At 46.0% G+C, this 70020-nt stretch overlaps 1 pseudogene; it reads right to left on the bottom strand.

The window, feature by feature from the left end:
- Positions 1-30565: 30565 nt before the first annotated feature.
- LOC119279972 lies at positions 30566-31076 on the bottom strand (annotated as a pseudogene).
- Positions 31077-70020: the final 38944 nt, after the last annotated feature.

The raw sequence follows: 70020 nt of genomic DNA, 5'->3' as shown, positions 1-70020 counted from the left end.
GGAGCTCCGCCACCACAGTGCTCGCCGGGTCCTCCCGCCTCCGGTTCCCTCCGCCGCGTCTCCCATCGCCTCCGGCGACCTCGTCGGCCGCCGCCGTCAACAACTCCGGCAAGGTCCGTGGATCGGGATCAGATCCACCACCTCGCCCATCCAAACGCGCGTCTCCGCCCCGGATCTCTCCATCCCACACCGCTCCGTCCACTTCTCTGCGAGGTTGATTTTTTCGTCTAAGTCCCTAAACTCATACATTATCATGCCATGTTCAACGCATCATATCCGTGCATCCGTAGCTCCGTTTCGTGCGTGTAATATGTCAAATTGTTCGTCTCGACGAGTACTTCATTTCATTCCATTGCATAATATTGATTTGAGCTCATCTTGATGCCTGAGTCATCGTTGCAACAGTGCTTCATGATGTTGTCTGCTGTCTTTTAACAGAACTTGCTCATTTGTCATTTTTGCCATGATTGATGTGTGCATCCTATGAGGTTGATGTCTACACATGTTTTGATCTATGCCATGTCTTCTTAACAGAGGTGCTTATCATGTATTTTTGTGATCAATGTGGTGACTAGCACAAGCATGCAAACTAGGCTTCGTGATGTTGCTGATTTTAGTCCCTGTTCTGCTGTTATTTTGATGCCATGTAAACTTGATGCTACAGAGAGATCCATGCATATTTTGAGATACTTCAGTAAGGATGTTTTGAACATATGGCTGTTATCTATCCATTCATGCCCTTGGTTGCAGTTATGGAGTAGTCTAGCATGTCATTTTCGTGCTCTACTTTTGCTACAAAATGTTTCCTGGCAGATTGTTTACATGTTATTCAATTTTGCCAAGGTTGTTGTAGTTGATTCTTGCATGCTATGAACTTGTTCTTGCCTTGGTTTGTTTCATAAACATGTCTTCTTGATGATGCTATGCTTGTCTTTTCATGCAATGATTTGTGGTGAGTGAATCGAACTTGTTAAGTAGTGTACTTGCTGTTACTGTTTTGCTAGGCTGAATCTGTTATTTCGTGAAGCTATGTAAATCTGCTGCTACAAATCATTCTATGCATAATCTGGAGATGTTCACTAAATATGTTTTGTTCTACATGTCATGCTCTATCCATTCATGCCCCTGGTTGCAATTATAGCTTGATGTAGCCTGCTCATATCTTGCTTCAAAGTTGCTTGATAATGTTGCTGTCAGCCTGTTAACATTAAGTTCAGTTGTTGCCATGCTTGTTGTTAGTGATACATGCACCCTATGAACTTGCTATTGCCATGCTTAGCTTCAGTAACATGCCTTCTTACTGTTGGTTGCCTTTCCATGCCATGTATTGCTCTGTGGTGAGTGTAACAAGCTCACCAACATGCCTTCATAATTATGTTTCTGCCATGTATGAATCTGTCATCTAACTTGCCATGTTTACATGGGTGCCATCATATCTTCTGGTCCTTTTTGGCTTATGGTCAGTAAGGCACTTTTGTTCTATGCAATTAGTAGATTCATGCCATGCCTTTGTTTGCCATGATAAGTTCCTGTAACATGTTGTTTGATAGCTCTGAACATTGCAACCTGATGTTATTTTTGCAAAGTCTGAATTGTTATTACTTGCAATCTTGCCATGTGTGTTTGGGCATGTTCTAGTGATTTCTGGACATAGCTCAGTGTTCATGTTTTGTTACGCTTTAACTGTACATCATGCCCATGTCTTTTGTTTTCATGTTGAGATGCTATAGCATATTGTTTTGATGCTGGCAAGATGCCTAGTTGCTGTTTTGGGCAGATTGTTGCTATAACTTGTATAGTGTGTGTGTGTTCAACCGTTGCTCCGTTTTGAGTGTGCTCTATATGGAACTTGCTTAGAATTGCATGTAGTTTCATATTTATCATGTTGCATCCTTGTTTTGAGGTGTTTACTTGATGTTTGTATGCATTTTGCATCAATGCCATGTTTATCTTGTTTTGCTCATATCTTCTAGGCCGTAGCTCCGAACTAAATGAACTTTAAATGTAACTTGACTAGAATCTCGTGTAGATCATCTTGGTGCATCTTAACTTGCTGTTTAACAACTTGAACATAAGGTTTATTCAGATCTGGACCATCTTCGAAATTTGCATATGAGGACTTACCGGATTAGTTCTATGTTGTTCCCGGCCTCATTTAAACTTGCCCTGATGTGTTGCTCTTGTTTGCATCATCTCTTGCCATGAGTAACCTCATCTAGATTTGTCATGCATCATGCTTGTTGTGCATCATGTCATGTTCACGTGTGGTTTGTTTACCATGTTGTGTGCTTCTTCTTGTTAGTTCCTGTTTCATTGCGATCGTGAGGATTCGTTCGTCTACGCTTGGTTCGGCTTCATCCGTTCGTCTTCTTCATGGACTCATTCTTCTTCCTTGCGGGATTTCAGGCAAGATGACTGCTACCCTGGATCTCACTACTATCATTGCTATGCTAGTTGCTTCGTTCTATCGCTTTGCTGCGTTACCTATCTTTTGCTCATAAAGCCTCCCAAATTGCCATGAACCTCTAACCTTTGACACCTTTCCTATGCAAACCATTGCTTGGCTATGTTACCGCTTTGCTCAGCCCTCTTATAGCGTTGCTAGTTGCAGGTGAAGTTGAAGATTGCTCCATGGTGGACAGGAATTTGGTTGGGATATCACAATATCTCTTACATTATTAATGCATCTATATACTTGGTAAAGGGTGGAAGACTCGGCCTTATGCCTGGTGTTTCGTTCCACTCTTGCCGCCCTAGTTTCCATCATACCGGTGTTATGTTCCCGGATTTTGCGTTCCTTACGCGGTTGGGTGATTTATGGGACCCCCTTGACAGTTCGCTTTGAATAAAACTCCTCCAGCAAGGCCCAACCTCTGTTTTACCATTTGCCTCACCACCACCTACTTTTCCCTTGGGAGTCGCACTCTCGAGGGTCATCTTTATTTTAGCCCCCCCGGGCCAGTGCTTGTCTAAGTGTTGGTCCAAACCGAGTAGACTGCGTTGCCCCCTCGGGGAAACTCGAGGTCTGGTTTTACTCGTAGGATGTCTCATCCGGTGTTTCCCTGAGAACGAGATATGTGCAGCTCCTATCGGTATTGTCGGCGCATCGGGCGACTTTGCTGGTCTTGTTTTACCATTGTCGAAATGTCTTGTAAACCGGGATTCCGAGTCTGATCGGGTGTTCCTGGGAGAAGGTATATCCTTCATTGATCGCGAGAGCTTATCATGGGCTAAGTTGGGACACCCCTGCAGGGTATAATCTTTTGAAAGCTGTGCCTGCGGTTATAGGCAGATGGGAAATTGTTAATGTCCAGTTGTAGATAACTTGACACCAGATCCGAATTAAAACGCATCAACCGCGTGTGTAGCCGTGATGGTCTCTTTTCGGCGGAGTCCGGGAAGTGAACACGGTTTCTGTGTTATGTTTGACGTAAGTAGGAGTTCAGGATCACTTCTTGATCATTGCTAGCTTCACGACCGTTCCTTTTGCTCTCTTCTCGTTCTTATTTGCGTATGTTAGCCACCATATCATGCTTAGTCGCTGCTGCAACCTCACCACTTTACCCCTTCCTTTCCCTTTAAGCCTTGCTAGTCTTGATACCCATGGTAATGGGATTGCTGAGTCCTCATGGCTCATAGATTACTACAACAACAGTTGCAGGTACATGTTATGTGATGATCATGACGCGAGAGCGATGCTTGCTTGCGTTGAGTTCTTCTTCTGCTTCTTCGATCAGGGGATAGGTTCCAGGTCGGAAGCCTGGGATAGCAGGGTGGATGTCGTTTGAGCTTCTATTTGTGTTTCATCCGTAGTCGGATGGTGCTCTTATGTATTGTGATGTTGTATTCATGTGGCATTGTATGCCTTTTGTATGTATCCCCATCTATTATGTAATGTTGATGTACTGATATCCACCTTGCAAAAGCGTTTCAATATGCGGGTCTATCCTTGGTGGGACCTTCGAGTTCCTTTTGGATAGGGTCGCATATTGGGCGTGACACTACTAGACTGGTGGTCACGGAGGTGGACGATGACAATTTTGATCCAAAGGCGACCGAGGAAGCGCGCGCGTGCTACGACAATCAAATAGGCTGCATCGTACGGACAACCGCCACCATCAACGATGAGAAACTACAGAAGATAGAAAATATGAGGAGCTCCCTCCTAAAGAAGTTTCACCAGATATTCTTGTTCCCGGGCCGGAATGAGAAGGATTATGAAGATCCAGACGAGGACCCGGCAATGAAGAAGATAAACAAACACGCCATGACTAAGTTTAGCGACGCGTTGGCTGCCTGAAAAAATCGAGTGAAAGCAAAGATCAACGACGGGGAACCCTACTCCGAGATTGTAAAGGATAATCCGAGAATCACGGAAGAGCAGTTTCAACTATTCAAGGAGGCTTGCGAGGTCGAAGGTACCAAAAAAAGTCTAAGTACATGAAGGGGCTTCAAAAGAGGAACATTGGGAGCCACCACCTTGGTAGCCGGGGTTACGGCGGAAAGAGGTCCAAATGGGCCAAGGAGGACGCGGAAGTCGCGAGTCTGGGCATCCCAGACCCCTTGGCGGATTTCACCGTCCCGCAGGAGCATGACGTCCTGAGGGCCCGACACCGTTGGGACCCAGTGAAGAAGGTTTACGAGACAACACCGGTCATTACGGAGTTCATGAGACTGCTGGTAATTTTAGTTTCTGATCAATTCGACTGCACACGTTAGTCATATTTGTAAACGATCCTTGTGCCTTTTACAGAGAGAGCAGCACTGGATTGCGGCCGAAAGCGACTCGCCATCTGAGGCATTGGCGAGGCCCAAGTGGGACACTCCATTCAACCGGGCGTTGAACATATTGAAATGACAATCGGTGGATACTCGACCATCGTATGGACACGTGCACGGTGTCGGAGACGGCGCCACGTGGAAGAAGTACTACCGTGAGACCATGGAGGAGAGAAAGGAAAGACGGAAGTTAACTAAAGAAAACATCGACAAGAAGGTTGAGATTGCGGTTGAGAAGAAATCATGTCAGACAGTCGCAACAGTGGTAGCTACCGCAAAACAGGCGATTGCAGATATGTCTACTTCCTTGGTGACGGGCGTTTTCACCTGGACAAGGCAAAATCCAGAAAAAAATGCAGAGGACTTTCCCCTTGCTGACTTCTTGGGAGCACCTGCTCCCGCACCGGCTCCCGTACCTGGTCCCACACCGGCTCCCGCACCTGCTCCCGCACCGGCTCGCGCACCTACTCCTGCACCGGCTCCCGCACCTGCTCCCGCACCGGCACCCGCACCGAACGTGCTCGGGGGTGCCTCCTCTTTGGCTGAGCTCGACGCCCTCACGGTATCTGTCACACCGGCCCCCTTCAATATAAATGTATAATTTCCTGTTTTCATTGCCTTTCGGATGTCTCACGTCGCAGACTTTTCTTTGCAGGCCGATGAAACCCCATGCACCATATTGTAAACCATCGGCGAACAGAAGGTGGACGTAGCGAAGGCGACAATAATGGAGCCGAAGGAACCATTGTTCCACAGCCGGCCGATCCCCCCGAAAGTTTTCAAGGTTTCCGTGGCCAGTGTCAAACCGGGCCACGAGAATTTGCCTCCTCTAATACTAGTGGGGGATGACGATGAGACCCCGCGGCGGCTTGGTGATTGTTGCAATGGGTGGGTCCTGTTGTGGCCAAAGAATCTGCTTCGTCTGGAGGCGGCCGGGAGCACACCCACGAGCACGCAGCCTCAGCAATGTATGAACATCAACACCCCACCTACCCAATTAGCGTCGGGTGTCAGGTTGGGTGATAGCGGACGGGGTAAGGAGGAGGCTCCATTAGTCGCTGATGACGTCGCCATGGATGAGGATGAGGATGACGATGGCGCTGAACAGTATGTTTATACTGGCGCCTCCTCAGGGTTTGAGCGTCATGAGTCGGTGCCTGAATTACCGTCTCAACGTATTATTGACGACCTTCCGGTAGTAAAGAAGTCTAGGAAGAGAGCGAGGAAAGGCAAAAAAGCTAATTCTATGATCCAGCCACCTCAGCAGCCTTGGCTTCAGGACCGTATAGATATCCCCGATGCGGATAAATGGCATATCCCCGGTCAACCAATCCTACCTGCAACAGCGCTACGGGACAGATTCGGCGATCTAAGGAGACTTCATGACGATGTGCTGCGGGTAGAGAAAGGCCTCATTGCCTCGAAAGATCCAGGATACCCACTCTACGTGGTTAACGTTCCGCGGCAAATGTCGTAGGTCGACAGCTTCCCTGCGGATAAGTTCTTCCTCCGATACGATTACATATTCGACATGTTTCACGTGAAGAAGCTGGATTTTATGTTTGTCCGCCTTTATGCCTTGCACATGAACTACATCATTGGGGTTGAGCAGATACGTTATATCTGTGTCGCTGACCTGTACTAGATGCACGAGGGCTTCTTGGGAGCCTGTGCAGAGCAGCATGAATACGCGAGGGATTACATCGTCAGTTTCATGCTCGCCAATAAGGACAAGGAGGCGATTCTCGTGCCTTATCATCCCGCGTAAGTCATCCGCGCTGCTATCCTTCCTTTGATTTCAATAATTCATTTGCACGGTGCAGGCTAATTAATTTGAGGTGTACTTATTTTGCGCAGCGGCGGGCGTGCCATCCTCATCATCCTCTACCCCCGATTCTCCGACGCTCTTTACTTGGACTCGTCGAAGAACATTCACAAAAAGGATTACACCCACATCAAAGATGTTCTCGACAGTGCTATGTTTTACTACCAAGCAAGGGGTGGAGAGGTTAGGGACAAGAAGAGAAGGGGCGGCAGGGCCGCCTTCAGCCATAAGACCGACTTCTGCTGCATCCAGCAACCGAACGATTCTCTTAATGATGGATTATATGTCCTACACCACATGCTGGAGTACAGACAGGATCACCAGAACCTTCACATGTCACCTAGATCTGGCGATGCCCATATTCTGCAATGGGCAAAGGACATAGGAGATATCGAGGATCATCGACTTCGAGCCGAGTTCTATAACATCCAATGCGAACTTGCCCAAATCATCATGAAAGAGGTTGTCGGAAAAACAGGGATGTTCTATGGAGAAGGACAAATGTCGCGGGAAGACGTCCGAACATGGATAGCCTCTCAGCGTCTCGACATGAAGCCTTTCACTAAGCTCGGGGACTATCTCCCTGACCTCGATGGATGGCACGGCATGTTGGAGTGATTGTCGATATATGACAATGTGACTGTTTAGTCCATACTTTCTGTATGACAAAACTTTGAGTTATGCGCAGTGAAACTTTATTTGTGATGTAATTAAACCGTCCTCCTCCTCGACTAGCGAAGATCACTCTAGTTAGGAGATTTTGGGTACGATGAACGCGGTTGCTAGGAGTGATTATCTCTTTCTGTTGCGCAACTATATATGTTGCATATCATCGACTCATGTGATGGTGCAGGTGCATAGATCATCGATGGCGAAGAAGTGCTACGCCAGGAGTATATATGCGATGAGTGGCCGGAGTGTCAGGCCCAGGTGTTACCGGTTTCCGGTTTCCGAGCGACAGGCAGTAGTTAGTTTAGGTTCACGCTAATGCGAGAGAGGGATACGAACTCATGTACTCAAAGTGATAGCTCTTCTCGCGTATACCATTGTTTAGATGGATGACGATGTATTTACAAGTAATCAAGGACTTGTATCGCTATTTTCGAGATGATGACGAGAGACCACTTTGTGTTGGATGATGATTATGATGAGACTATTTGTATGTATATGCTATGATTACATTCGTGGTCTCGCATGCATTTGTATGTGTATCATGATGACATTTCTATGTGCTAAAGATTCTTCTATAAAGCCTGTCCAAATACAAAACAAATATGCCCAAAAAACAAAAAACCTGTTAAATTAGCAGTAGCGAGTGTATAAAAGTTAGCAGCAGCGCCACGGTAGCAGTAGCGCGTCGTTGCAAAGGGCGCTAGAGCTACTAGCAGTAGCGAGCTTCCAATAACCGCGCTGCTACTACACTTGTGTAGCAGTAGCGCGGGTGACCACGCGCTACTGCTATGTGTTAGCTGTAGCGCCTTATTAGTAGAGCCCCTCCCCGCGCTACTGATACACCTAAAACCCGCGCTGCTGCTAGCCTTTTCCCTAGTAGTGTAGTGCTAGTACTTAGGTTATAAAAAGGGGAACTACCTAACCGAGAATTACTCTACCTTTCCTCCTCATAAGTGCTTCTTCTTCGTCTATCCTTGCCATGGCCGGTGAGCAGAGCTCTACATCGAGAACTACTCGTAACAAGGGAGCGGCAACCAAGGCCGTGGAAAAAAAGAGGGCTCGCCGCCACGCAGAGACCTCGAAAGATCTCTCACGGGCAGGCGATGGCTCCCAGGAGTGCCCTAGCCGCGGAGGCGAACATGCCGAGCCGGCGGCGCTGGAGTCGTTATCCTTTAACGGCATGCCCGATCAGCTTCATAAGCACCTCAATAAGCAGAAAGAGTTCATCCAAGGCTTGGTGGAGCTGCTGAAGTAGAGCCTCGACGACATGCCCGCTGAGCTCAATAAACAGGGGGAGTTGACCGTCAGCTTGGTGATGCTGCTGAAGAAGAGCGTTGCCTCGGAGAAGAACGCGACGGGCGAAATCCTGCAACTTCAGGAGGAGTTGACCGCCAGCTTGGTGATGCTGCTGAAGAAGAGCATTGCCTCGGAGAAGAACACGACGAGCGAATTCCTGTAACTTCAGGAGGACAAGGTGAAGCTCTGCCACAAGCTCGACCTATTGAAGGATAAGAACGCCGGATGGAAGAAGCTGCATGAGAATAGTAGTTCCTCGATGAATATGCTGCAGGCCCTCGTCATGGAACAGAAGCAGGAGTTGGCGAAGCTCCGCATCGAGCACTCGGCTGCTATCAAGGTACATAATGTGGCCATGGAACTGATGATGAAGGCTCGCGTTGAGAAATCCGACGTCATGGACAGAATGAAGAAGATGGCGAAGGCGACGCGCAAGGAGATGGAGGCCGTGGAGGCGATGAAGAAGCAGTTACGACTTCGCGGCGAATTTGATCATTTGGGGTGATAATCTTCCTTCTTCTTTTGCTCCTGTGTTCCATCTTTTGCTTCGGGTGTTTCGCCGCATGTGTCACGTTCTCTGTGAGGCATGAATAGAATAATGCCTTTTTTAGGGAATGAGTAGAACAATGCTAACAATGAGATGACTAGCAAATTAGATCATTTTTTATCGCCATATGGCACTGGGCTGCCGTGTTTCGTGCTCCTCCGTCGTAGTACTACTCCAGTGGAAAACTTGAGTATACCGCACGGTTCTTTGCTCCTCCTCAGGTCATCGGCACATTTATAGGAGCAGTCAAATCACAAGGACCCGCCTTCCAGCAGTAAGGAGCCGTCAAATCACAAAGGCCCTCGCCTCTCGTGAAACCGACCAAGCTAGAGTGCCCTGCCCTCTAGCCTTTTAGAAAATGTATACTTTTGTACAGTAGTAGTATCGATGGATTGCGCCATGGAGCAAAACTTGAAATTAAAAAAAAGTGGTACATATAGAGAGCGCTCGTCGCCAAATTATGCATATAGTACTATTAAAAAGGCTAGTCACAATAATGGTGTCCAGCACAACCCACCCCTCAAATAAAACTAAGCACCCTGAAATTCTTTGACAACTAAACTACTGGTTATATGATGTTGGCCATATATATCATACGTATATAATGTGTAGAAACGAGTGGTAGTACTATACCAACTAAAAGATGAAATGTAAGAAATACTAGTATGTACGTACTGAAGAGTTAAAGTAACGAGAAGAAACATAACATAGTTCTACTGGGGGCTCAACACAACACACCTGAAATTAAACTATGCAACTAATCCGGTAGACACTGCATTAGATCCACCATGAGTGTCATGGAATTATCACATCATATGTCCTAGTGTGAGGACTTAGTCGTGGAGCCATCGCAACAAGATTAGCTTAAAGGGGTTAAACCGGACAAAGGACACGGGGAGTTTATACTCGTTCGGCCCCTTGCGGTGATGGTAAAAGCCTACGATCCAGTTGTGGTGGAATTGATGGGGTATCGATGATCAGGGAGCGAATCCGCTTTACCTGGTTCTCGAGTTGTTGTTTCTTGTCCCTGAACCGCCGCCATGTCGTCCCTTTATATACACAGGTTGACGCCCGGCGGTTTACAGAATCCCGATGCCGGCTCATACACGTGTCCGGCTTGGTTTCTACCTTTGCCTATCTTACAATACAAGTTACATATCACATGGCGGTTTATATCTACAGGCCCTAATCCGCCTTTGGGCCCTGGGCCTTTAAATCTCTGTAGTAAAGCGCCATGCTCCTTTTCTTCATGGGCTTCAATGCGGATGACTCCTTATGAGTATAACCCGGCCCCTCCTGGGCGGTTTATACACAATAGTTATATCCCCAACATTAGGCCCCAGATTTATTTGAAGCTGTTTATGTAAATCATCCACTTAAGAAAATTTCTTCTTGAATATCTTTATGTGAACCTTGTAAACCGCCATGACGTCATCTTACAAGATTGTAATAAACCGCCATGATGTCACCTGCTTATTAAAATCGTATATATTTCCCTTTTATTAATAAACTCCAAAAATCGAGGCGACAGCTCTATCACACATCCAGTTTTTTCGGGCTCCTTGATCCCTGTGCCTGTCGCTTATCCCTTCGTCTTATAAATAGGGCCGACGGTCCCTTTCCTTTTCTCCTCTTTCCTATTCGTCTTTCTTCCACCTCGCGTCGCCTCAGTGCTCGAGCACAGCCGCCGCCGTCGGCCTTCGCCTCTGCCCCAACAACGGCCACTACATCAAGCTGAACGCACCAGACAAATGCAGCGCCTCTCTGCTGCTCCCTCAACCTCAGTAAGTCTTATTTCTTTTCACCTCAGATCTACCACTAGGGTTTCGGTGTTCTTCGGTGTTCTTCGGTGTTCATCGGTGTTCATTGTTGCATTTCGCTGCCACATGAGCACTTGATAAAAACTTTACATTTTCCCTATGTGGTCGTAGTCATAATCCATTTGTCCTCATCACAACATCCCTTTTTCAATGAAAAGATCGCATCTGGTTCTTAGCTGTTCCGTTGTCAGCATTTAGGGTTTTGGAATTTTCTCCTTTTTTAGAACTGCGGTAGATCGAAAATTATAATACCAACCTGTAAAACCTGTTTGTGCAATACTTAGCAATTTTCAGATCTATAACTTCCATACCATTGTAGGCGATTTAATCTTTAAAGAACTTATAACCCGCCAAGTACCATTAGCCCTCTCTTAAACCGCCGAATCACCTTTAATGTCAGAATCCGGTTTAACATGTACATATGTTTCAATGTCTTCTCCCTTGATCCTTGTGTCGGTTTATACGCGTCAGTCATGAATCCTAAACCGGCATTGATCCTCTTTTCCATCTTTTCGTTGAAATGGCCAAACAATTCTATGCTTGCAATTGGGTCCCTTCCCGAGTTACTAAAGAGCAACTAAATGGTTTCGTTACCACTGGCGTTTTAGCAAATAAAGAAGTCATACACTGGAGAGTTCCCAGTCCAAAAAATTCTCTTGAGCCCAAAGATGGAGAGGTGATTGCATTTGCTGATCATTTGGGTCGAGGGTTTAGCCCTCCCAGATCAAAATTCTTCCGTGACATTCTTGCTTGCTTCCAGATCCGCCCCCAAGATATTGGACCGAACTCTGTGTCCAATATTTGCAATTTCCAAGTATTTTGCGAGGCTTATCTCCAAGAAGAACCCACTGTTGAGTTTTTTCTGGACTTCTTTTACTTAAACCGCCGTACTGAATTTACGGACGGGCCCAACACTGAACTTGTCGGTGTTTCAATTCATAAGAGAAAGGATGTCGACTTCCCTCACACCAAACATCATAGCCACCCAAAGACCGGAATCAGACTTGGTTATACTGCCGAAATACAGCTCCGGACAATGAAAATCCTCTGTCGGGTTATCGTGCTCACCGGCTTACCAAAACTCATCCAGTTCCTCAACGACTAACTGCCAAGGAACGATCAAAATACGCCCCTCAGCTATCAAAACTCAGAGCTTGTTGCAAACGGACTGACATGCGGTTATTTCGTTTGATGCTGGGTTTCTTGGAGCATTATGCCTTTAAGCCGGCGCCCCGGTTTAATGTGTGAATACACAGGGGATCTGAAAGACCCTCATCATCATATTGACATCCATCTTACTGATGATGAAGTCACCGAATCTGTCAAGAAAATTCTTGATGAACCGGTGGCTGTATGCAGCAAAGTAGGGCATAATCCCTTCTGTGCTTCCAACAAACCGCCAGATGTAAGAATTGCCTCATTTTTGTCTTAATCCATCCCTTCTTAAACATTCCTTTATAACTTGTTTTCCATATTTGCAGGGTGATGATCCGTTCTAGAAGAGGAAATCGCAGGATAAACCGGCCAAGGCGCAGGATAAACCGGCCAAGGCGCAGGATAAACTGGTGAGAGCGCCTCGCATCAAGACCAAAGCTACAAAGAAACCCGCGAAGAAGAAAACCGCCGAGTCCCATGTCCTACCAAATGAAGAGGAACTTGATGACCTGGAATCAGAGGTAGCCCTTGACTCTCTTGGTTCCTTTTTCATACACCTCATTGACAATGATCATTATCAGGATGACGCGGAAGCTAGCCGTGCTGGTGAATTAGAGGTAACTATTCTTTTTTCCGACTCAGATCCTATGGCAACACGAAAAATCCGTCGAGCAGTCCGGAAAGTACAATTTTCACGCCCACTTGCTTATTCGGATCAACACTTTCTTTTGAAGACACAACATCATGAATCTCGGCACACAACTCGGCATAGCGGCCAAGTAGTGACCTCCTCCGGTTTACCGAACTCTCCGGTTCGTAAACGCCGCCACGAGGTTCCTTATACTCCTGACACACTTTATCCTAAAGATGGTTACTTCCGATATCCTCTTAATCCGTCTGACTCAAATTATCAGGGAACCTCTCATTCATCATCCGGCGAGTCATCGGCCACACAACTCATGCCCCTCAAATCTGTTCCTACGTAAGCCTATTACACTTAACTCTTTATGCCTTGTATTTGTTTATTACACTAAATTTTGTGTCCTTCCTTGCCAGTGCCAAAGCCAGAATTAGCAAAAAGCCAAGTTGAATAAACCAACCGATGATAATCCAGCCACTGAACCGGAAAAGACTCCAGAGGCATTTGATCTGAATGCTGATACCATCCTAGATGATCCGGTACCTCAGGTTCAGGACACTTTTGTCGAACGGTAGAAATGAATCCGACGAGACAGACTACTGATCCGCCAAGCCCATTTGCTGATCCAGCTAGCCCAGCAAAAACATCTGATAAACCGCCATCCCCAGCCAAAACTGCTGATGACGATGTTGTTGTTACTGGCACTGGCTTCACCTCCCCTCGCAATCCTGTCGCTTTATCAAAGCATACTGCCAAAGAAGATTTTTCTGCTATAGACAAGGGCAAGTGGAAAACTGATTTATCAAGCTATGCCCACCTCAACGCCCAGGACATTCATTATGGATTTTTAAACTGCCTGTACACAAGCCACGACTATGAAGCCGGTTTAGTGGGCCTGATGAAGGAGCCGTATGTGGTAAATATCACTCACTCTTGCATAAGCTATCTTTCCTTGTGACTGGTTTAGGCTATTAATTCTAGTAGCCCCCAAGGGTCGGTCATAATGTTGTTGTGAACCAGGACTTGTAGTAGAATCAAATTTAATTTTGATTGCATAGCCCCCAAGGACCGGTTTATACCTTTAGGATGAACTGGTACATCTCTGTCGTACCGCTTCAAGACTCTTGATAATCATCGTTGTAATCCGTCTGAATAGGACAAAAATGCATAACTTAAACTTGAGCAAATACGCATTAGCCCCCAAGTGCCAAGTGTATAACTTGTTATGTGCTTGGGACTTTAAAATGATAGTTGACAAGAAGCAAATACACATTAGCCCCCAAGTGCCAAGTGTATAACTTGTTATGTGCTTGGGACTTCAAATATGTACTGCCAACTTATTGAATGTCTCTTGCAGGCTGATCTGAACAAAAAGGATGCTCAAATCGCCGACCTCCAAGAAAATATCAAGTCCCAGCAAGTAGAAACTTCCAAGGCAAAAGAAGAGCTGACTGTCGCTTTAACGGCCATGGAACAATTAAAGGATAGCTTTAAAAGCGAACGGGCAACCTGGGAGGCTGAAAAGACAACTTTGTTAAAGCGGGCGGAGGATGTTGAAGCAGCCCTTAATCCAGTAACAGAAGAATTGACTGGCTTGAAGTGGAAGATCAGCGCTATGACTTCTGCTGTCTTCGGTAAATAACCTCTTCATAAACTTTAAATAAGTAACATCCAAGAACCGGCCGGTTTAATAATATTCTGACAATTGTAGGTAGCCGTGTTACTCATCTGGGCTCGGATATGCGCAAAAAGCTGAAAGCTGCCTATACATTCATAGAGAAACTATATACCGGAGTTCAACGGGTCATCTGCACAACTTCCTATAATAAACCGCCCCCAACATTGATCAAGGATACATTGGAGAAGTTATCCATGATACCTGCCCAGCTTGAAGACTTGAAGAAATCAGCTGCAAGGGCTGGTGCTTTGACTGCATTGACTCGGGCCAAGGCCTAGATATCTGATCTTGATCCGGAAGATATTGGAAATGGCTATCCAGGACAAAAATAAGACGGGTCAGAGTTTGATAATGACGACCTCAGGGCCATAACTAGGGAAATGGGTCCATTGGCCAGCAAACTGGCTGGAGACACTGACTTGTCGTTTTACCAGATAATTTATGATGCCAACAACAAACGGGTTAATGCACCCACTCATGATGTGCAAAATCTTATCCCGCCAATTCGTAAGCATACTTATGCCCCCGAAGTTGAACCGTCGACCCTTATAAGCGATGAAGCTATCTTCCGCGCCTTAACTGGGATTGACTGGGTAACCATTGACTTCGAGCCACTGGGTAGAGAGGAGGAGGGTGAACCGGTGCAGGATGATCCACAACCTTCAAGCCAGCCTGGTGAAGAATCATGATCCGGCGGCCGGTTTATCCCCCGCCATCCGTGTGATAAACAATTATTCTTGTGGGCTGTCAAAGCGCCTTGTAATAAGCTAGTTTAAACACTTGGTCTGCAATGCCATCATGCATATTCTCTTTGTATAATACTGTTAATCCGTCATGATTATGCTATGTGTGCTTATAATCCTTAGCAGCTTTATGCAATCCTTTTTCTGCATATAATAAACGTAAATTGTCCTGGCGGTTTACCGCTGGACGGGTCATAATACCCAATATAAAGCCAGGGTTTGTAACCAAGGCTTGTAAGAATAATTAAATATGAAATATATCATACCTGTGACATTGAATCACATCGTTGATTTATCAACTTTATTGTAGTAAGGGTGATAACCCAAATCTTGAGTGCTGATAACTCCACCATGCTTTGCTGGTTTATGATAAAGCCATGCCGGGTTATAATAAACACCGGATGATCATTTTGGTGACTTATAGTCAAAGCAAGACCGGGTTAACAAACGCCAGTTTATAATTGATCATGTACTGACAACTTATAGTTGAAAGCCAAGCCGAGTCAATTGACACCGGTCATCTTGTAAATTTGTACTTGGCAACTCAAAAGCCATACCGGTTTAGCAAGCACCAGTTTTAATATAAACCTCATCGAAATAAACATCGAAAAGAAAAATTTGCAAAGAAAATATGCAAAAAAAGGTGAGGCTTTTCATGGGCTGCCAGGCCACTGAGTTAAACCATTTTACAAAGCTTTTTAAGATTGACCTCACATTAACCAATCATCGTTTTAACTTTGACAAGTTCCGGGTCTGTATAAGATTGACTTGCCAAACGTTCGGCGGGTCATACCAGGATTACCTCGGCGGAGTGACTTACTTGATGAAGGCAGGTTAACCCGGGGTTTTAGGTGAATACACCTGGCTTCGAAGCCTGGGTTTTATAGACTATTGCAAAGTGTAGATTCTTTATTCTTGTAGAAGCAAAGATCCCCAAAGCAATATTTTGAGCTGTGCTTAGTGGGCGCCTATGTTTGAGTTATGCTTTGCAATGAACTCTCTTTGGCTCCTTGTGATGTTGGGTATTAAGCCCCCAAGCTTAGGTTTTGAGCTGTGCTTTGTTTTTTAAGTAGCTTTATAAGCCGGATTAATGGACAAACAGAACTCCGCTTTAGAAGCAGAAGCCCCCATGTAACCAAGAAGATATGTAAAGACGAATGACAGAGGCCCCGCTTTAGCAAGGATGCTGGTTTATTATATTGATCATAATATATACATTGTCAAGAATATGTACATAATAGGAGCCTATGTCTCAGGTGTAGTAAGGCCAAAGATGAGCAATATTCCACGGCCGATGGGTTTCCTCCTCCGACTTGCGTGAGTCTTTATGCTCTCGAACATCGATAAGGTAGTACGACCCGTTGTTCAGATTCTTGCTGACCACAAATGGCCATTCCCAAGGTGGGGATAACTTGTGCATATCGGTCTGATCCTGGATAAGCCGGAGCACTAAGTCGCCTTCTTGAAAAGCTCTGGATTTAACCCAGTGCACTACAAAAAAAAGACACATCCGTGACATTATGGGTCGAACGATTTTTTTTTCTGTCATACATATGACACTTCTATGACGATAATTGTGACAAAACCCGGTATCATCATAGATGTGGTGGGCTCCTACTTCTATGACAAAAAATCATGACAGAAAATGGGCTTTTCGTCCTGGGCGGGCCAGAGACGCAGCTGCATGACATTCTTTGGGCCGTCCATGACGGAAAAAACAGTGATAGAAGCGAGGGGGAGGAAAATTTCGGGGAGTTGCCGGTTATGGTGGGAGGTCAGGGGCGGAGCGATGCGCGTTTCTCTCGTACGTACACGCGTGTGTGTGAGGCGTTGGCTCTAACTGAAGCCGAGCGAGGCGTTGGGCTCTAACTGAACCCGAGCAATTGCACTGCAGGCTACGCGTTACTGAACCAGAGCGATCGATCGATGGCTGTTAACTGAACCCGATGGAGCGATTCCTTTGCTGCTGCTGCTAACTGAAGCCGATCGATGCTGCCTCTGGGATGAACAGTGAGCGTTGTGGGGGGAGGGGGGGTGGGGCGTTGGATGAACAGTGAGCGGTGGCGTTACCTCTGGATGAACAGGAACCCGTGGTGTGGAGGGCTGGATGAATAGTAGAGGGTGGAGGGGTGGCCGTGGAGGGGTGGTTGAACAGGACCCCGTGGTGTGGAGGGCCGGATGAACAGTAGACGGTGGAGAGGTGCCCGTGGAGGGATGGTTGAACAGTAGCCGGTGGAGTAGCGCGCGGTGGAGGCTGGATGAACAGGAGTCTGTGGAGGCTGGAGGAGATCGACAGTAGCCCGTGGAGGCTGGAGGAGGTCGACGGTGGAGATGAATAGTATCCCGTGGAGTACCATTTTGCGGTACGCCACACCCCCTCCCCCCCGTTTCGACCGTAGTGCTCCAACACAAGTCCGTTTCGTCCGTTTTGCGGTACGCCACACCCCTCCCGATCAACATGACCCCCGTTTTGACCGTAGGAGGTCCGTTTCGTCCGTTTTGCGGTACGCCACACCCCTCCCCATCAACAGGACCCCCGTTTCGACCGTAGGAGGTCCGTTTTCTCCGTTTTGCGGTACGCCGGGCCCATCCCGATCAACAGGACCCCGTTTCGAACGTGGCCGGTCGAACACAAGGCCGTTTCCTCCATTGTCGGCCTTCTTATCCGCTAAGTACTTGGGGCAGTTCCTCTTCCAGTGACCATTTTCCCTTGCAATAAAAGCACTCAGTCTCAGGCTTGGGTCCATTCTTTGGTTTCTTCTTCCCGGCAACTGACTTACCAGGCGCGGTAACTCCCTTGCTGTCCTTCTTGAAGTTCTTCTTTCCCTTGCCTTTCTTTAAACTAGTGGTCTTATTCCATCAACACTTGATGTTCCTTTTTGATTTCCACCTCCGCTGATTTCAGCATTGAATATAACTCAGGAATGGACTTACACCATGATAGATTGTAAAGACAATCTATTAAGTTCATCTAATCAAATTATTTAATGAACTCCCACTCAGATAGACATCCCTCTAGTCATCTAAGTGATACATGATCCGAATCGACTAGGCCGTGTCTGATCATCACGTGAGACGGACTAGTCATCAACGGTGAACATCTCCATGTTGATCGCATCTACCAGACGACTCATGTTCGACCTTTCGGTCTCTCTTGTTCCGAGGTCATGTCTGTACATGCTAGGCTCGTCAAGTCAACCTAAGTCTTTCGCATATGTAAATCTAGCTTACACCCGCTGTATGCGAACGTTATAATCTATCACAACCGATCATCACGTGGTGCTTCAAAACAACGAACCTTCGCAATGGTGCATAGGTAGGGGGAAGACATTTCTTGAAATTTTAGTGAGGGGTCATCTTATTTATGCAACCTTCGTTCTAAGAAAATAAGATGTAAACATGACAAACATCACATGCAAATCATAAAGTGACATGACATGGACAATATTATCTTGTGCTTTTGATCTCCATCTTCAAGGCGCGGCATGATCAAAGAACAATACCTGGACAAAGAACCGTAAACAGAAACCAAAAAGGAAAAAGAAAAAAAGTGGAGCCTGCGAACCATGGTTTCCAGGTTACGCTAGATAGACATCTTTAGTTTAGACTGAACCTCTATTGTTCTTTTTGAGATGTAGACTGAACCTCTTGGTAGCGAGGTGGCACTAATTAGGCCCCTTGATTAAGGTATGAGGTGAAGGAGAGAGAACTCATAAGAAAAGATTTATCTTAGCTTATTTAAGAAGAGATGATCTCTTAGCACAAAATGTCTCACCACCTTTTTAGGAATAACTAGTTATTGAAGATAAAGCTAAGAGATGACTTGTAGATATTCTTTTTTGTCATCTCGAAATTACATGCAAGACTTAAGAAAAGACTATCTTATCAACCATTAGTGTGCGTAGCAGCAGCTTTTCGTAAGTTCTAGTGTGCGCAACAGTTTTTCGTGAGTTCTAGTGTTCGAACCATTTTTGCTAAATTTTAAGTAGGGGCACGAAAACCGGGCTGGCCCAATTCACATATATGCATGAAAGTGTCGATGGGAGAAAATCGTACTGCTGGACAACTTAAAAATGAGGCTACAAATAGATGATGGAGTCTAACTTAGATGTGACGTAGTTATGTGACATCTAGATAAGCCCTAGACACACCCCAAAGTGTTGATGGGAGAAAATCGTAGTGCTGGACAACTTAAAATGAGGCTACAAATAGATGATGGAGTCTAATTTAGATGTGACATAGTTATGTGACATCTAGATAAGCCTTAGACACACCCCAAAGAAACGACCAGCGCGCAAGTAGCCAACAGCCAACAATCAACCACAAGTTTGAGATACGATGGTCTGTAGCACGACAGTCACGACGGACGCCCTCCTCATGCAGCAGAGCACCTTGGTCCCCACTTTCCGTTTCTAGTCCAGCGCGCTCTGTTGGTGGCATGGCCTGCGGCACTCGACGACGATCACCGGAGACACGACCGGAGGGGAGGAAAAAGAACACAGAAGATTTGTCGGTGCTCGAATGCCCCCCCGCACGTACGGGTTTCTTAGTTTTTCTCCACGAGCACGAGCTCGTTTGCCTCAGCGATTACACAGGGGGGAGAGGGCTTTATACCCGAGTGGACGGACATGCCCGAGATGCTCCACGACTCACCCACCTCCCACTCGCCACGCCCCGCACGCTCTGGCTCGCGCGCGCTCCTCGCGCTCTGGCGCGATCGCCGCGGCCAGTCCACGCGCCCTATGCGGCCCGCGCCCTGGTCCTACGCTAACAAACCCCGCGCACACGCGCTATCACACACACACACACACGCACACCTACGCTTGGGCACGCACGCACGCACCCAACCTTGCCCTGGCCCGAGTCCGACACGTCCACTGCACGCGCTCGCGCGCACCAGCTCGCCGGGCTCGCCACGGGTTATTCCCAACACACTCCCCTAAGCCGTGGCCTAGAGGAGACCGTTGTCCTCGGCGTCGGTGCTCACCAGCATCGCCTTCTCCACCGCCGGCACCCTCCGCAGCTCCGGGCAGTCGCGCTTGAAGTGGCCGCGCTCGCCGCACTTGTAGCAGCGGCCACGCCTGTAGCCGCCTTCCCGCGTCGCCACGCTACGCGCATCGTCGTCGCCATCCCGAGCTCCCCCTTGGCGCCGCTCCCGCGCCCGCCACTGCACCGCCGTGTACAGGAGTTGGCCGTCCGGGCGCTCGCCGCTGTTCTGCCCGCGTCGCCGCACCCGCTCGTCGAGGGCCCGCAACCTCCCGAGTGCCTCGTTGTACGTCAGCTCCTCCAGCGCGTAGAACTGTTCGATGCCGGCGACGACGGGGAAGAGGCGGTCCGGCACGGTGTCCAGGAGCTTCTTCACTAGCTTCGTCTCGCCCAGTGTCTCCCCCAGCCCCGCGAACCGCCCCGCCATGCCCGCACGCCATCCGGCGTACGCGTCCAGGGACTCGCCGTCCTCCATCTTCAGCCGATCCAGCTCGCCGCGCAGCGTTGCCCTCCTTGCCACGCGCACCCGCCCGGCGCTGACGAAGCGCACCTTCAGAGAGTCCCATACCTCTCTGGCGGTGGCTTTCGTCGCCACCGAGAGCAACACATCCTCCGGCAGCCCCGACAGGAGCATCGCCCTCGCCGTCTTGCACTTTTTCGCGTTCACCGCCACGTCGCCCGCCGGCGCCACCGCCTCCCACAGCATGTGGGCATCAAGGATTGCCTGCGCCTTGATCACCCACACGGTGTAGCCGTCCGGCGTGAGCATCGGCATCCCCATGGACACCGATCCGCCCCCGCCAACTCCACCGTGTGGAACCAGCGCCATGACCGCCGGCGAGCTCCCTCACCACGCCTCGTCACCTCGCTCTGATACCAAATGTTGGTGCCACGGCCTGCGGCACTCGACGGCGATCACCGGAAACATGACCCGAGGGGAGGAAGAAGAACACAGAAGATTTGCCGGCGCTCGAACGCCCCCCCGCACGTACGGGTTTCTTAGTTTTTCTCCACCAGCATGAGCTTGTTTGCCTCAGGGATTACACAAGGGGGAGAGGGCTTTATACCCGAGCGCACGGACATGCCCGAGCTGCTCCATGACTCACCCACCTCCCACTCGCCACGTCCCGCACGCTCTGGCTCGTGCGCGCTCCTCGCGCTCTGACGCGATCGCCGCGGCCAGTCCACGCGCCCTACGCGGCCGGCGCCCTACGCGGCCCGCGCCCTACGCGGCCCGTGCCCTGGTCCTACGCTAATAAACCCCACGCACACACGCTAACACACGCACACATGCACACCTACGCTTGGGCACGCATGCACGCACCCAACCTTGCCCTGGCCCGAGTCCGACACGTCCACCGCACGCGCTCGCGCGCACCAGCTCGCCGGGCTCGCCATGGGTTATTCCCAACACGCTCAGCAGAGCAGCACCCCTTCGGCATGCGGCGTGCCCTCCATCCTTCGCCTAGAAGAAACCTCATCCCCTGATCCTCCATGGTACGGTGCGGGGTAGATAGCTTCAGACCACATTTCATTTCCTTGAAGACCATGGTATTGCCACCACGGCCACAAACCTCGGAGGTCACAGAGAAGCACGACTTTGGCTGTGGGCGAGTTCTCCTGCGCACCGTCCCCCACGTTAAGAACCTCCATCTCCCGAGCTCCCTGCGCATCCACGACATGATGTGGTTGTGTCGCACAGGAGATGCGGGATCGGGATCCGGTACAACTCGCCAGCGGGGTGGAGCATTGATGCCTCGTTCGACGATGAACAGGCACCCTTTGACCACCGCGTCGAGGTCGCGGACCCTGCGGCCTTCCACAACTATGAGGCCTGCCGCGCCTCATCCACGGGATGCTCGCCGAGACACCGACGGGTCTGGCACTGACGATTACGACTTCACCCGCGGGAACTGGGGGTACCATCTTCACTCGCACGATCGATACCCTTGAGGGCATCTTCTTGTGCTTTGACATCAACATCTGTGTACCGTCGCTGCTGGTGTGTTTGGTGTTCAGCCATCCACAGGCCCCAATTTGGCCCTGCAAAGAGGCCACCCCTGCTTCCGGAGCTCTGCCGGCACCCGCCGAGGCCTGCGCGATTTTCCATTTGTAGTTGGAGCCTGGCGATGAGGAGATCGCCAGGCCGCCATACTTCCACACCCATGCCTTTCCCACATCCCGTGCATCAGATTGTGGTTCTACCATGAGTCAAAGTGCCCAATTTTCAGGCGTGAGGTCATGTATTACTTTGGCTTTCGATTCTGATATTAGACAGATCTCGGATCCAGATGAACTGTTGATCGATTACGTAGCCGCCAAACAAATTCATATATTCCTTAGAGGTAAAAGCACCCCAGATACCACAACTTGCATGGCATGTCATGATTTAGTACCAAATTTGTAAATTGCAACTCCACCATACCCCAACTTGCATTGTATGTGACGATTTGGTTCTGGGCCTATCACAACGCGACAAGTAGCAGCCAGATGGGTGGACCGGTCTTCATCTGCACTTTTGCACAAAACACCATGTTGTCTTGTCTAATTACCCCTGGCGTCATGTTTGCGATATCAGTTCAGACTGCACCTATCTGGCGCACAAATCTTGCATGATTTCATCGAAGCTATGCATGAGCTAGTTACAGTTGCACCGCAGACAAAAAAAGGGGTAGAACTTGCGCTCCTTTTCATGTTGAAACTACTACTCTGGATATTTTGCATTCCTTGTCTAGTCGAACTGAGAACGAATGCACTTGTGCTAGTACCTTTCCACAATACAATACAACACAATACCAACAAAAATGGGCTTGGAGAAAGTTAGTCACTGGAGCCGAAATGCAGCCGCCCTCCCGCCCCCTCCCCTCCCCCTCGAGTGAAGCAACGAAGCCGCCATTAAAGCCCAATCCCCAGCTTCCCACCCACCCCTGCATCTCACCGAGTCCTCCCCGCTCCAAATCCCCATATGTGAAGATGCATGGCGGGAGCGCGACGCCTCGGCGTGCGGGTTCGCCGGCTTATGCTGGTGGTGCGGGTTGCGGAGCCAAGGGCACTTCCGCCTCCAAGTGCGGCGCCGCTGCCCGAGATCGATCCACACTCGCCGGAGGCTCGCCGCGAGATGAGGCGTGTGGTGCTGGAGCGCTTCCCCGACCGCGACGAGTGGGGGGAGATCCATATGCACATCCTCCGCCACACGAACTTCGTCGAGCGCGCGCGCTTCATCGGAGACGACGGCTGCGAGGATGTGGAGCTCCTCTTCTGGGCGATTCAGGAGGCGGAATCGCCAGATCCGCGGCAGGCCGCCCAATGGGAGAACTTCCGGACGGCGAACCCCTCAAGGCTCAACATCAGGCCGCCGTCGTGGGAGGGGATCGCTAGGATCCCGCCAAAGTTCCTCCCTTCGGGGACCGTTTGGCCTCCGCGCCGCCAATAGATCTCCCGCCCCGACTTGTTCAGACACAGCGACGACCCATCGATCCACCCCCATGGCCTAGTGAGTTTGGTTTGCACATTCAGGTCGATTCCATTCTTAAGGCCAGATTGAAAGAATTCCGGTTGCGCTGTCGGGGGATGCATGGGTTCGTTGGTCCTATTGGGCGTATATCTGGATCGATTTCTACTACTCCTGATCAGAATTTGGTGGAGTTTAGGGTTCTCCCTATTGACCCCCAGCGCAATGAGAGGTGTGTGGCTGCTTTTGCGGCGGGTGAGACCTCGTCGGAGGCTATCTCCGGCGAGGGGCTCAGCCAGAGTTTGAATTCCAACCCTGACCCAGGAGCGAAGCCTCCATGCCGTCCCCACTTGGTGAACCCAGCTTTGTCTGGACCCATGCTCAAATTACGTGTTGTTGGGGAGAAAGCGGATAAGACGAGGGGATTACGTAAAGTCGAATCCCTAGAGAACATAGAGGAGCACTTTGGCCAGCTATGGCTCATTCCCTCTCCCCCTCGCCACCGCCCCCTTAGAAAATCCGAATTCCTTTGTTGGATCCGGAGAGAACTGGTCGAGAGCAAGTCCTTTGCGGCTACGGATTGTTTTCCTGCAACCCGTCGTCCTTTTGATCCACCTCCAAAACAAATCAACATCGTTCGTGAGGGGATTGGCCCTAGTTCTATCTCCTTCGCCGAGGCTGTTAAGCGAGGGCTGAAGATGTCAGATCGCCGTGTCGGGGGGAGCAGCAATCCGTCTGCCCCGGCCAAGGGGGCAGGACAGAAGCCTGATGCTTTTGCTGGGCGGAAACCAACTGCGCCTGCATCAAAGGAGCAGGCCCCGCCCCCAAGCCCACCAGATCCACAGCTTCAACTACTGGATCTGCTCAGGTACAATCGTCTCAGTCTGTAGAGGTTGATGTGGAGCAAGTTCTTGACCCTAGGTATATGGATATGATATGTTTTAACTGCGGTGGATTGAGACACTATGTTGGGAATTGTGTGAAGCCTAAAACCTGCTTTATCTGTCAGCAGAACCACAATGTAAACAACTGCGCAGCATGGTCTAAGATTCAGCCTACTGCTGCCTTTTTCGGTAGTGGAGCTCAAGGTCTTGGTTTCTACCATGTGGATGTACCTATTGCAAATGAATCCAAATGGTTAAATTTCCAGAATTGTGTAGTGGCCAACATCCTAAAGGGGGACGGGAATTGTGCCAAACTTATGGAATTGCTATCTGCTACCTTCTGTAAAACTAAACATTGGCCTTGGCAAATCAGAGGGCTCTCTAGTAAGACCTTTCTGGTCAGGTTCCCCCCTTGGAATAAAGTGGAAGATCTTATTGAATTGCCTGGGTTCTCCCTGCCATAGGATGTCAATGTGACACTAACTGAATGATGGGTGGGTGTGACCCTTTTGGTGAGTTGATAGAAGCCTGGGTACTGATTGAAGGGATTCCTCCAAAATGGTGCACTTGGAAAGTGTTTGAACAAATTGCCTTATTGTTTGGGGTACTTACAGATGTGGACTAGAATGGGATGTTCAAAACTTTCTTTGAGAATGTCAGAGTTAACATAGCATGCAGAGATCCAACCAAGATTCCTTTTGAGAGACTGACTGAAATGAACAAGAAGTTGTTCTTGCTTGGCTTCACTGTTGAGGGCTTTGAACAAACAGGTGGGGTTGATTCTGTTATTGATGTAGATGGGGATGAGGATGATTTTGAGGAGGATGAGAGAGCTGAGGAAGATCAGACAGGAGGACAGGATGGAACACAAGGTGAACATGCTTCTGATGGGTCAGGTGGTGGTGACCTAGCTATTGATGAACTTGACAAAGCCAATTTCCCAACCAAGCAAAAATCATCAAGCAAGTCTGATACTCAGATGATGGTGGTTGCACCCATTAGAGATGGAATAGATGTTGACCAGGAAGAATTTATTCTGAAATGTGCTTTGACAGCTGCTAGCATTGATGATTCATCTTCTGATGGACATGAACCTGTTCCTGGTTGTGTGGGTAATCCTACAGATCAACCCATGGATGCTGATGGGGAAAAATGGGATATCCGCAAAACCCCTTCTCCAACCAAGGGAGATTCTGCAAACATGACACCTGAGAGGAATACTGAGAACATGGAATACTGTGAAGATCTTTTGAGATGAGTGGACATGTGTGACTCTGAAAATGAAGAAACAGAAGATGAGTTGGGGGTTCTCCCTCCTGAGGCTGTCCAAATCCTCCAAAGTGAAACTTGGAGGAGGTCCCTGCTGGAATCACTTACTCAAGCCAAAGAAGGGGCTGGTCATGAGAACAAGACAAGATGGGGCCCGGTTGTTACCAAAAGACCTGCTACTAAAGGCCATGGCAATGTTAACATCATGGAAAAAGCTGCAGCCTACAAGAGGAAGAAGAATCTGGAAATCCCACCCACATTCAAAGGTAAATCCTTCTCTATTATGGATAAAAACATTCCTACTAACCAAATGAGTCAAATGAACTTAATGATTGGGGGGATGACATTCAAAAGAATCTTGCCATTGATGAGATGATAGCTGTAGAGAAAGAGAGGGGTTTGGTGTTTGCCAACAATAAACCGGAAATTGTGCTTCCTGACAACCTTGATATTGATGCTAATGACTTAATTAGTACACCTAAAGGTGCCCTCCCCTTGGAACTAGTGGGCACTGCTGATGCTTCAAGAGGAACAACAATGGTTCTAACTAAGGTTAAGCCTTGTGGCTTGTCCCACCCCTTCAGAATTAATTAATGATAGGTCTTATTTGGAACATTAGAGGTCTAGGGCAACATGTGAAAATACAGTGCCTGTGTGATACCATTGCCAAGTCTAACCCTGATTTCATTGGTTTTCAAGAAACTAAGAGAGAGATTATTTCTGAGGGTTTCCTCAAGGCCATTGATAAATTTGATAACTTTGTGTGGCACTTCTTGCCAGCTGATAATACTGCTGGAGGAATCGTTGTGGGTTTCAAAAGAATGTGCTTTGAAGTTGTTGGTTTTATTAACCAATTTTTTTCCAAAATTGCTACTGTTAAAAATAAGTCTGATGGCTTTGTTTGGCAGATGGTGTTGGTATATGGGTCTGGCTACCCTGAATTTAAGATATACTTTATCACTGAACTGCATGATACTTTATCTAATGCTTCTTATCCTATTATGATATGTGGAGATTTCAATTTGGTTAGGAATGATAAGGTGCAGAGTAGTGGTTTGGTGAATCAACAAACTACTTTTTTGTTCAATGATTGGATCAATAGGTGGGCATTGATGGAGATTTCTATCTCTAATAGGGTGTTTACCTGGTCTAACAATCAGACCTCCCATGTGTTTGCTGTGTTAGATAGAGTATTCATTTCTGTGAATTGGGACACCCATTTTCCTTTCTCTACTTTGGTAGCCCTTCCCAGGGTGGGGAGTGATCATACTCCTCTGGTCCTGGACACTAGTGCCAGAGCCCCAAACACCCCCAAACCTTTTAGGTTTAAGAAATGGTGGCTCTCCCAACCAGACTTTCATCATATGGTGGTGGAAGCCTGGGACTTTGTGTCCTCATCCAAATCCTCAGCTGATAATTGGATGCTCAAAACTAGAATTCTCAGGAAAAAAATTAAAGGGTGGAGCATTAATAGAGAGGCAACTCTTAAGAAAAAGAAGAGGGAACTCCTTCTGGAGTTTGACATATTGGATGTCATGTCTGAAACCCACCAATTATCTGTTACTGATTATGACAAAATGAAAGGGATTAAGAAAGAGTTGGATGAAGTGTGGAAAAAAGAGGAAACTGCTCTTTGGCAGAGATCTAGAGATAGGAAAATCCTAGAAGGTGATAGGAAAAATTCTTATTTCCAAGCCCTGGCTAATCACAGACACAGGAAGAATCATCTTTCTGAGCTGAATAGCCCTGATGGTGTGGTCAATTCGACCAATGAGATGCTTGAGGTGGCCACCTCTTTTTATAAAGAGTTGTTTGCTTTTGAACCCAAACCTGGTATCCATTTGGATGCTAATTTCTGGTCTGAGGATGAAATGGTTAGTAATGATGAGAGAGAGCAGTTAGAGAGGCCTTTTTCTGAGGAGGAAATCAAGCAAGCTGTGATGAGTTCATATGCTAGTGGTCTCCCTGGCCCTGATGGCTTATCCTTTTTATTTTACCAAACCTTTTGGGACCTGATTAAAAAAGACTTTATGTGGATGGTTAGAGACTTTATGAATGGTATCATAGACGTATATAAGCTTAACCATGCCATTATTACCCTTATTCCTAAAATCCCTATGGCCAGAGACATGAAAAATTTCAGGCCTATTAGCCTTAGTAATTGTGCTGTTAAGATCTTCTCTAAAGCTATGACCACTAGGGTTTCTCCCTTGTGTGACAAGCTCATTTCCTCTAACCAAACTACATTTATTAAAGGTAGATTCATTCTGGAGAGTGTGGTTATGGCTCATGAGGTCATTCATGAAGTTCATAGGTCTAGATCTGCTGGCTTGATCCTTAAATTAGATTATGAGAAAGCCTATGATAGAGTTAGTTGGGCTTTGGTAGTAAATGGGTGGATTGGGTTATATCCACCATCCATCAAGGGACTTTCCAGGTTAGGATTAATTATTCTAATGGTCCCCAGTTCTCTGGGGGAAAGGCTTGAAGCAGGGTGATCCCCACTCACCCCTCCTGTTCAATTTAGTTGCTGATGTGTTCTCTAAAATGCTCCAAAAGGCTACAAATAATGGTTTGATTCGTGGACTTCTACCACATGCCTTTCTAGGTGGTGTGGTCAGCCTACAGTATGCTGATGACACCACCTTATTCTTGGATAACTCATTGGAATGTGCCAAGAATCTGAAATGGATTCTTTCCTGCTTTGAAAGTCTGTCTGGCTTGAAAATTAACTTCCATAAAAGTGATCTTCATGTTATTAACATCTCTGAGCAGCTATCTAATGATTTTTCTCAGGTCTTCTATTGCCAGCTTGGGGATTTCCCCTTTAAGTATTTGGGTGTTCCCCTTCATTTTAAAAAGTTGAGAAGGGAGGACCTTCAACCCATTATTGATAGGACCATCAAAAACATTTCTGGTTGGTTGGGGAGGTTTCTCTTCTATAGAGGAAAATTGATTTTTCTTACCACCTGCATTGCTAGTGTTCCTGCTTATTCAATGTCTATTGTGAAATTTCCCAAATGGGCGATTGATATGATCACCTCTCAAATATCTCATTTCTTCTGGGGAAACATGGGGGACTCTCATAAGTATCACCTTGCTAATTGGGGTTTAATTTCTAGAAAGAAAGAATATGGAGGTATGGGGGTTCCCAATCAAGGGAATTTAACATGGCCCTTTTGGCTTCTTGGGGGAAAAGATTTTATGATGAAAGATATAGTGATTGGAAGAAGGTTTTGATATATAAATATAACACTACTAGCCCTAATTTCTTTAACACTAGGGTGACCCTTGGTTCACCATTCATGAAAAGTTTATCTTGGGCCCTTGCGGCTGCTAAGAACTTTTATAGATGGATCCCTGGAGATGGTAAAAGCATTGCCTTCTGGCATGACATTTGGACTGGGGACTGCTCCTTAAAAACTGCATTTTGGGACCTGTATAAAATTTGACAGCAGCAAGATTCTACCCTAGCGCAGGTCTGTGTGAATGGTGAGCTGCAGTTAACCTTTAGGAGGTGTGTCACAGAAAATGATTTAGGGAGATGGGAGGAGCTTATCAAAATGGTTGAACCTATCTGTCTATCTGACTCTCCAGATCAGCCTGTCTGGATGTTGGATTCTTCTAACAAGTACTCGGTCAAATCCTTCTATAAGCTAATTAACTTTGGAGGGATACCTTCTGTCATTAAGGATGATATCTGGAAAATCAAAGTACCACCGAATATACATGTTTTTCTCTGGTTGATATACTATAACAAGAGCTTGACTAGAGACAACCTGGCCAAGCGCAGACATGTAGATGACATGTCTTGTGTCTTCTGCAGCGAACCTGAAACTATCCAGCATCTATTCTTTAATTGCATTGTTGCTAAAAATGTTTGGAATTTAGTTGCTGATATTTTTAAGATTGATGTTCCTAATTCATTCGATCTGCTGACTTCTTTTGGAAGAGAAGAAAACACTTCGAAGCTTTAAACATTGTTACTGCTGCTACCATGTGGAGCTTATGGCGTTTTCGAAATGACTTTGTTTTCCAGGGGCGAAGATGGCGAAGTATATGATGTGTTTTGGACCTGTTGGGGGCAACGACCAAGAAGTGGAAAATACTATGCTCAGAATCTCAGGGTGCGCTACTTCTCCAATGTTTAAGGCTACTGGACCACCGAATAGGGGAATTGCTTAGAATTGCATGGAGATAAAATGCCATTCTCCCCAAAAGACATCGATGGGTTATGTTTATGCTAGTTTACAATTCTTAGCTTTGATCTTTAGTAAGCTGGCAGGTGCCTCCCTGGTTATGTCTCTTGATCTGAACTACCCAAGAACTTGTAATAGGACAGTTTTAAAACCCGTTCTCTCTGTGGCAGCTACTCTCCGATTGTCGCCGAGCGCTGTTAACAGTCCATGTTTGGTTGATGCTTGCCTTGGTTTTTATAAAAGTTGGGGTGGGGGGAAACCCCTTTTGATTCAAAAAAAAAAAAAAAAGGTGTAGTACTAGTACAAACTTGGCAGTTAAAGCTAAGCTAAGCTGCAACAGAATGAAGTTTGGGCGAATTTTTATTTCAGATATACTATCAATATTGTATACTATTAATAATAAAGCAGAGTTGGTCTCTTATTACTCTACTCCAATACATGTCACAAAATTTCCAGCCAACCAAAAAATATCAAAAAATACAAAAAAAGATAGGACGGAAACGGACTGCTGCCATTTGCATGCCTGTTCTCTCTCTGATTCGGAACTGAAGCTCGCGACTAACTCTGCTTCGTCTTCTTTATCCTACACCGATGTTGTACAGCAACCCAATTGGAGCAACCCTAGGAACCCCTCCCGTTGCAATCGTCGTCGGCTCCGTCCATGTGCGAGCCGCTCTGCCAGTCGCCACCGCCGGCGCTCAACCCGTCGTAGTAGTAGGAATGCTGGTCGAGGTCCGCAATGCCGCCGTACTGCATGGCGTAGTCCTCGTACTGCACCGCCGCGGACTCATGCATCATCGCCATCATCATCGGGGGCGCCGGCGCGGACGCCTCGGCGGCCACGGACGAGGACGCGGGCGCGGCGGGGCACGCGGTCTAGGCGAGCGCGATGGCGGCGGCGCGGATGTCGTCCGGGGTGCGGAGCGTGGCCGTGTCGACGGCGAACAGCGTGGCTGTGTCGGCAATGTTGAGGCAGGCGGTGGGGCCGCGCAGGGCGAGCGCGGCGACGTCGTGGGCGCGGGCCGCGGCCTCCAGGCTGGCCGAAGGTGCCGAGCCAGATGCGGGACTTCTTGTTGGGCTCGCAGACCTCGCCTTTGACTACCAATTGCACTATTAATATATAACTAGTCATCAACCCGTGCGTCCACACGGGCTAGATATTTCATATTACTTATAATTATAAATTCATTTAACATGTGCTTTTTGCAATATATGGGACTGAAATATATGAATAGTTAAGGATCCCATATACTCCCTCCGTCTAGGTGTTAGTCATCTTATGAAAATCAAATATTCCAAAACATTTAGGCGTGGTGCATTAAATTCTACCTCGTTTCTTGTTTCTTGACATATCAACCAATAAAAGATATGGGGTGTGCATGGTTTTAATGACTTGAGACTACCAAACACGACATGCAGTGGTTAGTTCATTGCATGCAATGCTATTAATTAGCAAATGAACATTAAGTACTCTCGTTTTCCCTTCTCCTTGGTCACGGTGCACAACCTAAGATGACTTACTCACCTAGACGAAGGGAGTATCACGAAACAATAACTTACATTTATAGTTTCATCTTAAGTTATTGCTAAAGATTGAAAACTACTTGTATTGAATAAATCAATATACATATGGTTATAATTTGAGATGAAGATAAAATATTAAAGGGAAATCATGTATGCATGCTTTTGTTGATGTAACACATTTTGGCACAGCATCTGAAGGTTATTCATCACATATAACAAAAACTTACTTTCCTAGATAAATGTCTACATGATGACTTCTTTCAGCGGTTCGCCTGGGCGTGTGACGCACGCCCATGGCCGTGTTCTTCTGCGAGCGTGCGGCTGCAGGTCCCCACGTCCTGTGTGGCCTGTGTCTTTCGCCGCCGGCCAGACTACATCCATGGAAATTTGGTGAAACATCTACGAATTAAGAGAGGATGGGCAGTGGCTAGACTTATTAGCATCCATGAATCGGGAGAGGAAGGGTGCCGCTAAGGTTAGAGAACGTGGGAATTCCTCAAAATGGTCTTTTTTTTTCTCGCATTGGATATAGATCTGAGTGTGTGTGTTTTTTCTGATTGGAGATAGATCTGAAAGTATTTTTTTTCTCTGAATAGAGAGAGGATATGAACGTGGTGATGTTCTTTTGCGTAATCTGTAGGAGGGTAACGATCAATGAGCCAGATTTACGCGCAAATTGCTCTAAAAAAAGTTTTACGTGCAACTTGGGTCAGTTTTGGACTATTTTTTCAATTCAACAGTAACGGAAATTATAGGACTAGGATAGATAAAATAGGTAGATCGAATGGTTAAGATATTTTTAATGATGTGGATTAACATGGAGGTTCGTATGGTGCCTCCAATTAGTAAATAAGAGATTTTTGTGATACAAAATCATAATCACAAGTACATCTGATGACATCAAATGTCGCATAAAGATTTTAGTAATAGAGTAATTGTTTGTCAAAGGTTTGTCCTAACAAAACCGTATACACTAGCTAATTTGAAACGGAGGGAGTATTTCTCTTTCATATTTATCTGAGACGTCTTCCAAGAAAGTGACTCTGCAAAGTACGGGTCCCAGCATAAACTTCACATGGATTACATAAACACAACCCAAAACAAGGGCAGTAGAATTATGATGATGGAATATAAGGCCAAGAAGGTTATTTTGACTCAAGTTGTGTAACCCGCTGGTTTATGATCAAAGTTTGGATGGTGGATTTCTGGAGAGGATCATTCCAAATATACGAGAGAAGGGACAAAAGAAACTATGAGAGGCAGCCACGTGGGGTTGAGGGAAGGTCAACAAAATCCTTGGTTTCATCCTTAATTGGTTATATCTACCACCTCCACTTCTGAGCCCAAACGAGAGAAGGAACAAAAGTAACTATGAGAGGCAGCCATGTTGGGGTGAAGGAAGGCCAGCAAAATCCTTGAGTATCATACTTAACTAGTTACATCTACTAGCTCCACCTTTGAGCTCCACAAGGACCGTCTTGTCTGAAATTCCTGAACAGAACTTACATTTTTTGCGAAACAGACCCCATCTCTTCAACCCCAGCTTGCTACAGATCAGTGACCATCAAGAACCACTTACATTTCAAACCGGGGCATAGACTGCTGAGAACTCCTTGGTAAATGATATGAATTCTACTGTTGTTTCTATGTCCCCAGAACATAAGTATGGTAGAAAAAAAGGACTGCATAATGCTTGTCTTCCACCAAGTAAAGGAAAAAAAAATTAACAACCACAGAAACAAACATGTGGGACATATAGCCTACCCTGGGAGGAATTCTGTAACAATACAAAGTCGTTCCTGTCATGCAACTGCGCCCATGAAAAGTATGTCGTAGTTTCTTCATTAGTGATACCTACACATTTGATGGACACAAGTATGGTCATGGCCACAATTATGGAAAAGGAATCACAAGAACAGCAGGGTGTTTTGCAGTCCATACACTCGCACAAACAGGGTAGTGTGTGTGTGTCACAGCTTTCCCAACATGAATGCTTCGGTTAATTAGACAAGACAGAAGGGTGTTTTGTGCAAAAGTGCAGGTGAAGACCGGTCCACCCATCTGGCTGCCACTTGTCGCATTGTGATAGGCCCAGGACCAAATCATCACATCTTGTGCAAGTTGGGGTATGGTGGAGTAGCATTTTGCAAGTTTGGGACTAAATCATCACATTCCATGCAAGTTGGGGTACCTAGGGTGCTTTCACTAGTAGAAAAAGGGTCTAATGTGCAGCTCATTAGTCCCGGTTTGTATTTGAGCCGGCACTACTGTGACCACTAGTGCCGGTTCCAACGGCTAGGCGTGCCGCTCTCAGTAGCACCGGTTCGTGGCGAACCTTTAGCACCGGTTCGTGCCACGAACCGGTACAAAAGAGAGTGGTGGCAGGATGTTGTCAGACTGGGGCCCCTCCAGCACCTTTAGTACCGTTTCGTGCCACGGACCGGTACTACCGGTCATCCTACATATAAACCCTTCGTCCAGCTCGCTCTGTTCTTCCCCCTTTCCCCTCTCCTCTTTGTTATTCCCCTCTTTCCCTCGAACTCATCACACATTTTGCCCAAATTTTATCAAGATTTGAAGGCCCCCATCCATTCATCACACATAGATTAGCTCTTGCAATGCTTTATATAGTGATTAATTTGTGGGTTTTAGTAATTTGGGAGGAATTATATGTGGTAGTTTATTTGATTTATATGCGATTTGAGCTTAAAATAACTCTTAGTTTGCATATGTAGGTGTGGTTTACTTAGTGCCTTCCCGTCTCCGTCGTAACCACTGTCAATCGTCCGCACCGACCCGGTCACCGGCACCACCTTGTGGTGAGCCTCTTGTTCTTATCTTTTATATATAAAAAAATCATGTTTGTGTGATTTAGATATATAGTTACTTGTATAATTATCTTACCCGTATGTTGTTTGTTATACATAGTGCCATGGTTTTGATATCTGTCCTCGTCGGCCCTCGTCCATGTTATGATTCGGATGTGGTATATTCTCTTCTAAAACTATTTGTTGCATTTCCTGTTTATGACAAATTATGCCCATCAAGTTGACGTAGATATTTTTATCTAGGAGGTATGTGAACCGGAAATTCCAACCGACCATATTGTCGAGAGGTTAAATTTAGTTAAAAGAGAAAACGAGTATTTGAAAGAAAAATTGAAAAGAATTGAGGGGGAGAAGATGGAATTGGAGTTGCATGTTGCCGATGTCATCAATGATCACAAGATCAAGATGGAGAAAATGCAGTTGAAGATTAGAAAATATGCCATTGTTAGTGAGGCTTGGTATCATTATGTTGTTGGATCAATTGTTACCTTAGTTACAATCTTGATCGCATTTGTTATTGCATTTAAATGCTTTAGCTAGAGAGTTATTTGTATGTTGCATTTAAGTGTTGTATGAACTTTATGTATGAACTTCTATTAATTTGGTCTATTCGGTGGTGTGTAATGAAGATGAGTCGACAATGGATGTACGATGACCGATGCTCTCCCCAGTTCGTTGATGGCGTGCATAGTTTTCTGATGGCGGCTCAGGCAAACAAGCGGGTGGATGGTTTTATGCCTTGTCCATGTGCTGGCTGTACGAATGATCACAATTACTCTAACTCAAGAACCATTCACGTCCACTTGTGTGAGTCCGGTTTCATGCCACACTATAATGTTTGGACCAAGCACAGATAAAGAGGGGTTATGATGGAAGATAATGAAGAAGAAGAGAACGACGATAGCTATCCTGGCCATGGGTTCCCTGAATACGATGATGCAAAAATGTGGGAAGAAGATGAGCCGATAATGCGAGAAGAAGCTGAGCCGGCAATGCGGGAAGAAGCTGAAAAAGAGGCATCAGATGAGCCCGCTGATGATCTAGGTCGGGCCATTGCTGATGCAAAGAGAAACTGTGCAAGTGAAAATGAGAAGAAGAAGTTGCAGTGCATGTTAGAGTATCACAAGAAATTATTGTACCCGAATTGCAAAGCTGAGAAGAAAAAGTTGGGCACCACACTGGAATTGCTGCAATGAAAGGCAGAGAATAGTGTATCTGACAAGGGATTTGGAAAGTTGCTCGTAATGATAAATAATATGCTTCCAAAGGATAACAAATTGCCCGAGAGTACGTACGAAGCAAAGAAGGCTGTCTTCCCTGTAGGGTTAGAGGTGCAGAAGATACATGCATGATGCCGTGGAATTGTCACGTCAGATGTCCTAGTGAAAGGACTTAGTCATGGAGCCATCGCAACTAGGAAGCTTAAAGGGGTTAATCGGGACAAAGGACACGAGGTTTATACTGGTTTGGCCCCTTACGGTGAAGGTAAAAGCCTATGATCCAGTTTTGAGTGAGATTGCTTATGACTCGTTAACCGGGGAGCGAATCGCTTGACCTAGCTCTCGAGTTGATGTTACTTGCCCTGAACCGCCGCCGGGTCGTCCCTTTATATACAGAGGTCGACGCCCAGTGGTTCTACAGAGTCCCGGCCGGCTCATAAACAGTGTCCGACTCGGTCTCTTAACTATTCTTGCCTTACAATACAAGTAATGTATACATGGCGGTTTATCACTACGAGCCTTAAGTCGCCTCTCGGCCTTTGGGCCCTCTCTTGAACCGCCATCTCTATCCTGGGTCTTGGGCTTCAAGAGTATTTGCAAGTATCCCCAACATTAGGCCCCAGATTGATTTGAACTGGTTCATGTCAATCTTCGACACTTAAGAAAAATCCTTTGCCCTGAAGCTTTCGTAACCAGCCATGACGTCATCCTTGGTAATTCGCCATGACGTCACGTGCTATAAATGCATGTTTTGTTCAATGTATCCCAACGGATCTTTTATCTTGATGACCATCCCGAAAATCGAGGCGTCCTTGTAGTTGGATAACTTATGTTTCGGCCTCCTGGTTTTTCGCGCTCTTTTGGTGGTCTTTCCTTATAAATAGACCTGACCAGATCTTTATTCATTCCCCCCTTCATATTCTTCTTCCTCTCGCACCCCCACTGTCGCTCGAGCTCCGCCGCCGCCACAGCGCAGCTCGTCTCCCTCAACCTTGGCCGCTGCATCAACCTGGATCCGACCAAAGAACGGCGGTGCCCCTCCGCAACAGATCCAACGCTGTAAGTTTTCCCCTTTCTGCATCTTAGATCCATACTAGGGTTGGCGAGTTCCTTTGTACAGTTCGTAGTTCATCCCCGTTCTTCATGTTTCCTCTGCTATGGCTTCTTTTGATCCAACAGTAGCGTAGATCTCATGCGGTAGCTATTTCGCATCCATTTTATGCACTAGCAGATCCTCTTTCTTTATAAGGAATCCTCATTAGGACGCATGAACTCCTCTGTACCATGTTTTTAGGGCTAGAGAATTTTCTTTTCCGAACAGCCATTTGATCGAAAATAATAGTTGCAGTTTGTGAAACTTGTTTGTGCCATACTTAGAAAAAATATGTATCTGTTATATTCCCTTAGCCATGTCGATTCTCGTCACCGGCTTAAAAGATAGTGCCTTTATCTGATAATCTTAAATGCTCATGGCGGCTTAAATAACCGAATTGTCAATGATGTTTCATGACGACTTAAAATAATTCACCATGATTATCCTCATACCATTAGGCCCCGAGATAAGCCGCCATCTTGAATATTAACACTTCCTCTGGCTTAGATTTGAACCAGAAATTTTATCCTTCCTCAGGCTTCTATCATAATGGCACCAAAAGCACCCACTTCGTGCAACTGGGTCAAATTGACTGTCACAGAGAGCATACTTGAGGACTTTGTGAAGACCGGCTATCTGCCAAAGAAAGAAGTCATGTCCTATCGTGCCTCAAACCCGGAAGAAAAATTTCCCCAACCCAACAAGGGGGAGGTTAGTGTTTTCACGGATCATATGAACCGGGGTTTCTCTCCACCCGGCTCAAAAATCTTCAGGGATGTGTTGCACTTCTTTGATCTTCGCCCGCAAGACATCAGACCCAATTCCGTGTCTAACATATGCAACTTCCAAGTATCCAGTGAAGTATATCTTGGAGAAGAACCCAATATATTTCTCTTCAGAGAGTTATTTTACTTAAACCGCCAGAATGAATGCGCCAACGGCCAGAGCTTGGAACTTGGTGGTGTCTCAATCCAGCATCGAAGAGACTCGATCTTTCCTTATGTCAATCTGCCGAGTCATCCCAAAGACTGGAATCAGACATGGTTTTATTGCCAAGACACCTCTCCGGTTGGTGAAAATCCTTTGCCTGGCCTTCGTGCTCTCCGTCTGGACTCCACACATTCGCTCCCTAACAAGATAACAGCCGCCGAACGTAAAACTCTCGCCCCCACCCAGGCTAAGATCAAGGCTCTTCTAGGGAACGGGCTGAACGGCATTGATTTAGTCCGGGTTTGGCTCGTCTGGCGGGTTATTCCATTGAGTTGCCGCCCGGGTTTGATGTGTACGTATACTGGCAAAAAGGATGACCCTCTGCGGCACAGCCCCGATGACTTGCCTGAACATGTCATCAACAATATGACAAAGTCGCTTCTGAATGAGAGTTTAGTAGACTGTGGTAAGGTGGGCTTAGCTCCCTTCTGCGAAGCTAATCCGGCTCCAGCGGTAAGCTGCCCAACTGAATATATTACTTTGATTTTTCGATGTTTTACCCATACTCATATCTCTGCTTAACGTCTCACAGGTGGGTGATAAATTCTGGAAGGCCAAATATGATCACGAGGCCGCAAAGAAAGCTAGAAAGCTGAAGAAAGCCGCCAGGAAAGAGGCCACCAAGAAGAAGGGCAAGAAAGCCACCGCCTCCGACTTACTTCGGCTTGAAGATTCTTCTGAGTCGGAGGTAGTCCTTGACTCTCTTGGCTCCTTTTTTAATTATCTTATTGACACTGATTATGAGCAGGAGGACACAGGGGCAAGCTGTAACAAGGATGATGAGGTAACTATCCTTTGCTGACTCCGAGCCTTCCCCAAGACGAAAAATCCACGGAGTGACCCAGAAAGTAAGGTTTTCCCATCCTTTAGCTTATCACGATCCTCAATTTCTTTTGAAGCGGCATATTCATGAGAGCCAGAGGCAGACCCGGACCAGGAAGGATGCAGAGCTCTCCTCCGGCTTGCCAAACACGCCAAGGGAACGCCGGAACGAGGTCACCTCCGTTTTAAATATTTCTGGCGGGTCTTACTCGCCAACCACTCAACTCTTCTGACTCGGATTATCAGGAAACTTCCCCTTCCTCCGGCGACTCAATGCAGTCCAATCTGCCGACTTTCAAGACTGCACCAGGGTAACAATAATTCCCTTATCTTGTATTTACTTTAATTCCCTTGCATCTGTATTAACCTTTGTTCTGACGTAGTGGACAAGCCAACCCCAGCAAAAGGGTCAGATAGAGCAAGTCGACTGAAGACACTGTCGTGACTGAGCCGGTTCTTGAAGCAGCTGCACCAGACTTGTCAACTCATAATCCGCCATCTGAGCCAGCTCAAGACATACCAACTCTCTCTGCTGACCTGCCTGCTAAACGATCCGTTGATGACTCTGAAAATCCAGAAGCCATTAGCCCGATCCGAACAGATGACCAGCAAAACACTGACGTTGAGATTACTGGAACTGGCTTTGTTGAGACGAGAAGGCCAACTGTACTGGCCAAGTGTCCCGCCAAGGAAGAACTTCTGGACCACCGCCGGGTCAAGCTTGATGTTGCAAATTGTGCTCACATGAGTATTGGAGATATCTTTTCCGGCTACATGAGCCAAGTGCACAGTAGCCGTGATGTTGAAATCGACATGGTGAAACAGATGCACCATAAATTTAAGGTATGACTTCCTCTTTCCCCCCAATCTATTGCTTATGAAGAATATGGTGTAGACTTTAGAAAAATATCAGACCCTTATTAACCATACCTTTAGATTAGAAACCTGTAAAAAAATCCGGCTTAATCCGTAGCCCCCAAGGGCCGGTTTAATCAAATAATGAATGAGTCGGTCCTTCACAAGCTTGCATATGTGATGTTTAACTGTGTAATTTTGAACTGCAATATGCATTAGCCACCAAGTGCCAAGTAGTCTTGCTTGCAAACTGCTTGGGACTTTAATTTTGTGAATCACCAATCTTTATGAACCGCCATTACAAATAGACTTCCGTGGTAGACATTATCCCCCAAGTGCCAAGTAGTCTTGCTTGCAAAGTGCTTGGGACTTTTGAATATAAGATGCTAATGACCATGTTTTTAATCTGGTTCTTGTGCAGGTTACCACCAGTCAATTACAAATAGGCATTGTTGATTTAAAGAACCGTCTGCAAGCACAAGAAATAGAAATCCAAAAGGCCAATTCCAAGTTTGAATTCAGCATATCTGAACAAGAGAAGCTGAAGGCCGACTTTGAGGTGGAGAGAAAAACTTGGGCTGATGAAAAGAAAGCTTTAACCCAACGAGCTGTTAGTTCAGAGGCGGCTCTTGAGAAGGTAACCAATGAACTGTCCGGCTTAAACCGTCGTGTGACTTAGATGGTTACCGCAATCTTTGGTAATTCGCCCTGCAAGTTAGAGAATCTATACTTTTCAATGATCATAAAATTTTTGTCTCTTAACGCACCTGACATTGCTATGCAGGTCCCAGGAGCTCAAATCTGAACCAGGACTCTCTGATCAAGCTGAAGGCGGTTTATACCCTGGTGGAGCAACTCTACACTGGGTCTCGGCGCGCTTTAGCTAGCATGGCTCTGTCCAATGAAGTTCCTACCCTGTTGGTGGATGTGTTAAGAAAGCTTTCTTTGTTGCCCCAACGGATTACAGAACTAAAGAGGGCATTTGCAATATCTGGTGCTGTAGCTGCGTTGACTTGGGCCAAGTCTTGGCTTCCGGAACTAGACCCGACTGACATTGCCATTGGGTACCCGAGCCTCAAAGAAGACGGTGCGCCCTTTGAACAAGAAGATTTTGCTGCCCGTGTAAAGGCAATACGCCCTGTAGCCACCATAATTGCTGAAGAAGCGGATCTCTCCAAGTACCAGGCGGGTTACGATGTGGAGAACCGGAGAATTCCAACGCCTCACTATGAAGTTACCAGTCTGATCCCCATACTCTGTAAGCATACCTTCGCTCCTGAGATTGACCCGGCTGGGCTTGTTGATGACGAAGCTGAATTTAAATCTTTGAGTGGCATTGACTGGTTTTCATCAACCCTCCAGGCTCAGTAGTAAGAAGAAGAAGCGGAAAGGGTTGATCCGGAAGCTTCAGGAAATCAAGAGAACTAACCCGTCAGGCGGTTTATATTTGTAGCCTTGCTGAAAAACAATGCTTGATCATTTTGACTCGGGGAGTCATGTAATAGGAGCAGAGATGACTTTGCTGCGCCGTGCCTTCGTGCACATTTTGATGCCTTAACATTGCTTTAAGTTGCCACCATATTTTTACTCCATCTTATGCTTTTTCATTTCCTTTGTGCATAAGAAATCATGTAATTAACGCTGCACAGAGGTAAATCGAAGAGACCCTCGGCGGCTTACCGCAGGGCGGGTTATAATTATAACACATAAAAATATGAGTTATAAATAATTCTGATGAGAACTTGTAATATAAATGTGATAACATTATACCTGAGATATCAAGCTTTCACTGTCGGCTTAATGACCCGGACAGAAATGGTGATGACTTAGTTTATAAACCATGACTTTCTCTTGGAATTTGTCACAAGTCGGGCTGCTGATTGCTTTCAAAGTTAATCCGGCTCAAAAAACCTTATATGTCTTGAATTACGGACAAGAAAGATCATAAGACAAATCCAAAATGTTCTTTCAAAAATACTTAAGCAAAAAAGAATAAAAAGACAAACTTAAGGCTTATGATTCGAATACGATCAGTAAACCGTCCCAAAGGGGTTAAGCTAGGGTTCAAATACGACCATGTAGCCCCCAGTGGCTTTGGCATTGCGCTGATCAAGAGGGCACCGACAGTTATGTTCTCTTTGGTTTGAATACGACCTATGTTTGAACAGGAATACCCCAAATGACCTTAGGAATATTTAACGACTCTGATTCAAATACGATCTGGGTCGGACCCAAGAGAGGTTAAGCTACGATTCGAATACGATCAAGAAGCCCCCAAGTGAGTTTTGGCATTGCGCCGATCAAGTGGGTACTGATAGCTATGTTCTCTTTGGTTCGAATATGACCTATGTTTGAACAGGAAGCCCCCAAATGACCTTGAGAATATTTAACGACTCTGATTTGAATACGATCTGAGTCGAACCAACAATGGGTTAAGCTAGATTCGAATACGATCAGCCCCCAATGGTCTTTTGTGCAATTAAGAAAATGAAGACATATGATCTGTGGGAATGAAGAGGATAGAGGTCCTGCTTTATTACTGATAATATATACATCACCAAGATATGTACATCATGTGAGCCGGTGGCTCAAGTGTAGTAAGGCATGACCCATTGTTCAAATTCTTGCTGACCACAAAGGGTCCTTCCCAAGGTGGGGATAACTTGTGTGCATCAGCCAGATCCTGGATGAGCCGGAGCACCAAGCTGCCTTCTTGAAAGGTTCTTGATTTAACCCGGTGGCTGTGATAATGCCGCAGGTCCTGTTGGTAAATCACTAAGCGATCTGCTGCTAAATCACGCTTTTCGTCCAACAGACCAAGTGCCTCTCGTCGTGCTTGTTCATTATTAGCTTCCACATAAGCCGCCACTTGGGGCGAGTCATGGCGGATGTCACTAGGAAGAACCGCCTCTGCTCCAGAAACCATGAAGAAAGGGGTATCACCCGTAGATCTGTTGGGGGTAGTATTGATGCTCCACAACACTGATGGTAACTCCTCCACCCAACAACCCGGCGTTCATCGCAAAGGAACTAAAAGCCGGGGCTTGTTACCCTTTAGAATCTCCTGATTGGCTCTTTCTTCTTGGCCATTGGATTGGGGGTGAGCTACTGATGAGACATCAAGCCGGATATGCTCATGTTGACAGAACTCCTCCATAGCCCCCTTGGACAAGTTAGTGCCATTATCAGTTATGATGCTGTGGGGGAAGCCAAAACAAAAAATCACCTTTTTCATGAATTGAACCGCCATTGCTGCATCACACTTACTGACCGACTCTGCTTCCACCCACTTTTTGAATTTATCCACTGCCACCAAGAGGTGAGTCTTTTTGTCCATGGATCCTTTGAAAGGTCCAACCATATCCATCCCCCACACAGCAAACGACCAAGTAATTGGTATCATACTCAATTCTTGAGCCGGCACATGAGCTCGCCGTGAAATTTTTTGACATCCGTCACATTTACTGACCAGATCTTCTGCATCTGCATGAGCCGTTAGCCAATAAAATTCGTGACGGAAAGCTTTGACCACGAGGGACTTTGAACCGGTGTGATGGCCGCAATCCCCTTCATGGATCTCACGAAGAATCTCTTGGCCTTCTTCAGGGGATACACAACATTGAAATGCCCCAGTGACACTACGGTGATGTAACTCGCCATTGGTAATCGTCATTGACTTAGACCACCGAGTTATCTGTCTAGCCAAGGTTTCATCCTCAGGCAATTCTCCCCTGGTCATCTAAGCCAGGTATGGCACTATCCAATCTGGGATGACATGAAGAGCCGCCACCAACTGTGCCTCCGGGTCAGGCACAACCAAGTCTTCCTCTGTAGCTAACTTGAAAGAAGGATTATGCAAAACATCCAAGAAGGTATTCGGGGGTACCAGTTTACACTAAGATCCAAGCCGGCTTAGAGCATCAGCCGCCTCGTTCTTCCTGCGATCTATGTGTTCCACCTGATAACCCTTGAACTATCCAGCCACATCATCAACTTTGCGGCGATAAGCCGCCATGAGAGGATCTTTGGAATCCCACTTGCCTGAAACCTGTTGAGCTACCAAATCTGAGTCGCCAAAGCACCTTACCCGGCTTAAGTTCATCTCCTTAGCCATACGAAGACCATGGAGTAAGGCCTCATACTCAGCTGCATTATTAGTACAAGGAAACATCAATCTTAACACATAACAAAATTTATCACCTCGGGGGGAAGCCAAAACAACTCCAGCCCCCGAGCCTTCCAATTGCCTGGATCCATCAAAGTGAATTGTCGAGTATGTGTTATCTAGCTTCTCTTCATGTGCCTGTAACTCTGTCTAATCGTTGATGAAATCCACCAGTGCTTGAGATTTTATAGCACTGTGAGGCACATATTTCAAGCCATGAGGCCCAAGCTCAATAGCCCACTTGGCGACTCGTCCTGTGGCCTCTCTGTTCTGGATGATATCCCCCAAAGGAGCAGAACTGACCACAGTGATGGGATGACCCAGAAAATACTGCTTAAGCTTATGGCTGGCCATGAACACCCCATAAACATGCTTCTGCCAATGTGGATACCTTTGTTTGGATTCAATAAGAACCTCGCTGATGTAGTAAATTGGCCGCTGAACTGGATATTCCTTACCAGACTCCTTACGTTCCACCACAATGGCCACACTAACAGCACGTGCATTAGTAGCTACATATAACAGCAATGTCTCTTTATCAACGGGAGCAGCAAGGACTGGCGGCTCAGCCAGTTGTCTCTTCAAATCTTCAAAAGTCACGTTAGCAGCGTCACTCCAGACAAATTCGTCTGTTTTCTTCAACATCTGATACAGCGGTATGGCCTTCTTACCTAACCGGCTTATGAACCAGCTTAAAGCGGCAATATGACCCGCTAATCACTGAACATTATTGATGCACTTGGGTTTTTCCAAAGATGTGATAGCCTTGATCTTTTCCGGGTTAGCCTCAATGCCTCTGTTAGAAACCAGAAAGCCCAAAAGCTTACCTGCTGGCACACCAAAGATGCACTTCGCCGGGTTAAGCATCATGTTGTACACCCAGAGATTATCAAAGGTCTCCTTGAGATCATCTATCAGTGTTTCTTTCTCTCTGGACATCACCACAATATCATCCACATAAGCATGCACATTACGGCCAATCTGAGTATGAAGGCAATTTTGCACGCAACGTTGATAAGTCGCCTCGGCACTCTTAAGCCCAAAAGGCATAGAAACATAGCAGAAGGCTCCAAAAGGAGTAATGAACGATGTCTTCTCCTGGTCCATAACCCCCATTTTGATCTGATGATATCCAGAATAAGCGCCCAGAAAACTCAAACGCTCACATCCCGCCATAGCATCAATAATTTGATCAATACATGGAAGAGCAAAAGGATCAGCCGGACAAGCCTTGTTTAAGTCCGTATAATCCACACACATATGCCAAGTGTTATTCTTCTTGAGCACCAGCACCGGGTTAGCCAACCACTCTGGATGAAATACCTCAATGATAAACCCGGCCGCCAAGAGCTGAGCCACCTTTTGTCCAATGGCCTCACGTCTTTCTTCGTTGAACCTCCGAAGGAACTGCTTGACCGGCTTAAACTTTGGATCGATATTGAGAGTGTGCTCAGCGAATTCTCTAGATACACCTGGCATGTCAGAAGGTATCCATGCAAAAATGTCCCGATTCTCACAGATGAACTCGATGAGCACGCTTTCCTATTTGAGATCCAGGTTGGCACTGATACTGAACTGTTCAGAAGAATCGCCAGGAACAAAATCGACCATCTTGGTATCCTCCGCTGATTTAAACTTCATCTTCGGCTCACGCTCTGTCGTGGGCTTCTTCAAAGATGTCATATCTGCCGGGTCAACATTGTCTTTATAGTATTTTAACTCTTCTGCGGCACAGACCGACTCAGCATAAGCCGCGTCACCCTCCTTGCATTCCAGAGCCACCTTCCGACTGCCATGAACCGTGATGGTCCCTTTATGACCCGGCATCTTCAACTGCAAATATACATAACACGGTCGTGCCATGAACTTGGCGTAAGTCGGCCGCCAAACAGAGCGTCATACGGGCTCCTGATCTTGACCACCTCAAAGGTTAACTTCTCGGCCCTGGAATCATACTCATCTCCAAAGGCTACTTCCAGCTCAATCTTACCAACTGGGTATGCCGACTTACCAGGAACCACACCGTGAAAAACAGTATTGGACTGCTTAAGATTTTTATTTGTTAACCCCATACAACGGAAGGTCTCGTAATAGTGGATATTGATGCTGCTGCCTCCATCCATGAGCACATTAGTGAACTTGTACCCCCCAACCTGAGGTGCTACCACAAAAGCAAAGTGACCCAGATTGTCAACCCGGGGCGGGTGATCTTCCCGACTCCACGTAATGGCCTGCTCAGACCATCGTAAATATTGAGAAACTGCTGGCTCAATGGCGTTCACTGCCCTCTTGTGAAGCTTCTGATCCCGCTTACATAAATTTGTGGTAAAAATATGATACTGCCCACTGCTCAACTGCTTAGGTTGACTCTGATAGCCAGACTGTTGCTGCTGCTGCTGACCCCCCTGGCCAGACTGGTGATTGTAGCCACCTAGATTGAAATTGTCCCGATTACTCTGGTGACTCTGGAAACCAGAACCAGAACCGCCACCTCCATTGTTCCGGCCATGAAAGTCGTTGCCTCCTGAACCGCCGCCCAACCCATGATTTCCATTGAACATGTTGGAATTTTTGAAGGCCTTCATGATAGTGCAATCCTTCCACAGGTGTGTAGCCGGCTTTTCTTCCGTGTCGTGCTTCGGGCAAGGCTCATTTAACAACTGCTCAAGAGTAGGACCTGACCCGCCAGATCATGGAGGTGGCCTCCCCTTATGCCGCTGATTTTTGCCTAGTGGGTTGGTGTAGCCAAAAACTCTAAGCTACCGTCTGTCTTACTTTTATTGTTGCCACCTTGATTTTCCGGGTTAGGCTGAGTGCCCTTAACGTTGCCGCTCTTCTTTCCCTTCCCTGCCTTCTCACCGTCAGACTCGGGATCCTTGGTACTATCAGAGTCAGCATATTTAACCAGAGCCGCCATCAATTGACCAATGTCAGGACATTCAAGCTTGAGCCGCTCCAACTTCATTTTTAAAGGCTCAAAACGGCAATTTTGCTCTAACATTAACGCTGCAAAGCCAACATCCATCTTATCATAGGAGTATATTATTTCCTTGACCCGGCGCACCCAACGGGTCGTGGACTCACCCTCCTGTTGTTTGCAACCAGTCAAATCCACAATTGACATGGGTTGTTTGCATGTATCTTTAAAGTTCTAGATAAACTTCTCCTTTAACTCTGCCAATGAACCAACGGAATTAGGTGACAACGCCTTCAACCAATTACGGGCCGTTCCATCCAACCTCATGGTGAAGTACTTGGCCATCGCAGCGTCGCTCACCTCTAGCAACTCCATGGCCATCTCATAACTTTCAATCCACGCTCCGGGCTGCAAATCGGCCGTATAATTCGGTACCTTACGAGGCCCCTTAAAATCCTTGGGCAACCGCTCGTTACGCCGAGCCTACACCAAACAAGGCACACCTCCGGTTCTGGTGACTATTCCTGCCTCAATAGACACTGCTGGACAAACCGGCAGGGGCTGATAAGCCACCAGTTGAGCCGCCCGTTGGGCTGCTATTTCCGCGGCCCGTTGAGCCGCCTGCTCAATCTGCTGACGCACTCTATCCTGATTATGCACATTAGGAGCCCCATCCTGAGCCGGGCCATACCAGTGTGGCTGGTTACGGTGTTGGGCATTGCTTGACACGGCTGGCGAATCCAGATGCCTGCTGTAACTCTTGCTCCGGCTCGGACGTGGGGTAGAAATAATCATGTCTCTACTGTAAGAGTATGCCTCCTGCTGTGCCAAGGTCGTCTGAAGAAGATCTCTGACTCTTCATGTTTCAACCACCGCTGGTGAATCGCCATCAGTTGGGAGAGTCGCCAGTCGTGCTGACGCTGCGATCATGTTCTCCAACGGGTTAGAGTAATGACCCGGTGGTGTCGGCACATAAGGGGGCGGAGCCGTATTCAGACGTGGGGGCCCCATAACCTATGGTTGAATCGGCGTGTTGATCTCGGTCGCTGTGACCTGATTTACTCCCAGTGGGTTACTGGGTCCCGCTCCGGGTGTCTGGAAAAGGTTCCTAGGATCATAAGCCGGAGGCAGAAGAGATTGAGCCTTCTAATACCTTCTCCTCATAACCTCATTTGATGCGTTCTGCTCCATCGTGAGCTGAAAAGCCTATGATTGAATCTGCTATGCTCGGACATCCAGAGCCACCCGCTCAGCAGTCATCCTGACGTCTTCTGCCGCCAGGTTTTCTTTAGCCTATGCTATATCAAGCTTCAACTGTGCCACCTCTGCGTCGTGTTGAGCCTGATCCGCCGGGTTGACCATGGCGGTTAATAGGGTCATCAACTTATCAGTGAGATCCATCAACACCTGAGCCGACGAGCGCACAGGGCCTCCTGCCCCGGCTACTTCTGTCCCGGAGGTCATGGCCACCGCAGTTGATGAAACTAGCGTAGGTTGAGTACCTTCCATGAAGATTCCAACTCTGCTTGGCGGCTCAAAGGGGTCCGGAATACTACCACCATCAGAACAGCCTCCAAGCCCGCCGTCTTGCAGTTGATACAACGAATCCGTCTCACCTGTGGATGACTCACCATCGGAGTAGATGGACGTCTCACCACCGGAGTCAGATCCTTCAGAAAATTCTCCTCCATGGATGCATCCCACGAAGGCACGCCTCACGGCGGGTTGAGCCCGGGCGGGTCCCGCACTCTGAGATGTCTCGATGGTGTCGGTGAAGATGTCCGGCTCAGGGATCGGCTCGCTGATCTTGCCGATAAAGATGTGGATTCCGCTGAAGGGGACCTGGTACCCGTACTCAATTTAGCCGGCGACGGGGCCCTAGCCTGCCGCGACGACTCTTGGTCATCCGGACCACAGCGTATCCCTGGATCCCTTCGAAGCTGCCCTTCAAGAACTCAAATCCACCATGCGTTGGCCCCACGGTGGGCGCCAACTGTTATGGAATTGTCACGTCAGATGTCCTAGTGGAAGGATTTAGTCGTGGAGCCATGACAACTAGGAAGCTTAAAGGGGTTAATAGGGATAAAGGGCACGAGGTTTATATTGGTTTGGCCCCTTATGGTGAAGGTAAAAGCCTACGATCCAGTTTTGAGTGGGATTTCTTATGACTCGTTAACCAGGGAGCGAATCGCTTGACCTAGCTCTTGAGTTGATGTTACTTGCCCTGAACTACCGCCGGGTCGTCCCTTTATATACAGAGCTCGACGCCTAGCGGTTCTACAGAGTCCCGGCCGGCTCATAAACAGTGTCCGGCTCGGTCTCTGAACTATTCTTGCCTTACAATACAAGTCACGTGTACATGGCGGTTTATCACTACGAGCCTTAAGTCGCCTCTGGGCCTTGGGCCCTCTCTTGCACCGCCATCTCTATCCTGGGTCTTGGGCTTCAATAGTATTTGCAAGTATAACCCGGCCCCTCCTGGGCAGGGCATACCGATAGTTATATCCCCAACACATGCCCTAATGACTGCATCCTCTACCGCGGTGAGTACGAGGATTTGAATACGTGCCCGGTATGCCGTGTATTGTGCTATAAGATCTGCCGCGATGACCCTAGTGATGTCGAGGGTGAGCGCCCCAGGAAGAAGATTCCTGCCAAGGTGATGTGGTATGCTCCTATAAAAGCACGGTTGAAACGTTTGTTCCAAAACAAAGAGCATGCCAAGGCGATGTGATGGCACGGAGAAGACCGTAAGAAAGACGGAAAGTTGAGAGTACCCGCTGATGGGTTGCAGTGGAGAAAAATCGAGAGAAAGTATAGGGAGGAGTTTGCAGGTGACCCAAGGAACGTATGGTTTGGTCTAAGCGTAGATGGCATTAATCCTTTTGGGGAGCAGTGTTGGTAAACGTAGTAATTTCAAAAAAAATCCTACGCACACGCAAGATCATGGTGATGCATAGCAACAAGAGGGGAGAGTGTGTCCATGTACCCTCGTAGACCGTAAGAGGAGGTGTTAGCACAACGCGATTGATGTACTCGTACGATTTCATGGCCTGACCGATCAAGCACCGAAAGCATGTCACCTCCGAGTTCTTGCACATGTACAGCTTGATGACGTCCCTCGAACTCCGATCCAGCCGAGTGTCGAGGGAGAGTTCCGTCAGCACGACGGCGTGGTGACGATGCTGATGTTCTACCGACACAGGGCTTCGCCTAAGCACCACTACGATATTATCAAGGTGGATTATGGTGGAGGGGGGCACTGCACACGGCTAAGAGATCAAAATCAATTGTTGTGTCTAGAGGTGCCCCCTGCCCTCGTATATAAAGGAGCAAGGGGGAGGGGGTGGCCGGCCAGGAGGAGGCGCGCCAGGAGGAGTCCTACTCCCATCGGGAGTAGGACTCCCTCCTTTCCTTGTCCAAGTAGGAGAGGAGGAAGGAAGGGAGAGAGGGGAGGAAGGAAAGGGGGCGCCGCGCCCCCTCCTTGTCCTATTCCGACTAGAGGGGGAGGGGGCGCGCGGCCTTCCCTAGCCGCCCCTCCTCTTCTCCACTTTGGGCCCATGAGGCCCATTAACCCCCCGGGGGGTTTCGGTAACCACCCGGTACTCCGGTATATATCCGATAACCCCCAGAACTATTCCGGTGTCCGAATATAGTCGTCCAATATATCAATCTTTATGTCTAGACCATTTCGAGACTCCTCATCATGTCCGTGATCACATTCGGGACTCCGAACTACCTTCGGTACATCAAAACATGTAAACTCATAATATAACTTCATCTAACTTTAAGAGTGCGGACCCTATGGGTTCGAGAACAACGTAGACATGACCGAGACATGTTTCCGGTTAATAACCAATAGAGGAACCTGGATGCTCATATTGGATCCCACATATTCTACGAAGATCTTTTATCGGTCAAACCGCATAACAACATACGTTGTTCCCTTTGTCATCGGTATGTTACTTGCCCTAGATTTGATCGTCGGTATCTTAATACCTAGTTCAATCTCGTTACCGGCAAGTCTCTTTACTCGTTATGTAATGCATCATCCCGCAACTAACTCATTAGTCAGATTGCTTACAAGGCTTATAGTGATGTGCATTACCTCTCCGACAATCAGAGTGACAAATCCTAATCTTGAAATACGCCAACTCAACATGTACCTTCGGAGACACTTGTAGAGCGCCTTTATAATCACCCAGTTACGTTGTGACGTTTGGTAGCACACAAAGTGTTATTCTTGTAAACGAGAGTTGCATAATCTCATAGTCATAGGAACATGTATAAGTCATGAAGAAAGGAATAGCAACATACTAAACGATCAAGTGCTAAGCTAATGGAATGGGTCAAGTCAATTACATCATTATCCTAATAATGTGATCCCGTTAATAAAATGACAACTCTTTTGTCCATGGCTAGGAAACATAACCATCTTTGATAAACGAGCTAGTCAAGTAGAGGCATACTAGTGACACTTAGTTTGTCTATGTATTCACACATGTATTATGTTTCCGGTTAATAAGATTCTAGCATGAATAATAAACATTCATCATGATATAAGGAAATAAATAATAACTTTATTATTGCCTCTAGGGCATATTTTCTTTAGTCTCCCACTTGCACTAGAGTCAATAATCTAGATTACACAGTAATGATTCTAACATCCATGGAGCCTTGGTGCTGATCATGTTTTGCTCGTGGAAGAGGCTTAGTCAAAGGGTCTGCAATATTCAGATCCGTATGTATCTTGCAAATCTCTATGTCTCTCACCTGGACTTGGTCCCGGATGGAATTGAAGCGTCTCTTGATGTGCTTGGTCTTCTTGTGATATCTGGATTCCTTTGCCAAGGCAATTGCACCAGTATTGTCACAGAAGATTTTCATTGGACCCGATGCACTAGGTATGACACCTAGATCGGATATGAACTCCTTCATCCAGACTCCTTCATTTGCTGCTTCCGAAGCAACTATGTACTCCGCTTCACATGTAGATCCCGCGACGACGCTTTGTTTAGAACTGCACCAACTGACAGCTCCACCGTTCAATATAAACACGTATTCAGTTTGCGATTTAGAATCGTTCGGATCAGTGTCAAAGCTTGCATCGACGTAACCATTTATGACTAGCTCTTTGTCACCCCCATAAACGAGAAACATATCCTTAGTCGTTTTCAGGTATTTCAGGATATTCTTGACCGCTGCCCAGTGATCCACTCCTGGATTACTTCGGTACCTCCCTGCTAAACTTATTGCTAAGCATACATCAGGTCTGGTACACAGCATTGAATACATGATAGACCTATGTCTGAAGCATAGGGAACTTCTTTCATTTTCTCTCTATCTTCTGCAGTGGTTGGGCATTGAGTCTGTCTCAATTTCACACCTTGTATTACAGGCAAGAACCCTTTCTTTGCTTGATCCATTTTGAACTTTTTCAAAACTTTATCAATGTATGTACTTTGTGAAAGTCCAATTAAGCGTCTTGATCTATCTCTATAGATCTTGATGCCCAATATGTAAGCAGCTTCACCGAGGTCTTTCATTGAAAAACTTTTATTCAAGTATCCTTTTATGCTATCCAGAAATTCTATATCATTTCCAATTAATAATATGTCGTCCACATATAAAATCAGAAATGCTACAGAGCTCCCACTCACTTTCTTGTAAATATAGGCTTCTCCAAAAGTCTGTATAAAACCATATGCTTTGATTAGACTATCAAAGCGTTTATTCCAACTCCGAGAGGCTTGCACCAGTCCATAAATGGATCGCTAGAGCTTGCACACTTTGTTAGCATCCTTTGGATCGACAAAACCTTCTAGTTGCATCATATACAACTCTTCTTCCAGAAATCCATTCAGGAATGCAGTTTTCACATCCATTTGCCAAATTTCATAATCATAAAATGCGGCAATTGCTAACATGATTCGGACAGACTTAAGCATCGCTACGGGAGAGAAAGTCTCATTGTAGTCAACTCCTTGAACTTGTCGAAAACCTTTCGCAACAAGTCAAGCTTTGTAGACAGTTACATTACCATCAGCGTCAGTCTTCTTCTTGAAGATCCATTTATTCTCAATGGCCCGCCGATCATCAGGCAAGTCAACCAAAGTCCACACTTTGTTCTCATACATGGATCCCATCTCAGATTTCATGGCCTCAAGCCATTTTGTGGAATCTGGGCTCATCATCGCTTCCTCATAGTTCGTAGGTTCGTCATGGTCAAGTAACATGACTTCCAGAACATGATTACCATAGCACTCTCGTGCGGATCTTACTCTGGTTGACCTACGAGGTTTGGTAGTAACTTGATCTGAAGTTTCATGATCAATATCATTAGCTTCCTCACTAATTGGTGTAGTTGTCACAGGAACCGGTTTCCATGATGAACTACTTTCCAATAAGGGAGCAGGTACACTTACCTCATCAAGTTCTACTTTCCTCCCACTCACTTCTTTCGAGAGAAACTCCTTCTCTAGAAAGGATCCAAATTTAGCAACAAAAGTCTTGCCTTCAGATCTGTGATAGAAGGTGTACCCAATAGTCTCCTTTGGGTATCCTATGAAGACACATTTCTCCGATTTGGGTTCGAGCTTATCTGGTTGAAGTTTCTTTACATAAGCATCGCAGCCCCAAACTTTATGAAACGACAACTTTGGTTTCTTGCCAAACCACAGTTCATAAGGCGTCGTCTCAACGGATTTTGATGGTGCCCTATTTAATGTGAATGTGGCCATCTCTAAAGCATAACCCCAAAACGATATCGGGAAATCAGTAAGAGACATCATAGATCTCACCATATCTAGTAACGTACGATAACGACGTTCAGACACACCATTACGTTGTGGTGTTCTAGGTGTCATGAATTGCGAAATTATTCCACATTGTTTCAAATGTAAACCAAACTCGTAACTCAAATATTCTCCTCCACGATCAGATCGTAGAAACTTTATTTTCTTGTTACGATGATTTTCCACTTCACTCTGAAATTCTTTGAACTTTTCAAATGTTTCACACTTATGTTTCATTAAGTAGATATACCCATATCTGCTCAAATCATCTGTGAAGGTGAGAAAATAACGATACCTGCCACGAGCCTCAACGTTCATTGGACGCATACATCGGTATGTATGATTTCCAATAAATCTGTTGCTCGCTCCATAGTTCTGGAGAATGGCGTTTTAGTCATCTTGCCCATGAGGCATAGTTCACAAGTACCAAGTGATTCCAGAAGTCCATCAGTATGGAGTTTCTTCATGCGCTTTACACTAATATGACCTAAACGGCAGTGCCACAAATAAGTTGCACTATCATTATCAACTCTGCATCTTTTGGTCTCAACATTATGAATATGTGTATCACTAGTATCGAGATTTAATAAAAATAGACCACTCTTCAAGGGTGCATGACCATAAAAGATATTACTCATATAAATAGAACAACCATTATTCTCTGATTTAAATGAATAACTGTCTCGCATCAAACAAGATCCAGATATAATGTTCATGCACAACGTTGGCACCAAATAACAATTATTCAGGTCTAAAACTAATCCCGAAGGTACATGTAGAGGTAGCATGCCGACTGCGATCACATCGACTTTGGAACCATTTCCCACGTGCATCGTTTCGTCGTCCTTAGCCAATCTTCGCTTAATCCGTAGTCCCTGTTTCGAGTTGCCAAAATTAGCAACAGAACCAGTATCAAATACCCAGGTGCTACTACGAGCATTAGTAAGGTACACATCAATAACATGTATATCACATATACCTTTGTTCACCTTTCCATCCTTCTTATCCGCCAAATACTTGGGGCATTTCCGCTTCTAGTGACCAGTCTGCTTGCAGTAGAAGCACTCGGTCTCAGGCTTAGGTCCAGACTTGGGTTTCTTCTCTTGAGTAGCAACTTGTTTTCCGTTCTTCTTGAAGTTCCCCTTTTCTTCCCTTTACCCTTTTTCTTGAAACTCGTGGTCTTGTTGACCATCAACACTTGACGCTCCTTTTTGATTTCTACATCCGCAGCCTTTAGCATTGCGAAGAGCTTGGGAATAGTCTTGTTCATCCCTTGCATATTATAGTTCATCACAAATCTCTTGTAGCTTGGTGGCACTGATTGAAGAATTCTGTCAATGACACTATCATCAGGAAGATTAACTCCCAGTTGAATCAAGTGATTATTATACCCAGACATTTTGAGTATATGTTCACTGACAGAACTATTCTCTTCCATCTTGCAGCTATAAAACTTATTGGAGACTTCATATCTCTCAATCCGGGAATTTGCTTGAAATATTAACTTCAACTCGTGGAACATCTCATATGCTCCATGACGTTCAAAACCTCGTTGAAGTCCCAGTTCTAAGCCGTAAAGCATGGCACATTGAACTATAGAGTAGTCATCAACACGCGACTGCCAGGAATTCATAATGTCTGCAGTAACTGGCGCAGGTGGTACACCTAGCGGTGCTTCCAGGACGTAATTCTTGTGTGCAGCAATGAGGATAATCCTCAAGTTACGGACCCAGTCCGTGTAATTGCTACCATCATCTTTCAACTTAGCTTTCTCAAGGAACGTATTAAAATTCAACAGAACAACAGCACGAGCCATCTATCTACAGCAAACATAGACAAGGAAAATACTATCAGGTACTAAGTTCATGATAAATTTAAGTTCAATTAATCATATTACTTAAGAACACCCACTTAGATAGACATCCCTCTAATCATCTAAGTGATCACGTGATCCAAATCAACTAAATCATGTCCGATCATCCCATGAGATGGAGTAGTTTTCAATGGTCAACATCACTATGTTGATCATATCTACTATATGATTCACGCTCGACCTTTCTGTCTCAGTGTTCCGAGGCCATATCTGTATATGCTAGGCTCGTCAAGTTTAACCTGAGTATTCCGCGTGTGCAACTGTTTTGCACCCGTTGTATTTGAACGTAGAGCCTATCACACCCGATCATCACGTGGTGTCTCAGCACGAAGAACTTTCACAATGGTGCATACTCAGGGAGAACACTTATACCTTGAAATTTAGTGAGAGATCATCTTATAGTGCTACCGTCAATCAAAGAAAAATAAGATGCATAAAGGATAAACATCACATGCAATCAATATAAGTGATATGATATGGCCATCATCATCTTGTGCTTGTGATCTCCATCTTCGAAGCACTGTCATGATCACCATCGTCACCGGCACGACACCTTGATATCCATCATAGCATCGTTGTCGTTTCTCCACCTATTGCTTCTACGACTATCGCTACCACTTAATGATAAAGTAAAGCAATTACAGGGCGATTGCATTGCATACAATAAAGCGACAACCATATGGCTCCTGCCAGTTGCCGATAACTCGGTTACAAAACATGATCATCCCATACAATAAAATATAGCATCACGTATTGACCATATCACATCACAACGTTCCCTACAAAAACAATTTAGACGTCCTCTACTTTGTTGTTGCAAGTTTTACGTGGCTGCTACGGGCTGAGCAAGAATCATTCTTGCCTATGCATCAAAACCACAACGATAGTTCGTCAAGTTAGTGTTGTTTTAACCTTCTCAAGGACCTGGCGTAGCCACACTTGGTTCAACTAAAGTTGGATAAACTGACACCCACCAGGCACCTCTGTGCAAAGCACGTCGGTAGAACCAGTCTCGCGTAAGTGTACGCGTAATGTCGGTCCGGGCCGCTTCATCCAACAATACCGCCGAACCAAAGTATGACATGCTGGTAAGCAGTATGACTTGTATCGCCCATAACTCACTTGTGTTATACTCATGCATATAACATCAACGCATAAAACCTGGCTCTGATACCACTATTGGGAAACATACTAATTTCAACAAAATTCCTACGCACACACAAGATCATGGTGATGCATAGCAACGAGAGGGGAGAGTGTGTCCACGTACCCTCGTAGACCGTAAGTGGAAGCGTTAGCACAACGCGATTGATGTAGTTGTACGTCTTCACGGCCCGACCGATCAAGCCCCGAAAGCACGACACCTCCGAGTTCTTGCACACGTACAGCTCGATGACATCCCTCGGACTCTGATCCAGCCGAGTGTCGAGGGAGAGTTCCATCAGCACGACGGCATGGTGACGATGATGATGTTCTACCGACGCAGGGCTTCGCCTAACCACCACTACGATATTATCGAGGTGGATTATGGTGTTGGGGGCACCGCACACGGCTAAGAGGTCAAAATCAATTGTTGTGTCTAGAGGTGCCCCCTTGCCCCCGTATATAAAGGAGCAAGGGGGAGGGGCGGCCGGCCAGGAGGGGGCGCGCCAGGAGGAGTCCTACTCCCACCGGGAGTAGGACTGTAAGTGCATCTAGTGCCCCTTAGTGATTTTGGTGTACTGAAGACTTATAGGTTAAGGGACTAATGTGTTTGTGAGTGTACACAGGTCTATAAGTCTATGAGGAGTTTGATATTTACAGGGAAAGTCGACCCCTAAAAATGAATATCTTCGACTGAAGATTTTGGTATTTCTGAAGACTTTCATGAAGACTTTGAAAGTGAAGAAATTGGTGTAACCGTGAAGACTTGATATTCATGCGAGGAATATGAAGCTTGAAGACTTCCATTTTCATAGTTTTGTTTTTCTCTTTCTTGAGTCATAGGAAACACCGTACTGTTAAAGGGGGTCGAGGAAATACTAAGGAAAAATTTCCATGTGATGCTCAACCCAAAATCCTACACCTACCAAACCATTCAAGTGAAGCCTTTGGAAATCTCATACAGTTTAGTCAATTTCTTCAGTGACAGAGACGAAGTTCTTCTGGTCGCTGAGGAATTTGTTCTGACTAAGGAGTTAGGAATTCGCTAGTGCGGATTGCCTACACAGTGAGGAACATGATAGCCCTGAGGAATTTGATAGTCAAATTTCCGATCGTTGCTGTGCTACGCGCCAGCTATCCCAACATATCTTATCCACCTAACGGTCATATCAGACAAGGGCATTTATGTCTTATCATGTCGGGCTGCTCCCTAGGCTATAAATAGCCGCCCCCTACAACCACTAGCTGGTTGGCTGCTCTGAGAGAAACTGACACTTGTCATTTGAGAGCAACCCATCCTCCGAGGACTTTGAGCGAAAATCATCGAGTGAGGAAAAACCCCAAACCCAAACACCTACAAACCCAAAGTGATTTAGCACACTGAAGAGATTGATCCTGCATGGATCCGACGCTTGTTACCATTGAAGACTGTGCTTCTTCTAGACGGTTAGGCGTCATGGTCTAGAGCATCCAAGAGGAATTGTGGATCGCCGAGTGACCGAGTCTGTGAAGGTTTGGGAGTCCCCTAAAGACTTACCACGAGTGATTGGAAGAGGTCTGTGTGACCTTAGTTCAAGGAGAATACGGTGAGGAATTTGTGTCCTGAGCTGCGTGCTCAGTGACTGGGTGTCCGGGACTGTGTGTCCTCAAGTTTAAATACTCAGCCGCTCCAACCAGACGTACAACTGAGACAGCAGTTGGAACTGGTCTACCAAATCATTGTCTTCACCAACCTTACTGGTTCTATTTCCTCCACTCTTTCATTTCCTCATTATTGTGTTGAGTGATTGTTCATATCTGTGTTTGAAGACTTTGACTGAAGACTTTCTCAATTTCCTCAGTTCAATTTCTTCAGTCTGTTTGTCTTCATCTTCTGTTATCATGTGTTTACGCTTCCTGTACTCTGTGCTTGTCTTCATTTCATCATGATGACTATGTTTGTATCCTGTTATGCTTACTTCTGAGTACTTATTCCGCTGCTAGTAGTTCTTTGCCAAGGAATTTCCTCACCGGCAAATTCCTCAGTGAAGAATTCATAAAAATCGCCTATTCACCCCCCTCTAGTCGATATAACGCACTTTCAATTGGTATCAGAGCAAGGTACTCCCTTGTTCTGTGTGATTTTGGTTTAACCACCTGGAGTTCTAGTTATGTCGACCGCGGGTATGATCAAGGTCTCCACTGGGTGTCCTACCTTCGATGGCACGGACTACCCCTACTGGAAGAATAAGATGCGAATGCATCTTGAAGCAATTGACAATGATCTCTGGTACATTGTGGAAAATGGTGTTCCCTCAGTCACACCTTCTCTGAATGGTGCTGATGTGAAGAGATTCAAGCAACTCGATTCTCAAGCGAAGAATATCATATGTGGCCATCTGAGCAAAGGACAGTATGGACGAGTGAGTGCTTTGGAAACTGCTAAACTTTTCTGGGTTAGGCTCTCCAAAGTAAACGAAGGAGTCTCAGCTCAACGTGACTCTCGTGTTGACATTCTTCGCAATCTCTTCAACCGCTTCAAAAGACTCGATAATGAAAATGTTCAGCAAACCTTCGATCGCCTCACTAACATCTCAAATGAGCTTCAAGCGCTTGGCGCCACTGACATCACTGACCATGAGGTGGTGAAGAAATTGCTGAGATCGCTGGATTCCTCATTTGATACTCTGGCACTGATGATTCAAGAGTAAGCTGATTACAAGTCACTAGATCCCGCTGATATCCTCGAGAGGCTAAACACTCATGAGTTCCAGCTTGCTGAAAAGAGAGATCTCTATGGTTCAAGCTATGGCAAAACACGTGCCCTGAAGGCCAAGGCTGTGTCTGAATCTGAATGTGAAGACTCTGGTAGTAGCCTCGGTCATCCTGAAGAATTGAGCCAGGAGCTAGCACTGCTCGTGAAGAAGTTCCAGAAGTTCTCAAGACGTGGTCGCTTTGGAAAATCCTCAAGTAGCAGTGATTCCTCATCAAGTGACTATAAGAGAAGACTTTGCCACAAATGCAAGAAACCTGGTCACTATATTCAGGATTGTCCTCAATGTGAAAAGGAATTAAAGAAGAAGAAATACAAGGATTATAGTTCTGATGACGCTAAGAAAAAGAAGAAATCTTCAAAATCTTCATCATCAAAATCCTTGAAGTCTTAATTTCACAAGAAGAGCAGCTCCAAGAAGGCTCGGGCATTCATTGGCAAGGAAATGGACTCTGAAGCTGAATCTGAGGAACATGAGGAAGAGGAGGCATCCGAGGAGTCTGAGTCAGGTGTGGCAAGTCTAGCTCTTGCTACCGCATTTGTCAGCAAGTCTATCTTCAACTCTGAAGAAAATGGCAACACCAACAATGCTGATGAAGCTAATGATGACTACGCTCCCACCTATTGCTTCATGGCAAAAGGTGCCAAGGTAACAAAATACCCCTCCTCTGAATCTAGTGAGGATGAATCTGATGAAAATCTTAAGCCTAGCTACTCTAAACTTGCTAAGATTGCTGTGAAACAACAAAATGCTATTGAAAAGCTTCAAAACATGCTAGACAAAAGACTTAACTGAAAATCTTCAGAGACTTCAGTCTAAGTTTGACAACCTTCAAAGTCATCATAACACTCTCGTATCAGATCACGAGAAGCTTTCTTATGAATTTCTTCAAAGAAAGCAAGATCTTGAGAAGCTAAGAGTGAGTTATGAAGATCTTCAGAAGGATCGCGATTCATTACTTCCTCAACAAATCAACGCTACTCAAGAAGAATTTGTTCCTCCATGCTTAAAGTGCATTGAACGTGAATTTGCTAAGTCTTCACCTGAATGTTCAAATGCTTCAACTGTTACAAATTCTTCACCTGCCTCTGCTATCACTAATTCCTCATCTGAGGACATTTCTAGTATCACTGACGATGCATGGCTGAAGGAATTGTACACGACAGGCATGTACAAAAGCCTCAAAGGGCATCAGATTCTTTGTGATGTGCTCAAAAAGCAGATCCTCAACAGAAACCCTAGGAAAGAGGGTATTGCCTTTGAGAGGAAACTCAATGCTGATGGAACATATTGGAAGCCTGAGCAGTACCCCAAAACCTCATGGGTTGCTGCAAAGGGACCTCCAGTTGATCCATCCCACTTATCTGGCTTTACATGTGAATCTCCTCATTCTTCTGATGAGTCATTTGACTCCAACTATAAACTGTTCAAAAATCAGAATGGTGAAGTATTTGCTAGATATGTTGGGACTAATTGCAGGAACGGTTCCCCTATGAAGAAAATCTGGGTTCCCAAAAGTTATGTTGAAAGTCTTCAGGTGAATGTCCTCATGACACCACCTGTGAAGAATCGGAACCTCAGATCAAACTCTTCATATGGACCTAATTCTTCTTATGGATCCAAGTCCTCATAAGGACCAAATTTCTCACGTGGATCAAATTCCTCAAATGGATCAAAGTCCTCATATGACTATCATCGTGCTAACAATTTTGTTTCGTAGGGTAGAGCTAAGGGCTATGAATATGCATATTATTCATCAAATCATTATGTTCATAAGTCCTCAAAGAACTTCTCTGCTTATTCATATGCTTACCCTAACCCCTCTTATGTGAAACGAAATGGATTGGCTTCTATGCCACCTTTCTCATATGGTGCTCGCAGAGTGATGAACTCTTTGCCACCCCTTCAGATGTGGGTGGTGAAGAAAAAGAACTAATCTCTTATGCAGGGTCAAGTCTCCAGACGTGCTTTAAACGTCTGAAGAATTTACTGGAGGCCTGACAAAAATGCCTGAAAGGACGCGGGCGAATCATGATGAAATGAACTTTCATTTCACACGTCCTCATACCGAAGAATCTGTTAAAGAATTCATTCCAGAACGTGAAGAAAATCGAGCTGGTGCACCTAATGAATATGCTGAAGAAAATGGTGCTGAAGAAAATGCTGATCAAATTCCTCAATGACAACCAGCTCATCCTCGCATTGCAAAAGAAGTGCAAGTGGAAAAGATCATCGATGACATTCGAGCGCCAGGTCCTCTCACACGCTCAAAAGCTTCACATTTATCTAACTTTTGTGGGCACTATGCTTTTGTCTCTATTACAGAGCCCACTAAGGTAGATGAAGCATTCTGGAGCCTGAGTGGATTCAGGCCATGCAAGAAGAATTACATCAGTTCGAGCTCAACAATGTCTAGGAACTGGTCAAACGTCCAGATCCTTGCAAGCATAATATCATTGGCACAAAGTGGATCTACCGCAACAAGCAAGATGAAAATTGCCTTGTGGTGAGGAATAAGGCACGACTTGTAGCTCAAGGCTACACACAGGTTGAAGGAATTGATTTCGATGAAACTTTTGCACCTGTTGCTAGACTTGAGGCTATTCGCATATTACTTGCTTATGCTAACCATCATAATATTATCTTACAACAAATGGATGTGAAAAGTGCATTCCTCAATGGTAAGCTTGAGGAAGAAGTATATGTTGCTCAACCCCCAGGTTTTGAAGATCCAAAGAATCCTGACAAAGTCTTCAGACTCAACAAGGCCCTGTATGGCCTCAAGCAGGCCCCTCGGGCGTGGTATGACACTTTGAAGGAATTCTTCATGAAGAATGGCTTCACACCCGGTTCACTCGACCCTACTCTCTTTACTAAATCTTATGATGGTGAACTGTTTGTGTGCCAAATATACGTTGATGATATTATCTTTGGATGTATTGACCAACGTTATAGTGATGAATTTGTCTATGATGAGTGAAGAATATCAAATGTCTATGATGGGAGAGTTGAAATTCTTTTTAGGTCTTCAAATTCGTCAACAGCACAATGGCATATCAAATCTCAGGAGAAATACCTCAAGGAAGTTCTGAGGAAATTCGGCCACAAATGGCCATCTATGCACTGATGAAAATGGTATTGACTTCGATCACAAGGTATACCGCTCCATGATTGGTTCGTTATTGTACTTATGTGCATCTAGGCTAGATATAATGCTTAGTGTTTGCATGTGTGCCCGATTTCAAGCTGCACCGAAGGAATCACATGATAAGGCTGTGAAGCATATTCTTCGATATCTAGCTCACACACCAACACTAGGATTATGGTACCCCAAGGGCTCTACTTTTGATCTCATTGGATATTCTGACTCTGACTATGCTGGTGATCGTGTGGACCGCAAGTCAACATCTGGTACTTGTCATTTCCTCGGACGATCTTTGGTCTGTTGGTCCTCGAAGAAACAGAACTGCGTATCACTGTCTACTGCAGAGGCTGAGTACATTGCTGCTGGTTCTTGCTGTGCTCAACTGCTATGGATGAAGCAAACCCTCAAGGACTACGGCATCAACGTGAAGAATGTGCCTCTCCTCTGTGATAATGAGAGTGCCATCAAGATTGCTCACAACCCAGTTCAGTACTCGAAGACAAAGCACATTCAGATTCGTCATCATTTTCTTCGTGATCATGTGTTGAAGGGCGACACCTCCATCGAGCACGTGAAGACTGAAGAACAGCTAGCCGATATCTTCACAAAGCCCTTGGATGAGAAGAGATTTAGCAAGTTGCGGTGTGAGCTAAATATATTAGAATCTTTGAAAAGGACACACATCCTGACACTTATGCAAAATTGATGACTTAGTTGTGCAACACATGAAGAAACGTTTTTCTTCAATCAATGAAGAATAACACTCTAAGTGTGCAGAAATTAATGAAGAATCTGATTCGCAGAACCCTACGACAATTGTACGCGGTGTCTGAAATCATCATTCTTATACGGTGGGTCACGCCACCACCAAAGTTGAAAATCTTCATTTTTGAAATTCCTCAGTTTTTTTGAAATTCTTCAGTTTTTCAAATTCTTCAACTTTGCAAAATCTTCAATGTTTCTGTCGTTTTTCTTTATTGGCTATATATATATATACATGAGTTTATGTCCTATACAACATTCACTTATGGCTAATTCTTCAAGTTGCATTTTCTGCTAAGTGAATGTGATCGGACCCTTCCCCCTCTATGCTATACTCAACCCAATCTATTCACAAATTTGTCATGTGCGTTCTATTTGAAACTCATTCAAAATCTTCACTGTGTCCTTCACAGCTGAAGAAATTGCGAACGGAACTTTAAAATTAATCTTATCCAAATTTTCGGTTTTACCGCTCAATCCGTTCCGGATCCCACGATAGACTTATCTATTCACCCACGATCTAACACGATCTCCACTTCTTCGTACGTGGGTGACACATGTCAAGCGAAGGAGAAGGGTCAGGGGCACGTTCGTCCTAAATCTTCCAGTTTTTCACTGCGACTATAAATACCCCCTCTCCCCTTCCTCACTTCCTTTACTCCGCTCGACCGCTCTCTCCCTCGCTCGAGCTCCTCAAACCCTAGCGCCGCCGCTACTCCATCGTCGCCGGTGAGGAAGAGCTTCACTGCCTCGACCTCGTCGCCGTCGTACTCGCGCCGACCACGGAAATCTTCACTCCGCCGCCGCCGTAGCTGTCTTCCTCTGCCAAGTTAGGGCGTGGAAGATCTACACCGACGAACTTCACTGTTCTGCTTCTCAGTTTGTCGTGTTCTTCATCCAGGGTAATTAAAAGCTACTTTTACTACCTCTTTTGATTCGAAATTTCACTACAAAATCTTCAAAGGTGTTTTATTCTTCAAATCCTCACACACAAAACACCTCACTACTCATCTATTCTTGATTCGTTTCTCTAAGCATCGTTTTTCTTCAAGATTCCTCAATTGTGTGGATCCTCGATCTATACAACTCTGGAACCTAAGACAAAGAACGCTTAGTGAAATTCTTCAAGACTCATCTGGTCAAATTCCTCAAACTTGTTCTTTTTGAAAAACCTTCTGAGAACGCATATGACCTCTCCAAATTCCTCGCAACTATACTCTGCTCACAGGTACTCATGTCCGCTGCTGAATCACTAGGTTCTCAACAACTTAACTCATTTGCAGCGTTCCTCGAAGAAAAGTTGCATATTTCTTCAGAAAAATCGATTGTTCAAATTCCTCATCTGAAGAATACGGCTGATGGTAAGAAGCCACAGAAAGGAGGAAAGAAGCCTGAGGTCATGACTGCTTTTGAAATACCTGAGGCCATCTATGCTGATTATTGCACACCTAATGAGGCTAAGTACGGAAAAGAAACTAAAAATCAGCGCAAGGTGCGCATACAGAAGATTGAACGGAGATGGGCAAGAGAAAGGAGGGAGTACAGATATGTGACTCCAAAGTATATGAAGAAATTCGCACTTAATCCCCCATGCCCAAGAGCTCCATTGGCACCTGGCCAAGAAGCTGACCCCACCAGCATCAAGCATGGTGAGGATTTTCCTGAAGAATGGGCCAAACGCCAAGCTAAGTTGGCAAGACAAGCCAAAGAAGCAGTGAGGAAATTCAATGAAGACTCTGCTGCTGCTACTGCCACTGAGGCCTCTGTCAAGCGAAGAAAATCAATGGCAAAGAAGCCCGCTCACAAGCCAAGTGCTTCACCAACTATGCCCTCACGGCCAAGTTCCTCAGCAATGCCCTCACGGCTAGAATCTTCAAAGCCCTCACGGCCAGATTCTTCAAAGCCCTCACGGCCAGTTCCAACTACTGCTCCTCCTCCAAAGTCCTCAGCTGCTCCGGCAAAGTCCTCAACACCTGTACATCTGGCCACGTGCCAAAGGACAACATGCATCTCTATTGCCTCTGGTGCCTCAGCAAGTTCCTCTGCTGCACCAAAATCTTCATCAGGCCCCACTCTGCTGAAGACTAAGGCAACGGCTGGTCGAGGTCCTCGGCCAAGTCCGAAGAAGAGACATGTTGCCTTCCAAGTGCCATCTGATGATGAAGCTGATGATGATGAACTTGCAGAAATCATCAGAGACCGACAAGAAAGGGCCGCTAGAGCCAAAGGCACAAATGTGCCACTGCTTTTGGATCCTAGGGTGATCCTTGATTACATTGATCTCTGGCACAAGGATCCAAATACTCCTATGCTTGATTTCAATTTGACTCCTGGTCAAAGTCACATGCGGACCCATTTCATCACTGAAGAGAAATGGAAATTTCAGAAGGCCAGGAAGATCAAGAAGACTCATTTCAGAAAGGAGAAGTTCCTGAAGAATAACGTTGTCAATATGACACCTGATGAACTCCTCAAGATCCAAGCTGAAATCAACACCCTCAGCGATGACTTCAATGGTTACTATGCTGATTGACAAGGAGCCAAAGTCAGGTTTGTGAAACTAACTGAGAAATTCACAAATGTTGCAGCCCCATCGCAACAAGAAATTCCTCATGCTGAAGCGTCTGCTCAGCCAACTGAAGAACATGCAAGCACCGCTGATGACATTCAGGCTGCTGAAGAAAATGCTAGTTCCAGGGCTGATGACTCCATTCCAGTCGCTTAAGAAATTGTCAGGGCATCCACTAGTGGTGCGCCTGAAGAAACTGAAGAAGTCAGGGCAACTGCATCAGTTGCGCTTGAGGAAATTCAACCAGATTCCTCAGTTCCATCTGCACCTACCCCAACTCCAATTCTTCCATGTGCATTCGATGTGAAGAAGACCAAGGCTACAGAGCGAGCTGCAGTGAAGAAAAGGAAAGCATCCAGTGCTTCAGAATCTTCAGCTCCAAAGAAGATGAAGCCTCTGACAAGCTCTATTGAAAATCCAATTGATGCTGTTCCGATTTCCACCATGCCATCAAAGGACCTTGTTCCTTTTGATGAGGAATATGTGATCCCTAGCAGATCTAATGAAGAACCTCAATCTGCTACTTCGTCAGAGCAGGTTGATGAAGAAATTGAAGTGGATACGATCCCTTCAACGCCTGTTGCTTCCTCGCCAATGCCTCAGTTCACAGCTGAAGAGGCTGGCGTTAAAGAAATTGAAGATGAAGACGTGGACAATGGTTGCACAATGCCCGTGATGAATGATGACTTTTGGGAAAGTCAGCACCCCAATTCTCCACTGTTCACCCCACTTCAACAAATACCTCAGTCCCCTACACCAACAGTTCAAATGGGCTCTGAAGAAACTCATCCCACCTCGTCTATGCATGAAGACATTCCAGCCGCTAGTGCTGAAGAAGCTGCTGTTGTTGAACCTTTGAACACGCAGACTGCCACTAAAGAGGAACCAGAAATTCCTCAGCCTGAAGAACCTGAGATTGCGATTCCAGAGGTTGTGATGCAACTCACTGACACTCCCGTGCCCAAGCCAACGGATCCATTCTCAAAGAAGCAAAAGTTCAAGGCTGAAGATTTCTTCAGCGAGCATGTGTTCTTCACTGACTATAACCCCTATGACTCTGCTCGCATAAGGAAGAGGCGCTTCTGGACTACTAGTCAAGCAAATTTCTATTCCTCAGTACTGTTCAACAAAGACAAAGTCTTCGATCATGAGCATATTCCTCATGTGGACATGGAGTCTCTGCCGTGCTTCGAGCCAGTCCTCAGTGTTCTTCACGATGCTGGATTGCTAAATTTCTGCACTGACATCTGTGACTGGAATGAAGAACTCATTCTTCAATTCTATGCAACGCTGCATATCACAGGAAACTCTGAAGATGTGAATTCATGGGTGTTGGACTGGATGTCTGAAAATACTCACTACAAGGCACCAGCAACTGAATTGCTTCGTGCCCTCCCACTCAGTCCTCCCCTTGACGGTGCTCGTTGCGTCTACAGTGAACCTGAACTTTCAAATCATTTCATGCAAGTGCTGATGAAGCCTTTGAAGCCAGGGAAGGCTCCTCGAACCAAATTCCTCGTCAAGGAATTACTATATGTGCCTCGGACTGTCTATCGCATTCAGACGAAGACAATGAGTTCAATCAAAGGCCACGACTCAAATGATGAAGAGGTCGTTGGCATCATGAAGAACATGCTTTTCAATATAATTCATGGCGTTCCCGTCAACTTCCATGATTTCTTCATGAGGACTCTAGCGAATATTGCTATGTCACCATTTGAGCTGAAGCCTTATGCACCATGGATTATGAGATTCATCAGGACAAGGGCTTCACTAAATTACAAAGCTGACACTTTGAACAATGGCAGCTACTTGCCTCCGATTGAAGTCCTCAAACGGACATATTCCTCAGCTGATGACAAAGGCAAGGCAACTGCTGTGATAGATGAAGGCATTCGTCCATTGGATGGTCAATTTCGCAAGGCTGCATCCTACTCCACCAATGATGAAGGCATTCTGCCACACATGACTTTGCCGCCAAGCAAAATCCTCAAGCCACAGCTCCCAGGGTGATGATTGATCGTGAGTTACTCCTCAGTCTTCATCAGAAGGTTGATCGCAATCATAAATGGGTCAAGCGTCAGTTTGGTTCAATTCTTCACAACATGACCTCCACACACAATGCAGTGAAGAAATACCACTACTACCTCCATGAAACCTTCAACCATACCTGGGCTGTTCTATCACATGTCTACAGCGCTGCAGATCTGAAGAATATGGGTCTCAAGGAAGAATTTGACTGGTCTGCACCTCCACCGAAGAAATTCAAGAAGGTCAAAGTTCCTTCCTTGGTGGCCAGCTCCTATTCTTCATCACGCGAGACTGATGAAAATGAAGACTTAGACGACACTGCGGCAGGCCCTACTACGACTATCGACCCCAACGCTGGCGCTCCTCCATCAACTTGATATTCTTTAGGGGCGTTAGTCCTCAGTTTCAAACCTTTTGGTCATTCGATGACAAAGGGGGACAAATTTGAGTTAGTCCTCAAGCGGGTCTATTATATGGGCGTTCGTTTTTGATAAGGTACAACTCTCGTTCTTCTGAAACTTTATTGTATCGAGTTGTAATCTTAAACCCGATGGTGCCCTGATACTTTTGATGCACTGTGCTTTGATACTCTTGATGCGTTATTCTGCATGCTTGTTCCTCATTAATATTATTGCACGCATGCTGAATTTCGTCAGGCACCATATTTCATCATACAATTCAAATTCTTCATATTATATGTCAAATGCATGTATGAATTACAAGATATAGGGGGAGATCTCCATGATTTAACTCTTCAAGTGTGCATTGCTTCAAAAGCAAATTCCTCACTATGCACATCTTCAGGGGGTGTTCTTCTATATCTTGCAATCAAATTCCTCAATATCAGTACTTACACTTCACATGTTTATCCCCGTTGAAAACTTAGCCTATATTGTCATCAATCACCAAAAAGGGGGAGATTGTAAGTGCATCTAGTGCCCTTAGTGATTTTGGTGTATTGAAGACTTATAGGTTAAGGGACTAATGTGTTTGTGAGTGTACACATGTCTATAAGTCTATGAGGAGTTTGATATTTACAGGGAAAGTCGACCCCTAAAAATGAATATCTTCGACTGAAGATTTTGGTATTTCTGAAGACTTTCATGAAGACTCTAAAAGTGAAGAAATTGGTGTAACCGTGAAGACTTGATATTCATGCGAGGAATATGAAGCTTGAAGAATTTCGTTTTCATAGTTTTGTTTTTCTCTTTCTTGAGTCATAGGAAACACCGTACTGTTAAAGGGGGTCGAGGAAATACTACGGAAAAATTTCCAAGTGATGCTCAACTCAAAATCCTACACCTACCAAACCCTTCGAGTGAAGCCTTTGGAAATCTCATACAGTTCAGTCAATTTCTTCAGTGACAGAGACGAAGTTCTTCTGGTCGCTGAGGAATTTGTTCTGACTAAGGAGTTAGGAATTCGCCAGTGCGGATTGCCTACACAGTGAGGAACATGATAGCCCTAAGGAATTTGATAGTCAAATTTCCGACCGTTGCTGTGCTACGCGTCAGCTTTCCCAAAATATCTTATCCACCTAATGGTCATATCAGACAAGGGCATTTATGTATTATCATGTCGGGCTGCTCCCTAGGCTATAAATAGCCGCCCCCTACAACCACTAGCTGGTTGGCTGCTCCGAGAGAAACTGACACTTGTCATTTGAGAGCAACCCATCCTCCCAGGACTTTGAGCGCAAATCATCGAGTGAGGAAAAACCCCAAACCCAAACACCTTCAAACCCAAAGTTATTGAGCATCACTGAAGAGATTGATCCTGCGTGGATCCGACGCTTGTTACCTTTGAAGATTGTGCTTCTTCCAGACGCTTAGGCGTCATGGTCTAGAGCATCCAAGAGGAATTGTGGATCGCCGATTGACCGAGTCTGTCAAGGTTTGGAAGTCTCCTGAAGACTTACCACGAGTGATTGGACGAGGTCTGTGTGACCTTAGTTCAAGGAAAATACGGTGAGGACTTGGTGTCATGAGCTGCGTGCTCAGCGACTGGGTGTCTAGGACTTTTTGTCCTCGAGTTTAAATACTCAGCCGCTCCAACCAGACGTACAACTGACACAGCAGTTGGAACTGGTCTACCAAATCATTGTCTTCACCAACCTTACTTGTTCTATTTCCTCAACTCTTTCATTTCCTCATTACTGTGTTGAGTGATTGTTCATATCTGTGTTTGAAGACTTTCTCAATTTCCTCAGTTCAATTTCTTCAGTCTGTTTGTCTTCATCTTGTGTTACCCTGTGTTTACGCTTCCTGTACTATGTGCTTGTCTTCATTTCATCATGATGACTTTGTCTATATCCTGTTATGCTTACTTCTGAGTACTTATTCCGCTGCTAGTAGTTCTTCGCTAAGGAATTTCCTCACCAGAAAATTCCTCAGTGAAGAATTCATAAAAATCGCCTATTCACCCCCCCCCTCTAGTCGATATAACGCACTTTCAAGGACTCCCTCCTTTCCTTGTCCAAGTAGGAGAGGGGGGAGGAAGGGAGAGAGAGGAGGAAGGAAAGGGGGCGCCCCCCCCCTCCTTGTCCCATTCCGACTAGAGGAGGAGGGGGCGCGCGGCCTGCCCTGGACGCCC

This window comes from Triticum dicoccoides, chromosome 3B (assembly GCF_002162155.2).
Source record: "Triticum dicoccoides isolate Atlit2015 ecotype Zavitan chromosome 3B, WEW_v2.0, whole genome shotgun sequence".
Taxonomy (NCBI): Eukaryota; Viridiplantae; Streptophyta; class Magnoliopsida; order Poales; family Poaceae; genus Triticum; species Triticum dicoccoides.
This window is presented reverse-complemented; position numbering and strand designations above follow the sequence as displayed.